We start from the raw sequence: 72,089 nt of genomic DNA on the forward strand, positions 1-72,089 counted from the left end.
CAAACCTTCACAACCCCCACAGGTTTAGCTATACCAACATAGGAAGTGTAACTTTACACCGACTATTGCTCTTCCAGTAGAACCACAAAACAAATACTACAAACAATCAGCAGAAGCTGCTACTGAAGTACGCAGAATTCTGGAACAAATTAAAGTGCTCCGAATAGATGAAGTAATAATGGTTTCCAACCTCATGTTGGCTTTAATTCACCATAGAATGCAAGACGTCCTAAAAACAGACCACAAAGAACAGTTTGGAGGAAAACACATTATTGTTTTCGGAGACCTCCTCCAGTTAACACCAGTATAAGGTCAACCTATTTTCAAAACATTAGGACACAAACAATGCCACAACACACTTGAAGCATTGGAAATGTAAATCTCTGGCAACATTTTCACTACATAGAACTAACTCAAAACATGCGTCAGTCTGCAGACCTCACCTATGATAACATTTTTAAAAGAATTAAAACTGGCCTGCTTACTTAAGATGCTAAATCCATCTTAAATAGTAAATTAATGAGCTATTTGGGCAAAAAACATCTGCTCCTGATATCATGGAACAATAACTCAACAAAATACAAAATGCATGTCCTTAATGCCAACCCTTACAAGCTGTAGTCAATTCATAGAGATAATGTTGAAAAAAGAAATGCAACCATGCTGCATATCAGCTCCACAGACAAACTAGAAGTGCACAGCATTAACACTCCCTATTTGTCAACAAGCAACAGCACAACTAAGGGGGTAATTCATAGAATTCAGCACACAAGTGGTGCACGTGGCTGGCGCACAGTGTGCGCGTGCATTCCCTGCGCCAGCCGCGTGCGCTAAAATACATTTCTGCGCACAGCGTATTCATGGATTCCAGCCACCAAAACCAGCCGTGGCGCACAGTGGCGCAGCGAGCCTGCAGCAGCGCCAGTTGCGCACCCAAGAACGCCCCTTGCGCACGGAAAAGCCATCAAAATCCCCAATCCAGCGCAAAGGGCTGCGCTAACCCTGTACCAGCACGGCAAGCGGGTACGTGTATCACTGGGGTACGCGGGAAGTTTCTCACGTGATTTCAGCTGGGTACGTGTATTACTGGGGTGCGCGGGAAGTTTCACACGCGATTGGCCCTGTGCGAGCGGGGTATGTGTATTACTGGGGTGCGCGGGAAGTTTCACACGCAAATTCAGCAGGGTACGTGTATTTCAGGGGTGCACGGGAAGTTTCACACGTGATTCCATCAGGGTACGTGTATATCAAGGGTGCACAGGAAGTTCCACACGCGGTTCCATCAGGGTACGTGTATTTCAGGGGTGCGCGGGAAGTTCCACACGCGATTGGCCCCGTGCGAGCGGGGTACGTGTATTACTGGGGTGCGTGGGAAGTTTCACACGCGATTTCAGCTGGGTACGTGTATTCCAGGGGTGCGTGGGAAGTTCCACACGTGAATGTCCTGGGTACGTGTATTTCGGGGTGTGCGGGAAGTTACACACGTGAATTCAGCAGGGTACATGTATTTCAGGGGTGCGCGGGAAGTTCCACACGCGATTCCATCAGGGTACGTGTATATCAGGGGTGCACAGGAAGTTCCACACGCGGTTCCATCAGGGAACGTGTATTTCAGGGGGGCGCGGGAAGTTCCACACGCGATTGGCCCCGTGCGAGCGGGGTACGTGTATTACTGGGGTGCGTGGGAAGTTTCACACGCGATTTCAGCTGGGTACATGTATTTCAGGGGTGCGTGGGAAGTTCCACATGCAAATGTCCTGGGTACGTGTATTTCGGGGTGTGCGGGAAGTTACACATGCAAATTCAGCAGGGTACTTGTATTTCAGGGGTGTGCGGAAAGTTCCACACGCGATTCCATCAGGGTACGTGTATATCAGGGGTGCGCGGGAAGTTCCGCACGCGATTTCATCAGGGTACGTGTATATCAGGGGTGCGCGGGAAGTTCCACACGCGAATGTCCTGTGTATGTGTATTTCGGGGTGCGCGGGAAGTTTCACATGTGATTTCAGCAGGGTACGTGTATTTCAGGGGTTCCGTGGAGTACTACACGTGAATTGGCCGTGTGGGTCCTCCCAGGTGTTCGCTCTACAACCTCCACGGCCCCTGCAGGCAGCCGACACCACGGGGGACTACCCTGCACCCCTGCTCATGTCCCGCAGGCAGCCCATCCACCATGGGCATGCCCCCCAGCCAAGCCACATGTCACCTTGCACTACTGATCAACAATGCATGTCTCCCAGCACCCCCACCCCCCAGCAGTGCAGGGCACCCTCCACCAGGCACCCACTCATGTCCCCCTGCACCCCCGCCCCCCAGCACTGTGGGGCACCTGCCAGCAGGCCCCCACTCATGTCCAACTCATGTCCCCCAGCATCCCCACCCCCCAGCACTGTGGGGCACCTGCCAGCAGGCCCCCACTCATGCCCAACTCATGACCCCCAGCACCCCCACCCCCCAGCACTGTGGGGCACCCTCCACCAGGCTCCCACTCATGTCCCCCTGCACCCCCACCCACCAGCATCCAGGGGCACCCTCCACCAGGCCCCCACTCCTGTCTCCCAGCACCCCCACCCCCCAGCATCCAGGGGCACCCTCCACCAGGCCCCCACTCATGTCTCCCAGCACCCCCACCCCCCAGCACTGTGGGGAACCCTCCACCAGGCTCCCACTCATGTCTCCCAGCACCCCCACAGCTCAGCATCCAGGGGCACCCTCCACCAGGCCCCCACGCATGTCTCCCAGCACCCCCAACCCCCAGCATCCAGGGGCACCCTCCACCAGGCCCCCACTCATGTCCACCTGCACCCCCACCCCCCAGCATCCAGGAGCACCCTCCACCGGGCCCCCACTCATGTTTCCCAGCACCTCCACCCCCCAGCACTGTGGGGCACCTGCCAGCAGGCCCCCACTCATGTCCAACTCATGTCCCCCAGCACCCCACCCCCCAGCACAGTTGGGCACCTGCCAGCAGGCCCCCACTCATGTCCAACTCATGTCCCCCAGCACCCCCACCCCCCAGCACTGTGGGGCACCTGCCAGCAGGCCCCCACTCATGTCCAACTCATGTCCCCCAGCACCCCCACCCCCAGCACTGTGGGGCACCTGCCAGCAGGCCCCCACTCATGTCCAACTCATTTCCCCCAGCACCCCCACCCCCAGCACTGTGGGGCACCCTCCACCAGGCTCCCACTCATGTTGCCCAGCACCCCCACCCCCCAGCATCCAGGGGCACCCTCCACCAGGCCCCCACTCATGTCCCCCTGCACCCCACCCCCCAGCATCCAGGGGCACCCTCCACCAGGCCCCCACTCCTGTCTCCCAGCACCCCCACCCCCCAGCACTGTGGGGCACCCTCCACCAGGCCCCCACTCCTGTCTCCCAGCACCCCCACCCCCCAGCAGTGCAGGGCACTCTCCACCAGGCCCCCACTCCTGTCTCCCAGAACCCCCACCCCCCAGCAGTCAGGGGCACCCTCCACCAGGCCCCCACTCATGTCTCCCAGCACCCCCACCTCACAGCACTGTGGTGCACCCTCCACCAGGCTTCCACTCATGTCTCCCAGCACCCCCACCCCCCAACATTCAGGGGCACCCTCCACCAGGCCCCCACTCATGTCCCCCTGCACCCCCACGTCCCAGCATCCAGGGGCACCCTCCACCAGGCCCCCACTCCTGTCTCCCAGCACCCCCACCCCCCAGCACTGTGGGGCACACTCCACCAGCCCCCCACTCCTGTCTCCCAGCACCCCACCCCCCAGCAGTGCAGGGCACCCTCCACCAGGCCCCCACTCCTGTCTCCCAGCACCCCCACCCCCCAGCAGTCAGGGGCACCCTCCACCAGGCCCCCACTCATGTCTCCCAGAACCCCCACCCCCAGCACTGTGGGGCACCTGCCAGCAGGCCCCCACTCATGTCCAACTCATTTCCCCCAGCACTGTGGGGCATCCTCCACCAGGCTCCCACTCTTGTCTCCCAGCACCCCCACACCCCAGCATCCAGGGGCACCCTCCACCAGGCCCCCACTCATGTCCCCCTGCACCCCCACCCCCCAGCATCCAGGGGCACCCTCCACCAGGCCCCCACTCCTGTCTCCCAGCACCCCACCACCCAGCAGTGCAGGGCACCCTCCACCAGGCCCCCACTCCTATCTCCCAGCACCCCCACCCCCCAGCTGTCAGGGGCACCCTCCACCAGGCCCCCACTCATGTCTCCCAGCGCCCCCACACCCCAGCACTGTGGTGCACCCTCCACCAGGCTCCCACTCATGTCTCCCAGCACCCCCACCCCCCAGCATCCAGGGGCACTCTCCACAATGCCCCCACTCATGTCTCCCAGCACCCCCACCCCCCAGCATCCAGGGGCACCCTCCACCAGGCCCCCACTCATGTCCCCCTGCACTCCCACCCCCCAGCATCCAGGGGCACCCTCCACCAGGCCCCCACTCATGTCTCCCAGCACCTCCACCCCCCAGCACTGTGGGGCACCTGCCAGCAGGCCCCCACTCATGTCCAACTCATTTCCCCCAGCACCCTCACCACCCAGCACTGTGGGGCACCCTCCACCAGGCTCCCACTCATTTCTCCCAGCACCCCTACCCCCCAGCATCCAGGGGCACCCTCCACCAGGCCCCCACTCATGTCCCCCTGCACCCCCCCCAGCATCCAGGGGCACCCTCCACCAGGCCCCCGCTCCTGTCTCCCAGCACCTCCACCCCCCAGCACTGTGGGCCACCCTCCACCAGGCTCCCACTCCTGTCTCCCAGCACCCCCACCCCCCAGCAGTGCAGGGCACCCCCCACAAGGCCCCCACTCATGTCTCCCAGCACCCCCACCCCCCAGCATCCAGGGGCACCCTCCACCAGGCCCCCACTCATGTCCCCCTGCACCCGCACCCCCCAGCATCCAGGAGCACCCTCCACCAGGCCCCCACTCCTGTCTCCCAGCACCCCCACCCCCCAGCACTGTGGGGCACCCTCCACCAGGCCCCCACTCCTGTCTCCCAGCATCCCCACCCCCCAGCAGTCAGGGGCACCCTCCACCAGGCCCCCACTCATGTCTCCCAGCACCCCCACCCCCCCAGCACTGTGGTGCACCCTCCACCAGGCTCCCACTCATGTCTCCCAGCACCCCCACCCCCCAGCATCCAGGGGCACCCTCCACCAGGCCCCCACTCATGTCCGCCTGCACCCCCACCCCCCAGCATCCAGGGGCACCCTCCATCAGGCCCCCACTCCTGTCTCCCAGCACCCCCACCCCCCAGCACTGTGGGGCACCCTCCACCAGGCCCCCACTCCTGTCTCCCAGCACCCCCACCCCCAGCGCTGTGGGGAACCTGCCAGCAGGCCCCCACTCATGTCCAACTCATGTCCCCCAGCACCTCCACCCCCCAGCACTGTGGGGCACCCTCCACCAGGCTTCCACTCATGTCTCCCAGCACCCCCACACCCCAACATCCAGGGGCACCCTCCACCAGGCCCCCACTCATGTCCCCCTGCACCCCCACCCCCCAGCATCCAGGGACACCCTCCACCAGGCCCCCACTCCTGTCTCCCAGCACCCCCACCCCCCAGCATCCAGGAGCACCCTCCACCAGGCACCCACTCCTGTCTCCCAGCACCCCCACCCCCCAGCACTGTGGGGCACCCTCCACCAGGCCCCCACTCCTGTCTCCCAGCATCCCCACCCCCAGCAGTCAGGGGCACCCTCCACCAGGCCCCCACTCATGTCTCCCAGCACCCCCACCCCCCAGCACTGTGGTGCACCATCCACCAGGCTCCCACTCATGTCTCCCAGCACCCCCACCCCCCAGCATCCAGGGGCACCCTCCACCAGGCCCCCACTCATGTCCGCCTGCACCCCCACCCCCCAGCATCCAGGGGCACCCTCCATCAGGCCCCCACTCCTGTCTCCCAGCACCCCCACCCCCCAGCACTGTGGGGCACCCTCCACCAGGCCCCCACTCCTGTCTCCCAGCACACCCACCCCCCAGCAGTGCAGGGCACCCTCCACCAGGCCCCCACTCCTGTCTCCCAGCACCCCCACCCCCAGCGCTGTGGGGCACCTGCCAGCAGGCCCCCACTCATGTCCAACTCATGTCCCCCAGCACCTCCACCCCCCAGCACTGTGGGGCACCCTCCACCAGGCTTCCACTCATGAGTCCCAGCACCCCCACCCCCCAACATCCAGGGGCACCCTCCACCAGGCCCCCACTCATGTCCCCCTGCACCCCCATCCCCCAGCATCCAGGGGCACCCTCCACCAGGGCCCCACTCCTGTCTCCCAGCACCCCCACCCCCCAGCATCCAGGGGCACCCTCCACCAGGCCCCCACTCATGTCTCCCAGCACCCCCACCCCCCAGCACTGTGGGGCACCTGCCGGCAGGCCCCCACTTATGTCCAACTCATGTCCCTCAGCACCCCCACCCCCCAGCACTGTGGGGCACCTGCCAGCAGGCCCCCACTCATGTCCAACTAATTTCCCCCAGCACCCCCACCCCCCCAGCACTGTTGGGCACCCTCCACCAGGCTCCCACTCATGTCTCCCAGCACCCCCACCCCCCAGGATCCAGGGGCACCCACCACCAGGCCCCCACTCATGTCCCCCTGCACCCCCACCCCCCAGCATCCAGGGGCACCCTCCACTAGGCCCCCACCCTTGTCTCCCAGCACCCCCACCCCCCAGCACTGTGGGGCACCCTATTCCAGGCCCCCACTCCTGTCTCCCAGCACCCCCACTCCCCAGCAGTGCAGGGCACCCTCCACCAGGCCCCCACTCCTGTCTCCCAGCACCCCCACCCCTCCACAGTCAGGGGCAACCTCCACCAGGCCCCCACTCATGTCTCCCAGCACCCCCACACCCCAGCACTGTGGTGCACCCTCCACCAGGCTCCCACTCATGTCTCTCTAGCACCCCACCCCCCAGCATCCAGGGGCACCCTCCACCAGGCCCCCACTCATATCTCCCAGCACCTCCACCCCCCAGCACTGTGGGGCACCTGCCAGCAGGCCCCCACTCATGTCCAACTCATGTCCCCCAGCACCCTCACCCCCCAGCACTGTGGGGCACCTGCCACCAGGCCCCCACTCCTGTCTCCCAGCACCCCCACCCCCCAGCAGTGCAGGGCACTCTCCACCAGGCCCCCACTCCTGTCTCCCAGAACCCCCACACCCCAGCAGTCAGGGGCACCCTCCACCAGGCCCCCACTCATGTCTTCCAGCACCCCCACCCCACAGCACTGTGGTGCACCCTCCACCAGGCTTCCACTCATGTCTCCCAGCACCCCCACCCCCCAACATCCAGGGGCACCCTCCACCAGGCCCCCACTCATGTCCCCCTGCACCCCCACGCCCCAGCATCCAGGGGCACCCTCCACCAGGCCCCCACTCCTGTCTCCCAGCACCCCCACCCCCCAGCACTGTGGGGCACACTCCACCAGCCCCCCACTCCTGTCTCCCAGCACCCCACCCCCCAGCAGTGCAGGGCACCCTCCACCAGGCCCCCACTCCTGTCTCCCAGCACCCCCACCCCCCAGCAGTCAGGGGCACCCTCCACCAGGCCCCCACTCATGTCTCCCAGAACCCCCACCCCCAGCACTGTGGGGCACCTGCCAGCAGGCCCCCACTCATGTCCAACTCATTTCCCCCAGCACTGTGGGGCATCCTCCACCAGGCTCCCACTCTTGTCTCCAGCACCCCCACACCCCAGCATCCAGCGGCACCCTCCACCAGGCCCCCACTCATGTCCCCCTGCACCCCTACCCCCCAGCATCCAGGGGCACCCTCCACCAGGCCCCCACTCCTGTCTCCCAGCACCCCACCACCCAGCAGTGCAGGGCACCCTCCACCAGGCCCCCACTCCTATCTCCCAGCACCCCCACCCCCCAGCTGTCAGGGGCACCCTCCACCAGGCCCCCACTCATGTCTCCCAGCGCCACCACACCCCAGCACTGTGGTGCACCCTCCACCAGGCTCCCACTCATGTCTCCCATCACCCCCATCCCCCAGCATCCAGGGGCACTCTCCACAATGCCCCCACTCATGTCTCCCAGCACCCCCACCCCCCAGCATCCAGGGGCAGCCTCCACCAGGCCCCACTCATGTCCCCCTGCACTCCCACCCTCCAGCATCCAGGGGCACCCTCCACCAGGCCCCCACTCATGTCTCCCAGCACCTCCACCCCTCAGCACTGTGGGGCACCTGCCAGCAGGCCCCCACTCATGTCCAACTCATTTCCCCCAGCACCCTCACCCCCAGCACTGTGGGGCACCCTCCACCAGGCTCCCACTCATGTCTCCCAGCACCCCTACCCCCCAGCATCCAGGGGCACCCTCCACCAGGCCCCCACTCATGTCCCCCTGCACCCCCCCCAGCATCCAGGGGCACCCTCCACCAGGCCCCCGCTCCTGTCTCCCAGCACCTCCACCCCCCAGCACTGTGGGCCACCCTCCACCAGGCCCACACTCCTGTCTCCCAGCACCCCCACCCCCCAGCAGTGCAGGGCACCCCCCACCAGGCCCCCACTCATGTCTCCCAGCACCCCCACCCCCCAGCATCCAGGGGCACCCTCCACCAGGCCCCCACTCATGTCCCCCTGCACCCCCACCCCCCAGCATCCAGGAGCACCCTCCACCGGGCCCCCACTCCTGTCTCCCAGCACCCACACCCCCCAGCACTGTGGGGCACCCTCCACCAGGCCCCCACTCCTGTCTCCCAGCATCCCCACCCCCCAGCAGTCAGGGGCACCCTCCACCAGGCCCCCACTCATGTCCCCCTGCACCCCCCAGCATCCAGGGGCACCCTCCACCAGGCCCCCGCTCCTGTCTCCCAGCACCTCCACCCCCCAGCACTGTGGGCCACCCTCCACCAGGCCCACACTCCTGTCTCCCAGCACCCCCACCCCCCAGCAGTGCAGGGCACCCCCCACCAGGCCCCCACTCATGTCTCCCAGCACCCCCACCCCCCAGCATCCAGGGGCACCCTCCACCAGGCCCCCACTCATGTCCCCCTGCACCCCCACCCCCCAGCATCCAGGAGCACCCTCCACCGGGCCCCCACTCCTGTCTCCCAGCACCCACACCCCCCAGCACTGTGGGGCACCCTCCACCAGGCCCCCACTCCTGTCTCCCAGCATCCCCACCCCCCAGCAGTCAGGGGCACCCTCCACCAGGCCCCCACTCATGTCTCCCAGCACCCCCACCCCCCAGCACTGTGGTGCACCCTCCACCAGGCTCCCACTCATGTCTCCCAGCACCCCCACCCCCCAGCATCCAGGGGCACCCTCCACCAGGCCCCCACTCATGTCCGCCTGCACCCCCACCCCCCAGCATCCAGGGGCACCCTCAATCAGGCCCCCACTCCTGTCTCCCAGCACCCCCACCCCCCAGCACTGTGGGGCACCCTCCACCAGGCCCCCACTCCTGTCTCCCAGCACCCCCACCCCCAGCGCTGTGGGGAACCTGCCAGCAGGCCCCCACTCATGTCCAACCCATGTCCCCCAGCACCTCCACCCCCCAGCACTGTGGGGCACCCTCCACCAGGCTTCCACTCATGTCTCCCAGCACCCCCACACCCCAACATCCAGGGGCACCCTCCACCAGGCCCCCACTCATGTCCCCCTGCACCCACACCCCCCAGCATCCAGGGGCACCCTCCACCAGGCCCCCACTCCTGTCTCCCAGCACCCCCATCCCCCAGCATCCAGGAGCACCCTCCACCAGGCACCCACTCCTGTCTCCCAGCACCCCCACCCCCCAGCACTGTGGGGCACCCTCCACCAGGCCCCCACTCCTGTCTCCCAGCATCCCCACCCCCCAGCAGTCAGGGGCACCCTCCACCAGGCCCCCACTCATGTCTCCCAGCACCCCCACCCCCCAGCACTGTGGTGCACCATCCACCAGGCTCCCACTCATTTCTCCCAGCACCCCCACCCCCCAGCATCCAGGGGCACCCTCCACCAGGCCCCCACTCATGTCCGCCTGCACCCCCACCCCCCAGCATCCAGGGGCACCCTCCATCAGGCCCCCACTCCTGTCTCCCAGCACCCCCACCCCCCAGCACTGTGGGGCACCCTCCACCAGGCCCCCACTCCTGTCTCCCAGCACCCCCACCCCCCAGCAGTGCAGGGCACCCTCCACCAGGCCCCCACTCCTGTCTCCCAGCACCCCCACCCCCAGCGCTGTGGGGCACCTGCCAGCAGGCCCCCACTCATGTCCAACTCATGTCCCCCAGCACCTCCACCCCCCAGCACTGTGGGGCACCCTCCACCAGGCTTCCACTCATGAGTCCCAGCACCCCCACCCCCCAACATCTAGGGGCACCCTCCACCAGGCCCCCACTCATGTCCCCCTGCACCCCCATCCCCCAGCATCCAGGGGCACCCTCCACCAGGCCCCCACTCCTGTCTCCCAGCACCCCCACCCCCGAGCATCCAGGGGCACCCTCCACCAGGCCCCCACTCATGTCTCCCAGCAGCCCCACCCCCCAGCACTGTGGGGCACCTGCCGGCAGGCCCCCACTTATGTCCAACTCATGTCCCTCAGCACCCCCACCCCCCAGCACTGTGGGGCACCTGCCAGCAGGCCCCCACTCATGTCCAACTAATTTCCCCCAGCACCCCCACCCCCCAGCACTGTTGGGCACCCTCCACCAGGCTCCCACTCATGTCTCCCAGCACCCCCACCCCCCAGCATCCAGGGGCACCCACCACCAGGCCCCCACTCATGTCCCCCTGCACCCCCACTCCCCAGCATCCAGGGGCACCCTCCACCAGGCACCACTCCTGTCTCCCAGCACCCCCACCCCCCAGCACTGTGGGGCACCCTAAACCAGGCCCCCACTCCTGTCTCCCAGCACCCCCACCCCCCAGCAGTGCAGGACACCCTCCACCAGGCCCCCACTCCTGTCTCCCAGCACCCCCACCCCTCCACAGTCAGGGGCAACCTCCACCAGGCCCCCACTCATGTCTCCCAGCACCCCCACACCCCAGCACTGTGGTGCACCCTCCACCAGGCTCCCACTCATGTCTCTCTAGCACCCCCACCCCCCAGCATCCAGGGGCACCCTCCACCAGGCCTTCACTCATCTCTCCCAGCACCCCCAACCCCCAGCATCCAGGGGCACCCTCCACCAGGCCCCACTCATGTCCACCTGCACCCCCACCCCCCAGCAACCAGGGGCACCCTCCACCAGGCCCCCACTCATATCTCCCAGCACCTCCACCCCCCCAGCACTGTGGGGTACCTGCCAGCAGGCCCCCACTCATGTCCAACTCATGTCCGCCAGCACCCCCTCCCCCCAGCACTGTGGGGCACCTGCCAGCAGGCCCCCACTCATGTCCAACTCATGTCCCCCAGCACCCCCACCCCCCAGCACTGTGGGGCACCTGCCAGCAGGCCCCCACTCATTTTCAACTCATGTTCCCCAGCACCGCCACCCCCAGCACTGTGGGGCACCTGCCAGCAGGCCCCCACTCAAGTCCAACTCATTTCCCCCAGCACCCCCACCCCCGAGCACTGTGGGGCACCCTCCACCAGGCTCGCACTCATGTCTCCTCGCACCCCCACCCCCCAGCATCCAGGGGCACCGTCCACCAGGCCTCCACTCATCTCTCCCAGCACCCCCAACCCCCAGCATCCAGGGGCACCCTCCACCAGGCCCCACTCATGTCCACCTGCACCCCCACCCCCCAGCAACCAGGGGCAACCTCCACCAGGCCCCCACTCATATCTCCCAGCACCTCCACCCCCCCAGCACTGTGGGGCACCTGCCAGCAGGCCCCCACTCATGTCCAACTCATGTCCGCCAGCACCCCCACCCCCCAGCACTGTGGGGCACCTGCCAGCAGGCCCCCACTCATGTCCAACTCATGTCCCCCAGCACCCCCACCCCCCAGCACTGTGGGGCACCTGCCAGCAGGCCCCCACTCATTTTCAACTCATGTCCCCAGCACCGCCACCCCCAGCACTGTGGGGCACCTGCCAGCAGGCCCCCACTCATGTCCAACTCATTTCCCCAGCACCCCCACCCCCGAGCACTGTGGGGCACCCTCCACCAGGCTCCCACGCATGTCTCCTAGCACCCCCACCCCCCAGCATCCAGGGGCACCGTCCACCAGCTCCCCACTCATGTCCCCCTGCACCCCCACCCCCCAGCATCCAGGGGCACCCTCCACCAGTCCCCCACTCCTGTCTCCTAGCACCCCCACCCCCCAGCACTATGGGGCACACTCCACCAGGCCCCCACTCTTGTCTCTCAGCACCCCCACCCCCCAGCAGTGCAGGGCACCCTCCACCAGGCCCCCACTCCTGTCTCCCAGCACCCCCACCCCCCAGCAGTCAGGGGCACCCTCCACCAGGCCTCCACTCATCTCTCCCAGCACCCCCAACCCCCAGCATCCAGGGGCACCCTCCACCAGGCCCCACTCATGTCCACCTGCACCCCCACCCCCCAGCAACCAGGGGCAACCTCCACCAGGCCCCCACTCATATCTCCCAGCACCTCCACCCCCCCAGCACTGTGGGGCACCTGCCAGCAGGCCCCCACTCATGTCCAACTCATGTCCGCCAGCACCCCCACCCCCCAGCACTGTGGGGCACCTGCCAGCAGGCCCCCACTCATGTCCAACTCATGTCCCCCAGCACCCCCACCCCCCAGCACTGTGGGGCACCTGCCAGCAGGCCCCCACTCATTTTCAACTCATGTCCCCAGCACCGCCACCCCCAGCACTGTGGGGCACCTGCCAGCAGGCCCCCACTCATGTCCAACTCATTTCCCCCAGCACCCCCACCCCCGAGCACTGTGGGGCACCCTCCACCAGGCTCCCACGCATGTCTCCTAGCACCCCCACCCCCCAGCATCCAGGGGCACCGTCCACCAGCTCCCCACTCATGTCCCCCTGCACCCCCACCCCCCAGCATCCAGGGGCACCCTCCACCAGTCCCCCACTCCTGTCTCCTAGCACCCCCACCCCCCAGCACTATGGGGCACACTCCACCAGGCCCCCACTCTTGTCTCTCAGCACCCCCACCCCCCAGCAGTGCAGGGCACCCTCCACCAGGCCCCCACTCCTGTCTCCCAGCACCCCCACCCCCCAGCAGTCAGGGGCACCCTCCACCAGGCCCCCACTCATGTCTCCCAGCACCCCCACCCCACAGCACTGTGGTGCACCCTCCACCAGGCTCCCACTCATGTCTCCCAGCACCCCCACCCCCCAGCATCCAGGGGCACCATCCACCAGGCCCCCGCTTATGTCCCCCTGCACCCCCACCCCCAGCATCCAGGGGCACCTTCCAGCAGGCCCCCACTCCTGTCTCCCAGCACCCCCAGCCCCCAGCACTGTGGGGCACCCTCCACCAGGCCCCCACTCCTGTCTCCCAGCACCCCCACCCCCCACCAATCAGGGGCATACTCCACCAGGCCCCAACTCATGTCTCCCAGCAACCCCACACCCCGCACTGTGGGGCACCTGCCAGCAGGCGCCCACTCATGTCCAACTCATGTCCCCCAGCACCCCCACCCCCCAGCACTGTGGGGCACCTGCCAGCAGGCCCCCACTCATGTCCAACTCATGTCCCCCAGCACCCCCACCCCCCAGCACTGTGGGGCACCTGCCAGCAGGCCCCCACTCATTTTCAACTCATGTCCCCCAGCACCGCCACCCCCAGCACTGTGGGGCACCTGCCAGCAGGCCCCCACTCATGTCCAACTCAGTTCCCTCAGCACCCCCACCCCCGAGCACTGTGGGGCACCCTCCACCAGGCTCGCACTCATGTCTCCTAGCACCCCCCACCCCCCAGCATCCAGGGGCACCGTCCACCAGGTCCCCACTCATGTCCCCCTGCACCCCCACCCCCCAGCATCCAGGGGCACCCTCCACCAGGCCCCCACTCCTGTCTCCCAGCATCCCCACCCCCCAGCACTATGGGGCACACTCCACCAGGCCCCCACTCCTGTCTCCCAGCACCCCCACCCCCCAGCAGTGCGGGGCACCCTCCACCAGGCCCCCACTCCTGTCTCCCAGCACCCCCACCCCCCAGCAGTCAGGGACACCCTCCACCAGGCCCCCACTCATGTCTTCCAGCACCCCCACCCCACAGCACTGTGGTGCACCCTCCACCAGGCTCCCACTCATGTCTCCCAGCACCCCCACCCCCCAGCATCCAGCGGCACCCTCCACCAGGCCCCCACTCATGTCCCCCTGCACCCCCACCCCCAGCATCCAGGGGCACCTTCCAGCAGGCCCCCACTCCTGTCTCCCAGCACCCCCAGCCCCCAGCACTGTGGGGCACCCTCCACCAGGCCCCCACTCCTGTCTCCCAGCACCCCCACCCCCCACCAGTCAGGGGCATCCTCCACCAGGCCCCAACTCATGTCTCCCAGCAACCCCACACCCCGCACTGTGGGGCACCTGTCAGCAGGCGCCCACTCATGTCCAACTCATGTCCCCCAGCACCTCCACCCCCCAGCACTGTGGTGCACCCTCCACCAGGCTCCCACTCATGTCTCTCTAGCACCCCCACCCCCCAGCATCCAGGGGCACCCTCCACCAGGCCTTCACTCATCTCTCCCAGCACCCCCAACCCCCAGCATCCAGGGGCACCCTCCACCAGGCCCCACTCATGTCCACCTGCACCCCCACCCCCCAGCAACCAGGGGCACCCTCCACCAGGCCCCCACTCATATCTCCCAGCACCTCCACCCCCCCAGCACTGTGGGGCACCTGCCAGCAGGCCCCCACTCATGTCCAACTCATGTCCGCCAGCACCCCCACCCCCCAGCACTGTGGGGCACCTGCCAGCAGGCCCCCACTCATGTCCAACTATGTCCCCCAGCACCACCACCCCCCAGCACTGTGGGGCACCTGCCAGCAGGCCCCCACTCATTTTCAACTCATGTCCCCCAGCACCGCCACCCCCAGCACTGTGGGGCACCTGCCAGCAGGCCCCCACTCAAGTCCAACTCATTTCCCCCAGCACCCCCACCCCGAGCACTGTGGGGCACCCTCCACCAGGCTCGCACTCATGTCTCCTCGCACCCCCACCCCCCAGCATCCAGGGGCACCGTCCACCAGGCCTCCACTCATCTCTCCCAGCACCCCCAACCCCCAGCATCCAGGGGCACCCTCCACCAGGCCCCACTCATGTCCACCTGCACCCCCACCCCCCAGCAACCAGGGGCAACCTCCACCAGGCCCCCACTCATATCTCCCAGCACCTCCACCCCCCAGCACTGTGGGGCACCTGCCAGCAGGCCCCCACTCATGTCCAACTCATGTCCGCCAGCACCCCCACCCCCCAGCACTGTGGGGCACCTGCCAGCAGGCCCCCACTCATGTCCAACTCATGTCCCCCAGCACCCCCACCCCCAGCACTGTGGGGCACCTGCCAGCAGGCCCCCACTCATTTTCAACTCATGTCCCCAGCACCGCCACCCCCAGCACTGTGGGGCACCTGCCAGCAGGCCCCCACTCATGTCCAACTCATTTCCCCCAGCACCCCCACCCCCGAGCACTGTGGGGCACCCTCCACCAGGCTCCCACGCATGTCTCCTAGCACCCCCACCCCCCAGCATCCAGGGGCACCGTCCACCAGGTCCCCACTCATGTCCCCCTGCACCCCCACCCCCCAGCATCCAGGGGCACCCTCCACCAGTCCCCCACTCCTGTCTCCCAGCACCCCCACCCCCCAGCACTATGGGGCACACTCCACCAGGCCCCCACTCCTGTCTCTCAGCACCCCCACCCCCCAGCAGTGCAGGGCACCCTCCACCAGGCCCCCACTCCTGTCTCCCAGCACCCCCACCCCCCAGCAGTCAGGGGCACCCTCCACCAGGCCCCCACTCATGTCTCCCAGCACCCCCACCCCACAGCACTGTGGTGCACCCTCCACCAGGCTCCCACTCATGTCTCCCAGCACCCCCACCCCCCAGCATCCAGGGGCACCATCCACCAGGCCCCCACTTATGTCCCCCTGCACCCCCACCCCCAGCATCCAGGGGCACCTTCCAGCAGGCCCCCACTCCTGTCTCCCAGCACCCCCAGCCCCCAGCACTGTGGGGCACCCTCCACCAGGCCCCCACTCCTGTCTCCCAGCACCCCCACCCCCCACCAATCAGGGGCATACTCCACCAGGCCCCAACTCATGTCTCCCAGCAACCCCACACCCCGCACTGTGGGGCACCTGCCAGCAGGCGCCCACTCATGTCCAACTCATGTCCCCCAGCACCCCCACCCCCCAGCACTGTGGGGCACCTGCCAGCAGGCCCCCACTCATGTCCAACTCATGTCCCCCAGCACCCCCACCCCCCAGCACTGTGGGGCACCTGCCAGCAGGCCCCCACTCATTTTCAACTCATGTCCCCCAGCACCGCCACCCCCAGCACTGTGGGGCACCTGCCAGCAGGCCCCCACTCATGTCCAACTCAGTTCCCTCAGCACCCCCACCCCCGAGCACTGTGGGGCACCCTCCACCAGGCTCGCACTCATGTGTCCTAGCACCCCCACCCCCCAGCATCCAGGGGCACCGTCCACCAGGTCCCCACTCATGTCCCCCTGCACCCCCACCCCCCAGCATCCAGGGGCACCCTCCACCAGGCCCCCACTCCTGTCTCCCAGCACCCCCACCCCCCAGCACTATGGGGCACACTCCACCAGGCCCCCACTCCTGTCTCCCAGCACCCCCACCCCCCAGCAGTGCAGGGCACCCTCCACCAGGCCCCCACTCCTGTCTCCCAGCACCCCCACCCCCCAGCAGTCAGGGGCACCCTCCACCAGGCCCCCACTCATGTCTTCCAGCACCCCCACCCCACAGCACTGTGGTGCACCCTCCACCAGGCTCCCACTCATGTCTCCCAGCACCCCACCCCCCAGCATCCAGCGGCACCCTCCACCAGGCCCCCACTCATGTCCCCCTGCACCCCCACCCCCAGCATCCAGGGGCACCTTCCAGCAGGCCCCCACTCCTGTCTCCCAGCACCCCCAGCCCCCAGCACTGTGGGGCACCCTCCACCAGGCTCGCACTCATGTCTCCTAGCACCCCCACCCCCCAGCATCCAGGGGCACCGTCCACCAGGTCCCCACTCATGTCCCCCTGCACCCCCACCCCCCAGCATCCAGGGGCACCCTCCACCAGGCCCCCACTCCTGTCTCCCAGCATCCCCACCCCCCAGCACTATGGGGCACACTCCACCAGGCCCCCACTCCTGTCTCCCAGCACCCCCACCCCCCAGCAGTGCGGGGCACCCTCCACCAGGCCCCCACTCCTGTCTCCCAGCACCCCCACCCCCCAGCAGTCAGGGACACCCTCCACCAGGCCCCCACTCATGTCTTCCAGCACCCCCACCCCACAGCACTGTGGTGCACCCTCCACCAGGCTCCCACTCATGTCTCCCAGCACCCCCACCCCCCAGCATCCAGCGGCACCCTCCACCAGGCCCCCACTCATGTCCCCCTGCACCCCCACCCCCAGCATCCAGGGGCACCTTCCAGCAGGCCCCCACTCCTGTCTCCCAGCACCCCCAGCCCCCAGCACTGTGGGGCACCCTCCACCAGGCCCCCACTCCTGTCTCCCAGCACCCCCACCCCCCACCAGTCAGGGGCATCCTCCACCAGGCCCCAACTCATGTCTCCCAGCAACCCCACACCCCGCACTGTGGGGCACCTGTCAGCAGGCGCCCACTCATGTCCAACTCATGTCCCCCAGCACCTCCACCCCCCAGCACTGTGGTGCACCCTCCACCAGGCTCCCACTCATGTCTCTCTAGCACCCCCACCCCCCAGCATCCAGGGGCACCCTCCACCAGGCCTTCACTCATCTCTCCCAGCACCCCCAACCCCCAGCATCCAGGGGCACCCTCCACCAGGCCCCACTCATGTCCACCTGAACCCCCACCCCCCAGCAACCAGGGGCACCCTCCACCAGGCCCCCACTCATATCTCCCAGCACCTCCACCCCCCCAGCACTGTGGGGCACCTGCCAGCAGGCCCCCACTCATGTCCAACTCATGTCCGCCAGCACCCCCACCCCCCAGCACTGTGGGGCACCTGCCAGCAGGCCCCCACTCATGTCCAACTATGTCCCCCAGCACCACCACCCCCCAGCACTGTGGGGCACCTGCCAGCAGGCCCCCACTCATTTTCAACTCATGTCCCCCAGCACCGCCACCCCCAGCACTGTGGGGCACCTGCCAGCAGGCCCCCACTCAAGTCCAACTCATTTCCCCCAGCACCCCCACCCCGAGCACTGTGGGGCACCCTCCACCAGGCTCGCACTCATGTCTCCTCGCACCCCCACCCCCCAGCATCCAGGGGCACCGTCCACCAGGCCTCCACTCATCTCTCCCAGCACCCCCAACCCCCAGCATCCAGGGGCACCCTCCACCAGGCCCCACTCATGTCCACCTGCACCCCCACCCCCCAGCAACCAGGGGCAACCTCCACCAGGCCCCCACTCATATCTCCCAGCACCTCCACCCCCCAGCACTGTGGGGCACCTGCCAGCAGGCCCCCACTCATGTCCAACTCATGTCCGCCAGCACCCCCACCCCCCAGCACTGTGGGGCACCTGCCAGCAGGCCCCCACTCATGTCCAACTCATGTCCCCCAGCACCCCCACCCCCCAGCACTGTGGGGCACCTGCCAGCAGGCCCCCACTCATTTTCAACTCATGTCCCCAGCACCGCCACCCCCAGCACTGTGGGGCACCTGCCAGCAGGCCCCCACTCATGTCCAACTCATTTCCCCCAGCACCCCCACCCCCGAGCACTGTGGGGCACCCTCCACCAGGCTCCCACGCATGTCTCCTAGCACCCCCACCCCCCAGCATCCAGGGGCACCGTCCACCAGGTCCCCACTCATGTCCCCCTGCACCCCCACCCCCCAGCATCCAGGGGCACCCTCCACCAGTCCCCCACTCCTGTCTCCCAGCACCCCCACCCCCCAGCACTATGGGGCACACTCCACCAGGCCCCCACTCCTGTCTCTCAGCACCCCCACCCCCCAGCAGTGCAGGGCACCCTCCACCAGGCCCCCACTCCTGTCTCCCAGCACCCCCACCCCCCAGCAGTCAGGGGCACCCTCCACCAGGCCCCCACTCATGTCTCCCAGCACCCCCACCCCACAGCACTGTGGTGCACCCTCCACCAGGCTCCCACTCATGTCTCCCAGCACCCCCACCCCCCAGCATCCAGGGGCACCATCCACCAGGCCCCCACTTATGTCCCCCTGCACCCCCACCCCCAGCATCCAGGGGCACCTTCCAGCAGGCCCCCACTCCTGTCTCCCAGCACCCCCAGCCCCCAGCACTGTGGGGCACCCTCCACCAGGCCCCCACTCCTGTCTCCCAGCACCCCCACCCCCCACCAATCAGGGGCATACTCCACCAGGCCCCAACTCATGTCTCCCAGCAACCCCACACCCCGCACTGTGGGGCACCTGCCAGCAGGCGCCCACTCATGTCCAACTCATGTCCCCCAGCACCCCCACCCCCCAGCACTGTGGGGCACCTGCCAGCAGGCCCCCACTCATGTCCAACTCATGTCCCCCAGCACCCCCACCCCCCAGCACTGTGGGGCACCTGCCAGCAGGCCCCCACTCATTTTCAACTCATGTCCCCCAGCACCGCCACCCCCAGCACTGTGGGGCACCTGCCAGCAGGCCCCCACTCATGTCCAACTCAGTTCCCTCAGCACCCCCACCCCCGAGCACTGTGGGGCACCCTCCACCAGGCTCGCACTCATGTGTCCTAGCACCCCCACCCCCCAGCATCCAGGGGCACCGTCCACCAGGTCCCCACTCATGTCCCCCTGCACCCCCACCCCCCAGCATCCAGGGGCACCCTCCACCAGGCCCCCACTCCTGTCTCCCAGCACCCCCACCCCCCAGCACTATGGGGCACACTCCACCAGGCCCCCACTCCTGTCTCCCAGCACCCCCACCCCCCAGCAGTGCAGGGCACCCTCCACCAGGCCCCCACTCCTGTCTCCCAGCACCCCCACCCCCCAGCAGTCAGGGGCACCCTCCACCAGGCCCCCACTCATGTCTTCCAGCACCCCCACCCCACAGCACTGTGGTGCACCCTCCACCAGGCTCCCACTCATGTCTCCCAGCACCCCACCCCCCAGCATCCAGCGGCACCCTCCACCAGGCCCCCACTCATGTCCCCCTGCACCCCCACCCCCAGCATCCAGGGGCACCTTCCAGCAGGCCCCCACTCCTGTCTCCCAGCACCCCCAGCCCCCAGCACTGTGGGGCACCCTCCACCAGGCTCGCACTCATGTCTCCTAGCACCCCCACCCCCCAGCATCCAGGGGCACCGTCCACCAGGTCCCCACTCATGTTCCCCTGCACCCCCACCCCCCAGCATCCAGGGGCACCCTCCACCAGGCCCCCACTCCTGTCTCCCAGCACCCCCACCCCCCAGCACTATGGGGCACACTCCACCAGGCCCCCACTCCTGTCTCCCAGCACCCCCACCACCCAGCAGTGCAGGGCACCCTCCACCAGGCCCCCACTCCTGTCTCCCAGCACCCCCACCCCCCAGCAGTCAGGGGCACCCTCCACCAGGCCCCCACTCATGTCTTCCAGCACCCCCACCTCACAGCACTGTGGTGCACCCTCCACCAGGCTCCCACTCATGTCTCCCAGCACCCCCACCCCCCAGCATCCAGCGGCACCCTCCACCAGGCCCCCACTCATGTCCCCCTGCACCCCCACCCCCAGCATCCAGGGGCACCTTCCAGGAGGCCCCCACTCCTGTCTCCCAGCACCCCCAGCCCCCAGCACTGTGGGGCACCCTCCACCAGGCCCCCACTCCTGTCTCCCAGCACCCCCACCCCCCAGCAGTCAGGGGCATCCTCCACCAGGCCCCAACTCATGTCTCCCAGCAACCCCACACCCCGCACTGTGGGGCACCTGTCAGCAGACGCCCACTCATGTCCAACTCATGTCCAACTCATGTCCCCCAGCACCTCCACCCCCCAGCACTGTGGGGCACCCTCCACCAGGCCCCCACTCATGTCTCCCAGCACCCCCACCCCGCAGCATCAAGGGGCACCCTCCACCAGGCCCCCACTCATGTCCCCCTGCACCCCCACCCCCCAGCATCCAGGGGCACCCTCCACCAGGCCCCCACTCCTGTCTCCCAGCACCCCCACCCCCCAGCACTGTGGGGCACCCTCCACCAGGCCCCCACTCCTGTGTCCCAGCACCCCCACCCCCCAGCAGTGCAGGGCACCCTCCACCGGGCCCCCACTCCTGTCTCCCAGCACCCCCACCCCCCAGCAGTCAGGGGCACCCTCCACCAGGCTCCCACTCATGTCTCCCAGCACCCCCACCCCCCAGCATCCAGCGGCACCCTCCACCAGGCCCCCACTCATGTCCCCCTGCACCCCCACCCCCAGCATCCAGGGGCACCTTCCAGCAGGCCCCCACTCCTGTCTCCCAGCACCACCAGCCCCCAGCACTGTGGGGCACCCTCCACCAGGCTCGCACTCATGTCTCCTAGCACCCCCACCCCCCAGCATCCAGGGGCACCGTCCACCAGGTCCCCACTCATGTCCCCCTGCACCCCCACCCCCCAGCATCCAGGGGCACCCTCCACCAGGCCCCCACTCCTGTCTCCCAGCACCCCCACCCCCCAGCACTATGGGGCACACTCCACCAGGCCCCCACTCCTGTCTCCCAGCACCCCCACCCCCCAGCAGTGCAGGGCACCCTCCACCAGGCCCCCACTCCTGTCTCCCAGCACCCCCACCCCCCAGCAGTCAGGGGCACCCTCCACCAGGCCCCCACTCATGTCTTCCAGCACCCCCACCTCACAGCACTGTGGTGCACCCTCCACCAGGCTCCCACTCATGTCTCCCAGCACCCCCATCCCCCAGCATCCAGCGGCACCCTCCACCAGGCCGCCACTCATGTCCCCCTGCACCCCCACCCCCAGCATCCAGGGGCACCTTCCAGGAGGCCCCCACTCCTGTCTCCCAGCACCCCCAGCCCCCAGCACTGTGGGGCACCCTCCACCAGGCCCCCACTCCTGTCTCCCAGCACCCCCACCCCCCAGCAGTCAGGGGCATCCTCCACCAGGCCCCAACTCATGTCTCCCAGCAACCCCACACCCCGCACTGTGGGGCACCTGTCAGCAGGCGCCCACTCATGTCCAACTCATGTCCCCCAGCACCTCCACCCCCCAGCACTGTGGGGCACCCTCCACCAGGCCCCCACTCATGTCTCCCAGCACCCCCACCCCGCAGCATCAAGGGGCACCCTCCACCAGGCCCCCACTCATGTCCCCCTGCACCCCCACCCCCCAGCATCCAGGGGCACCCTCCACCAGGCCCCCACTCCTGTCTCCCAGCACCCCCACCCCCCAGCACTGTGGGGCACCCTCCACCAGGCCCCCACTCCTGTGTCCCAGCACCCCCACCCCCCAGCAGTGCAGGGCACCCTCCACCGGGCCCCCACTCCTGTCTCCCAGCACCCCCACCCCCCAGCAGTCAGGGGCACCCTCCACCAGGCCCCCACTCATGTCTCCCAGCACCCCCACACCCCAGCACTGTGGTGCACCCTCCACCAGGCTCCCACTCATGTCTCCCTGCACCCCCCAGCATCCAGGGGCACCCTCCACCAGGCCCACACTCATGTCTCCCAGCACCCCCACCCCCCAGCATCAAGGGGCACCCTCCACCAGGCCCCCATCCATGTCCCCCTGCACTCCCACCCCCAGCATCCAGGGACACCCTCCACCAGGCCCCCACTCATGTCTCCCGGCACGTCCACCCCCCAGCACTGTGGGGCACCTGCCAGTAGGCCCCCATTCATGTCCAACTCATGTCCCCCAGCACCCACACTCCCCAGCACTGTGTGGCACCTGCCAGCAGGCCCCCACTCACGTCCAACTCATGTCCCCCAGCACCCCCACCCCCCAGCACTGTGGGGCACTTGCCAGCAGGCCCCCACTCATGTCCAACTCATGTCCTCCAGCGCCCCCAACCCCAGCACTGTGGGGCACCTGCCAGCAGGCCCCCACTCATGTCCAACTTATTTCCCCCAGCACCCCCACCCCCCAGCACTGTGAGGCACCCTCCACCAGGCTCCCACTCATGTCTCCCAGCACCCCCACCCCCAGCATCCAGGGGCACCCTCCACCAGGCCCCCACTCATGTCTCCCAGCACCCCCACCCCGCAGCATCCAGGGGCACCCTCCACCAGGCCCCCACTCATGTCCCCCTGCACCCCCACCCCCCAGCATCCAGGGGCACCCTCCACCAGGCCCCCACTCATGTCTCCCAGCACCTCCACCCCCCAGCACTGTGGGGCACCTGCCAGCAGGCCCCCACTCATGTCCAACTAATGTCCCCCAGCACCCCCACCCCCCATCACTGTGGGGCACCCTCCACCAGGTCCCCACTCCTGTCTCCCAACACCCCCACCCCCCAGCAGTGCAGGGCACCCTCCACCAGGCCCCCTCTCCTGTCTCCCAGCACCCCCACCCCCCATCAGTCAGGGGCATCCTCCACCAGGCCCCCACACATGTCTCCCAGCACCCCCAAACCCCAGCACTGTGGGACACCTGCCAGCAGGGCCCCACTCATGTCCAACTCATGCCCCCCAGCACCCCCACCCCCTAGCATTGTGGGGCACCTGCCAGCAGGCCCCCACTCATGTCCAACTCATTTCCCCCAGCACCCCCACCCCCCAGCACTGTGGGGCACCCTCCACCAGGCTCCCACTCATGTCTCCCAGCACCCCCACCCCCCAGCATCCAGGGGCACCCTCCACCAGGCCCCCACTCATGTCCCCTGCACCCCCACCCCCAGCATCCAGGGGCACCCTCCACCAGGCCCCCACTCCTGTCTCCCAGCACCCCCACCCCCCAGCACTGTGGGGCACCCTCCACCAGGCCCCCACTCCTGTCTCCCAGTCCCCCACCCCCCAGCAGAGCAGGGCACCCTCCACCAGGCCCCCACTCCTGTCTCCCAGCACCCCCACCCCCCAACAGTCAGGGGCACCTTCCACCAGGCCCCCACTCATGTCTCCCAGCACCCCCACACCCCAGCACTGTGGTGCACCCTCCACCAGGCTCCCACTAATTTCTCCCAGCACCCCCACCCCCCAGCATCCAGGGGCACCCTCCACCAGGCCCCCACTCATGTCCCCCTGCACCGCCACCCGTCAGCATCCAGGGGCAACCTCCACCAGGCCCCCACTCATGTCTCCCGGCACTTCCACCCCCCAGCACTGTGGGGCACCTGCCAGGCCCCACTCATGTCCAACTCATGTCCCCAAGCACCCCCACCCTCAGCACTGTGGGGCACCTGCCAGCAGGCCCTCACTCATGTCCAACTCATGACCCCCAGCACCCCCACCCCCCAGCACTGTGGGGCACCTGCCAGCAGGCCCCACTCATGTCCAACTCATGTCCCCCAGCACCCCCACCCCCAGCACTGTGGGGCACCTGCCAGCAGGCCCCCACTCATGTCCAACTCATTTCCCCCAGCACCCCCACCCCCCCCAGCACCAGGGCCACCCTCCACCAGGCCCCCACTCATGTCTCCCAACACCCCCACCCCCAAGCATCCAGGGGCACCCTCCACCAGGCCCCCACTCATGTCCCCCTGCACCCCCACCCCCCAGCATCCAGGGGCACCCTCCACCAGGCCCCCACTCATGTCTCCCAGCACCTCCACCCCCCAGCACTGTGGGGCACCTGCCAGCAGGCCCCAACTCATGTTCAACTCATGTCCCCCAGCACCCCCACCCCCCAGCACTGTCGGGCACCCTCCACCAGGCCCCCACTCCTGTCTCCCAGCACCCCCACCCCCCAGCAGTCAGGGGCACCCTCCACCAGGCCCCCACTCATGTCTCCCTGCACCCCCCAGCATCCAGGGGCACCCTCCACCAGGCCCACACTCATGTCTCCCAGCACCCCCACCCCCCAGCATCAAGGGGCACCCTCCACCAGGCCCCCATCCATGTCCCCCTGCACTCCCACCCCCAGCATCCAGGGACACCCTCCACCAGGCCCCCACTCATGTCTCCCGGCACGTCCACCCCCCAGCACTGTGGGGCACCTGCCAGTAGGCCCCCACTCATGTCCAACTCATGTCCCCCAGCACCCACACTCCCCAGCACTGTGGGGCACCTGCCAGCAGGCCCCCACTCATGTCCAACTCATGTCCCCCAGCACCCCCACCCCCCAGCACTGTGGGGCACTTGCCAGCAGGCCCCCACTCATGTCCAACTCATGTCCTCCAGCGCCCCCAACCCCAGCACTGTGGGGCACCTGCCAGCAGGCCCCCACTCATGTCCAACTTATTTCCCCCAGCACCCCCACCCCCCAGCACTGTGAGGCACCCTCCACCAGGCTCCCACTCATGTCTCCCAGCACCCCCACCCCCAGCATCCAGGGGCACCCTCCACCAGGCCCCCACTCATGTCTCCCAGCACCCCCACCCCGCAGCATCCAGGGGCACCCTCCACCAGGCCCCCACTCATGTCCCCCTGCACCCCCACCCCCCAGCATCCAGGGGCACCCTCCACCAGGCCCCCACTCATGTCTCCCAGCACCTCCACCCCCCAGCACTGTGGGGCACCTGCCAGCAGGCCCCCACTCATGTCCAACTAATGTCCCCCAGCACCCCCACCCCCCATCACTGTGGGGCACCCTCCACCAGGCCCCCACTCCTGTCTCCCAACACCCCCACCCCCCAGCAGTGCAGGGCACCCTCCACCAGGCCCCCTCTCCTGTCTCCCAGCACCCCCACCCCCCATCAGTCAGGGGCATCCTCCACCAGGCCCCCACACATGTCTCCCAGCACCCCCACCCCCCAGCACTGTGGGACACCTGCCAGCAGGGCCCCACTCATGTCCAACTCATGCCCCCCAGCACCCCCACCCCCTAGCATTGTGGGGCACCTGCCAGCAGGCCCCCACTCATGTCCAACTCATTTCCCCCAGAACCCCCACCCCCCAGCACTGTGGGGCACCCTCCACCAGGCTCCCACTCATGTCTCCCAGCACCCCCACCCCCCAGCATCCAGGGGCACCCTCCACCAGGCCCCCACTCATGTCCCCTGCACCCCCACCCCCCAGCATCCAGGGGCACCCTCCACCAGGCCCCCACTCCTGTCTCCCAGCACCCCCACCCCCCAGCACTGTGGGGCACCCTCCACCAGGCCCCCACTCCTGTCTCCCAGTCCCCCACCCCCCAGCAGAGCAGGGCACCCTCCACCAGGCCCCCACTCCTGTCTCCCAGCACCCCCACCCCCCAACAGTCAGGGGCACCTTCCACCAGGCCCCCACTCATGTCTCCCAGCACCCCCACACCCCAGCACTGTGGTGCACCCTCCACCAGGCTCCCACTCATTTCTCCCAGCACCCCCACCCCCCAGCATCCAGGGGCACCCTCCACCAGGCCCCCACTCATGTCCCCCTGCACCGCCACCCGCCAGCATCCAGGGGCAACCTCCACCAGGCCCCCACTCATGTCTCCCGGCACTTCCACCCCCCAGCACTGTGGGGCACCTGCCAGGCCCCCACTCATGTCCAACTCATGTCCCCAAGCACCCCCACCCTCAGCACTGTGGGGCACCTGCCAGCAGGCCCCCACTCATGTCCAACTCATGACCCCCAGCACCCCCACCCCCCAGCACTGTGGGGCACCTGCCAGCAGGCCCCACTCATGTCCAACACATGTCCCCCAGCACCCCCACCCCCAGCACTGTGGGGCACCTGCCAGCAGGCCCCCACTCATGTCCAACTCATTTCCCCCAGCACCCCCACCCCCCCAGCACCAGGGCCACCCTCCACCAGGCCCCCACTCATGTCTCCCAACACCCCCACCCCCAAGCATCCAGGGGCACCCTCCACCAGGCCCCCACTCATGTCCCCCTGCACCCCCACCCCCCAGCATCCAGGGGCACCCTCCACCAGGCCCCCACTCATGTCTCCCAGCACCTCCACCCCCCAGCACTGTGGGGCACCTGCCAGCAGGCCCCAACTCATGTCCAACTCATGTCCCCCTGCACCCCCACCCCCCAGCACTGTGGGGCACCCTCCACCAGGCCCCCACTCCTGTCTCCCAGCACCCCCACCCCCCAATAGTGCGGCACACCCTCCACCAGGCCCCCACTCCTGTCCTCCAGCACCCCCACCCCCCCATCAGTCAGGGGCATCCTCCACCAGGCCCCCACTCATGTCTCCCAGCACCCCCACCCCCCAGCACAGTGGGGCACCTGCCAGCAGGCCCCCACTCATGTCCAACTCATGTCCCCCAGCACCCCCACCCCCCAGCACTGTGGGGCACCTGCCAGCAGGCCCCCACTCATGTCCAACTCATTTCCCCCAGCACCCCCACCCCCCAGTACTGTGGGGCACCCTCCACCAGGCTCCCACTCATGTCTCCCAGCACCTCCACCCCCCAGCACTGTGGGGCACCCTCCACCAGGCCCCCACTCCTGTCTCCAGCACCCCCACCCCCCAACAGTGCAGCACACCCTCCACCAGGCCCCCACTCCTGTCCCCCAGCACCCCCACCCCCCATCAGTCAGGGGCATCCTCCACCAGGCCCCCACTCATGTCTCCCAGCACCCCCACCCCCCAGCACTGTTGGGCACCTGCCAGCATGACCCCCACTCATGTCCAACTCATGTCCCCCAGCACCCCCACCCCCCAGCACTGTGGGGCACCTGCCAGCAGGCCCCCACTCATGTCCAACTCATTTCCCCCAGCACCCCCAGCCCCCAGCACTGTGGGGCACCCTCCACCAGGCTACCACTCATGTCTCCCAGCACCCCCACCCCCCCGCAGTGCAGGGCACCCTCCACCAGACCCCCACTCCTGTCTCCCAGCACCCCTACCCCCCAGCAGTCAGGGGCACCCTCCACCAGGCCCCCACTCATGTCTCCCAGCACCCCCACACCCCAGCACTGTGGTGCACCCTCCACCAGGCTCCCACTCATGTCTCCCAGCACCCCCACCCCCCAGCATCCAGGAGCACCCTCCACCAGGCCCACACTCATGTCTCCCAGCACCCCCACCCCCCAGCATCCAGGGGCACCCTCCACCAGGCCCCCACTCATGCCCCCCTACACCCCCACCCCCCAGCATCCAGGGGCACCCTCCACCAGGCCCCCACTTATGTCTCCCAGCACCTCCACCCCCCAGCACTGTGGGGCACCTGCCAGCAGGCCCCCACTCATGTCCAATTCATGTCCCCCAGCACCCCCACCCCCCAGCACTGTGGGGCACCTGCCAGCAGGCCCCCACTCATGTCCAACTCATTTCCCCCAGCACCCCCACCCCCAGCACTGTGGGGCACCCTCCACCAGGCTCCCACTCATGTCTCCCAGCACCCCCACCCCCAGCATCCAGGGGCACCCTCCACCAGGCCCCCACTCATGTCCCCCTGCACCCCCACCCCCCAGCATCCAGGGGCACCCTCCACCAGGCCCCCGCTCCTGTCTCCCAGCACCCCCACCCCCCAGCACTGTGGGAACCCTCCACCAGGCCCCCACTCCTGACTCCCAGCACCCCCCCCAGCAGTGCAGGGCACCCTCCACCAGGCCCCCACTCATGTCCCCCAGCACCCCCACCCCCGAGCACTGTGGTGCACCCTCCACCATGCTCCCACTCATGTCTCCCAGTACCCCCACCTCCCAGCATCCAGGGGCCCCCTCCACCAGGCCCCCACTCATGTCCCCCTGCACCCCCACCCCCCAGCATCCAGGGGCACCTTCCACCAGGCCCCCACTCCTGTCTCCCAGCACCCCAACCCCCCAGTACTGTGGGGCACCCTCCACCAGGCCCCCACTCCTGTCTACCAGCACCCCCCAGCAGTGCAGGGCAACCTCCACCAGGCCCCCACTCCTGTCTCCCAGCATCCCCACCCCCCAGCAGTCAGGGGCACCCTCCACCAGGCCCCCACTCATGTCTCCCAGCACCCCCACCCCCCAGCATCCAGGGGCCCCCTCCACCAGGCCCCCACTCATGTCCCCCTGCACCCTGACCCCCCAGCATCCAGGGGCACCCTCCACCAGGCCCCCACTCCTGTCTCCCAGCACCCCCACCCCCTAGCACTGTGGGGCACCCTCCACCAGGCCCCCAATCCTGTCTCCCAGCACCCCCACCCCCAGCAGTCAGGGGCACCCTCCACCAGGCCCTCACTCATGTCTCCCAGCACCCCCACCCCCAGCATTGTGGTGCACCCTACACCAGGCGCCCACTCATGTCTCACTGCACCCCTACACCCCAGCATCCAGGGGCACCCTCCACCAGGCCCCCACTCATGTCCCCCTGAACCCCCACCCCCCAGCATACAGGGGCACCCTCCACCAGGCCCCCACTCATGTCTCCCAGCACCTCCACCCCCCAGCACTGTGGGGCACCTGCCAGCAGGCCCCCACTCATGTCCCCCAGCCAACATGTCATCACAATCTAGATCCCCGGCCCTTATGGTTGGCCTCCAAATACCAAACACCCACCCGAGTATTGCATCCACCCACTTAGAAATGGCAATAACATGATAGAACCCCAATTGCAAGTTTGGAAATGAGCACATGTCCCTCACATACACCCAATGGGTGTCAGTGAATGTCAAAACCCATATCATGATATGCATGAAACAATGAGATGATACTACACATTGAAGTTTGAAGAAAAATATGTATTAAAAGCAACATAAATTGAATCAAAAATAAACAAACAAAAATGGGAATTTAAAAAATAAAAAACAGCATGTCCGTGAAATAATGCAAAACCACAAATCATAATCCAAAGGAAAGGTGTCCAAAGTCACAGTCCACAAAAGTAAATCCAATGGAAAATTAAAATCGAAAACCATTGCTCCATGGGTAAATCATAAAAAAAATATTAAAATCCAACAGTCACCTATATACAGATAAACAATCCAGGGTCCATGATCCCAACAGAAGAAATGAAACCTATCTAATAACACTACCTAATAAAAAAAAAACTATATACAAAAATGTGGCCCATTGTCCAAAAGGTCAAAAAAAAAATGCAAAACCAAAGAAAACCTAACACTAACTACAGAACTATTTACAAGGGCAGCGGGCTAGTCCGACGGCTCACTTCAGGATGTTCCGGGCCAGAGCATCATCGAACTCCTGCTCAATGTCCCGGAGGCGGTCCTCCTCCATGGCCCCGAGGGTCCGCAGGGCCGTCGACATGTCCACCTCCAACTCCCTGCGGATTGCCTCGAGGCACTCGGCCCGCGTCAGGGCCCTCCGCATGGAGTTCTCCGCCCTGACCATTGTGAGCCGTGCATCTTCCGCCCGCTGCCGCTCCGCATCTACGGCGTGGCCCAACCTCTGCCACACGGAAGACACTTCCTGTCCTGGGTCCTCCTGCCCTCCAGCCGAACCCTGCCCCTCCAATGTCGAAGGCCCCGAGCCTTCATGGCTCCCACCACGTTGCTGCTGCTGCTGTGCCTCTGCCGGTGCAATGCCTCCTGCTGCCTGCACATCCTCCGCTGGCTGGGGTGCAGTCGTTGATGTGGCCACCCCTGCTGGACGTCCGACTCCCGACTGTGGCAGGGATGTCTCCTCCACCAGCCAGGCCGCACCGTCAGAGGCAGCTCCACAGGGCACCCAGGTGACTAATGGGTGGGAAGATGGCACGGAGGACGACTGGCGCATAGGGGGTTCAGTTGAGGAGGGGGTCTGAGCAAGCCCCATCAAATGGAGGAATCCGGCCTGGGTGACCTGTCCCAGTAGGCTGACGCGGTCAACGAGCCATTCGAGATGACGTGCAGTCTCCTCATGAAAAGACTGCAGGTCACCTCGCATGGCCCGTTGACGCAACGCCACACCAGTGAGGACAGGCTCAACCCGGACCCTGATAGCCACGTCCACAGGCAGAGGAAGGCCAGTTGTTGTGAGCTCATATCCTGCCTGAAAACGGGTCTGGACCTAGTCATCCCTGCTGGTGCAAGTTGATGCAGTGACAGGATCAGGGACAGGATTGCACACAGGCACCTAAGCGGCGGCCTGTGCTGCCTCCTGTCCCTGGTCCTGCACTGCACCACTAGCACCAGTGGAATCCCCACCTCCAGACCCCGTCTCTGTTGCTTGCACGGCCTCCTTCTCAACCAAACCCCCCACCAACCTGGATGACTCTGTGCCATCTTCCCTCGTTGGGCCCTGTGGGGTCCCAGCTGCCCCTTCTGCTGCCGAGGAGTCCAACTCCAACCTCCGCCTCTTGGACCTCCCCCCGGCAGCTGTGGCCTGGGACGCGGCACTTGACTCCTCACTCCCCGACGAGATCACAACCTGGGAGGCGAGCCGGGCCTTGCGTCTCCGGCTGGCGGTGTGATCCCCGCCGCTGTGCTCCACAGCACCTTCTCCGCCCTCTTCATCAGTTGACGCTGCAGACAGGGAGAAATAAAACACAGGCATCAGGGCACTGTACAATGGACACATACACACATGACAGTTGTACATGAGTGGCATTGGCAAACCTCAGAAATGACATCACAATCGCCAACACACATGTCATTTCAACACATGAGCCATACCACAGCCATATTGCAACTGCCAGCACCGTCCATACACATACAACAGCATGAGCAGGCAAAGGTGAGCCAGACATCACATGCAACACAGGGAGTGCACTACAAATGCACACACACCACCACACTTGCATGCATGTGTACACCTCTGCCAACTGTCGCAGTGTTCAGATGGGCATCCATGTCACATCTGCCAATCAGGCTTCCACATCCCACAGCCAAATCCATCCATGTTGCATCACTGTTGCACCCTTGTCAAATACACACACATGCACATGTACACAGTGCTGATACATGCAGCTGAAAACAACATACATGCGTGACATCACAAACATGCCTACTTACATACACATTCATCCAAACATGTGTGCCCACACAACTGCATTTGGCATGCAAGCCTACACACACAAGCACCATCCATGTCTCACACATGACAGCCCTCGCATGTGTTAGCCTCACGGCCCTGTACACCCCCACCCATACTCGGCCCCATACAAACAGACGTGCAACCTGCACACTACTAGCACATCACCACACGCACAGCTTACAATCATGATGCATGTACACTTACCGCTCGACTCCAGACGGGTCTGCCTCTCAAGGACCTGGACATGGAGAGCTGGGGATATGCGTTCCAGGACCCCCATCTGATCTTCCGACAAGTGGCCCCGGCGCCCCTCAGCATCCGCTGCCTTCACGAGGCACCGGGCCTTGTTGAGGGTCCTGGACCTGAAGTCCTCCCAGCGCTTCTTGACATGTTGGAAGTCGCGGACTGCCACCCCCTCCGCATTGATGGCAGTCACGATGTCCGTCCAGATCCGAGTCCGTCCTTCCTTGTCACCGCGGGAACTTCCGAAGAGGGCATCATACTGCCCCAGGACTTGCTCCACCAGGACACCAACTTCGGTGGCAGTGAAGCTGGTGCCCCTCTGCCTCTCTGGCCGGGGGTTGTCAGTGGTGCCAGATGTTGCAGTGCCCGACATGACAACCCCAGAGGCAGGAGTGGGTGGGCAACTGGGTCCTGGGGCTGGGCTGTCGAGCGATGGAATCCCAGTCCGGAGTCTTCGGTTCCAGCAGGGGTGGTCACAGCAACAGCACTCCTGGCTGATGTGCAGGCAGCAAATGGCAAGGCACGTGGGCAGCAGGCAGTCAGGCAGCAGCAGATGGCAGGTGGGGGCGTGCTTGGGGCTCTGGGGGGCAGTAATTCAGCCTTCTGGGCAGGAGCGTGGTCTTCCGTGTGCTTACGCGTGGCCAGCTTGATACGGAGTGATTTGGCACGTGAAAATTCTGCACGTCAGCGTGTAATTCGAGGAAAGGCCCTTAGCGCGTAAGCGCGTCTGCACGCATACGCAATTTCATTGGACAGAAGGCCCTTCAAGCGCAAGCGTCTCTGTGACGTGACGCGCGCAGGCGTGCATGGGCGTTTCAGCACGCGTGAAAAACTGCACATCCGCGTGTAATCCGAGGAAAGGGCCCATGCGCCTAAGTGACGTGACGCGCGTGGGCGTTTCCCTCAGCACGGGTTAAAGGTGAGCGGGGCCAGCAGTTCGCTGTATGTGCCTTTCATGGAGACCGACGTGTGTTGCTGCTTCCTGTTGTTTTGCGCGCCATCACAACTTCACAGCTATCAAGGACGTATCTCTTCTTTTGGCGGGGGTATTGGCTACGCGTGTTTTTCTGCATCGCGCTAGTCAGACGGTGAGTCGCACACGCTATTTTTCCCACTGCGGGTGCCCCTGTGTATCGCACCCATTTTGGATGTCATAGTAGCCTGTGTGTCCCACGCGTACACGTTATTCGTGTTACTGGGTGCCACCGCGTACTGCGGGAGGTTGATTCCACGCACATAGGCTGCAGGGTTGCGTGCACGGTTTTACTGTAGTTTTGGGGTACCTGAGCGTTGCGTGACCCGTCACTACATCACCGGGGTCACATAGAGCCTTGCAGGTGCAGGGGGGCTGTTAACATTTTGCTTCCCACCCCCTTCACCCCAATTGCCCAGGTAAATTGTGGTGTATACCTCCCATTGGCACTAACTACTCCATCTGTGCCGGCACTACTACATCTGTGCCATGGTTGGGAGGACACCAACGGTGAGGGGCGCCTCAGCTGGGCGTACTCCTCATGGCGGGCGTGGTCGGGGACGTGGCTGTGATGACCAGGGAGTAGGGAGACTCCAGGGTGTCCAGGGTGGCCACAGAGGGGGAAGAGGCAGGGGTGCGCCTCTTGAGCACAATGTGTCGGTGCAGTCATGCCACCACCCCCTCTGGTTCCAGGGGATGCAGCATCTGCATCTGGCACTGGCGCCCGTGTGACCCGGCAGTCCGTTCCATGGACTGCCATGGGCCCAAGCGTAGTGGTAGCTGCAGGTGCAGCTGTGGACACCGCCACCCAGGCTCAGGGTCTGCCAGCGCAGGCTGCGTTGGACTTGAGGTGCCCTTGGTAGATTTCCAACAGGCCAGGAGGGAAACCATAGGGGCAGGCAGGGCTGCTCAGACCAAGACACGTGTCCCTGGGGCATTTATGTCATCTGCTGCCCCGAACAGCCGGGTGTTGGCAAGTGCAGGGGCAGATGCACCCAACAACACCCCGGTTGTGAGTCTGCCAACCAGGACCGTTGCGGTCAATGACCCTGCCACAGCTGATGTTGCTGCGCAGGGTCCATAAGAGGGCACCCAGAAGCCACTGACACAAGTCAGGCCTTTGGTCGTCCCTCCACCTGCCACTCCCTTGGCTCCATCCAGCGAACCCACTGGCCATACTGGTCGGGGCGGCATTATCCAGCCAGGGTCTGCGCCACAGTCCAAGAGGAGGAAGGTTGCACCTGCAGCACAGGCTGGGACCCCACACACAGCCACGACCTCCTGCACATCGAGGAAGAAGCCTTTCTGCAAGCAGGAACTGGACTTCCTCGTGGGCTACGTGCGGGTCCCCAGCCGTGACATGATAGTGGGTGCCAATAGTCAGACTACGGCTGCCCAACGTGACACCCACTGGAAGCATGTTGCGGAACATGTCAGTTAATTCGGCCATGAGGTGGGCACGGCGCAAGAGTGCAAAAAGCTTTGGAATGACATCAAACGCAGCACTAAGGCTAAGCGTGCCTCTAATTACAACTTGACTCTGGTGACTGGTGGTGGGCCTGCACCAGAGAAGGAAGAGCTCACTCCGCATGAGGCACTTGTTGCGGAGTTCATACCACCTGAATTGGTCGAAGGAGTGGGAGAGATGCTGGACTTTGATGCCCAGTCCAGTGAGTGTTGATGCGTGTTTGTTGAGGACGTGTGTGTTTCACTTGTGGGATGTGTGGTGCATGATTGCCACTACATGTGACGTGTACAGGGTTCTGATGTGTAAGTAATGCAATGCTTCCGTGATGCATGTCTGCTCTGCTGGATGGTGGACATGTGGAGCAGACGGGGACTGTCCGCATCACCACTATTGCACCCTATTGACATGCTGGTTACAAGTATGCCCCTCCGGTCCATGTTCCAGCTCACTGGCCCTTCTGCATGTGGCGTGGGGTGACCTTCCTCTCAGCCCAGGCACAATGTCATTGCATGACTGACGTGCATGTCTTCTCTACCTGCATGCGGGGACTACATGTAGGCATGCTCCCTTGCCCCTCCTCCGCCACTCTGCACCCCAGTTCCACCTTTGCACTGGTCTGATTCAATCTTGCCAATGTGTACTTTCCTGTTCATGTGTCCTGTGTAGATGCTAACTTCCAGCGTACAATCTGCCACACAAATGCTGTGTGGTACAGCCTTAGTACTTGATGCAGGGTATCTCACTTGTACTGTGCATAGGTCAGATGTCCCGCAGGGACATGAGTGCCCATTCATGCTCCATGTGCATTGCATGCATGCCCCTATGTGTGCTTGACTGGATGATCACTGTAATACAAGTCCTGGGTGACATACATTGCATGGCATCTCATCAGCCTTCCCATGTCAACTGTGGGTCAGTACTGCGTTGCACACATGTTTGGGGTCTGACAATCTGTGTGGCTTACAGGCCTCAGCCTGTTCAATGGCCAATGACTCTGTCAAACTGTTGTAGTGTCTTCTTCACACGTGGGCGGCCTCCAGAGTTTTCATCATGTGTCCTGCTTACTGTCCCATCATCATTTGCAGTGTTGTCACTTGAATTACATTAAGCTGTTGATGCCAGTCAACACTGCCTGTCAATACACAGGTGTATGGTCAGCCTTTTGATACCATGCTAGGCATCCCAGCTTTTGTACTGGGGTGGAGGGGTGCTTGGCTTCTAGATATGGTACACATTGAATGCACAATGCACGTGATGCCTGAATTTGACCTTGCACTGCCTTCACATTTCCTGACGCACACCATGGAGTCCTTCTACATGTAGGTAGTGAGTGGCGTACACATTTTCTGCACTGCATCACAGAAGCAATTCAAAGTTGACCCGGCATGCATGCCATTTATATGTTGTGTGTCACATGTCTGCCTGATGCGTTTGTTGTCGGTGTGTGTGTGTGTGTTGTGTGCTTCTGAGATGTGTAGTGACCTTTTTTCTCTCTATTTTGTAGGTGATGACGCAATGGAGGCGGAGGATGGTGTTGTCATGCCAGACACAGGGTTGTTACCACTACATCAACCTGGCACAAGTGGGGGTCGTGGGGTGGTAGGCCACGAAAACCCCTAAGTGCTACAGTCCATCTAGTCTCTGGCTGCCTATGAGTCCAGCCTTGATGACGACTCTGACGTCCATGATGAGTTGGATGAGCATCATGTCCATGTGTCAGGGGTGAGTGATTCTGTTGTGGAGACTCCTCTGTCCGCGACACCTGCACTGAGGGATCAGACAATCTTGGTTCCTCCGCCCGTGGTGGATCGGGACGCAGTGTCACCCTCCACACCAGTCACTGATGTGCCTGGGACATCACGTTGACGGGGGCATGTAGTCGTGCAGCCGCGGGCGGTGCCAACACAGCGAGGACCCTCGGTTCTTGGGTCCCGCAGGGGTCAAGCCCGGCAACCCGGTCGCCACGCGCAACTGCAGTATACTGAGTGGGAGCAAGACATGACTGCCAATTCAGAACGGCAGGGGGCAGCAATGAAGAACATCGCTGAGAGCATGGAGCGTGTGGCCCGATCTGTGCTCCCCCCTGCTAGGCAGGTGCTTCTCCAGCAGCAGGCGGCACGGTCCACGGCACGCTCGCTCAGGCTGGGCATTGCGGCCTCAGACAGGGCACGCCAGGCTGAAATATCGTCTCTGCGTCAAGCGATTGCTGCTCACGCAGAGGCTCACATGGATGCCCTGAGGGAGGAGTATCCTTCCTTCAAATCCACTCTGGGTGTCCTTATGATGTCCCAGAGGTAGCGGGCAGAGGAGAGGCTTGCACAGCTTGAGCGTACCATCTCGGCTGAGCTACAGGCTTGCCGGGAGGTGGAGCAGTTGTCCAGCCAGGCCTTGCAGGAGGAACTCCGTGTTACACGTGCTACCTTGCAAGAGGAAGCATGTGTATCACATGAGGTTCTGCATGCAGACCTACGTCACATCGCCACACAGAACCAGGCTCACCCGTCCGGCAGACTTGCTGCCGACGAGGGGGAAGCTGCGGCTAGGCGTGGCCAGGCTACTGTGCCACGTCCTCCTTTCCAGGATGAGCCAGACTCGGACGACCATCTATCTCCCACATAGGTCGGGCTGTGCAGGCGTTGAGCCCATGGAGGTTTTTTTTTTGGCTCAGCCTCATCGCATGTGGGTGTTGAGCAGCACCCTGTATCTCCCCCCTCCTGGGTCCCTCCCCTCCCCCCCCGGGTCGTATGTGGCCATTTTTGATTTTTCTTTTAGTTTAGTTAGTTAAGTTTCTGTTTGATAGTTAGTTTAATTAGGTAATGTAGGTTTTTCATAGTTAGTGTAATTAGTTAATATAGTATGAAATTGATTGTCTATTGTGCTTTCACGTGTCGGTGCGGTGCTTTGTGGCTTTTGAAGGCATCCACTGTCTGTTCCAGCTGGGCCCTTCAGGCTTGTCTTGTGTATGTGTTTGCTGCTTGGGGTCCTTGACTCACATATGCCAGTCCTGCCTCCCTTATCCAAGGGCTCGCAAGGATGGTTCGGTGTGACAACCTATTAAACAAGGGCTTTGGACTGTCATATCTGTGGCATGTCTGGTGCTGTGACTTGTGTTGACACCCCTAGTGGGGATGATTGCGGTGTTATTGTCCACTGTTCAGCTTTTGCTAGATGGGGTGTTTCATGATTAATGTGTACATTCATTGCTATGCATTGTGTAGTATGTTTCTTATCTGTACTGTACACGTGCTTGTTGCAATTCATGCCGTAGATAGTGTGTTCCACACTTTGGATGTGAAAGACGGACTGATGGTGTGATTTCTGATGTAAGTCTCTGACATGGTCCAGTAATTAGATGCCTGAAGAGACACACACAGATGACTTTAAAGCATTAATCATGTGTTTCATGCCATTTCTCCAGGGGGATGAGCCTCCAGAGCACCTTTGCCAGCAGACATGGCCCATTGGACATCTGAATTCTGGACATGTTTGTTGGTGCCCACATGCACATGTGTGCACAAGCAGAGGCACAGGGATTGCAGACCTACATCCTAGAACTGCTGACGTGTTCCAAGGAATTCCAGGCAAGGTGACCAGCACAGGGGGGCCACAACACAGCAAAGCTTGCACAAGGCGAGTTGCACATGCAGGCTTAGTTACAGCACTGAGGATGAGCTTGGACGAATATTGGTGTTGAAGCACACCTTGCAGCTCAGATGTGTTGGTGGACTGATGGCTGTTGATTGTAAGGTTGTCTGGGACACCTGCAGGGGCAGTGGCACATACCCTCTGGTACACCAAGGTCCATTGAGGCACTTGTATCAACCATGTAGTCTTCCGAGACATGGAAAGGGGCAGCTCACAGGGACATACAGCAAGGGACATACTCGGGTGCAGTGCATTTCATTTCCATGTACATTTTGATACATGCACTGCCTACTTTGTTTCGGTCATGGTGGAACACGACTTGTTCTGAAGTCATGCCTTGCTATATGGGTCTGTCTGCTTACCCAGGGAACATTGCATGTTGTGTGAATTGTGACACATTGGTGTTCCATTTGCCACGTACCCACCGGCGACTGACCTACTGCATTCACTGTTTATGACCCATCACAGGGGTAATGTTATATATGGGTACGAAGCATCTACACCAGATTGTCTGTTTGTAGAGTACTTTGTTGCGATGGGGCATGTTTGGTGGTGTGTTTTTGTGTTCTGGGCATGGACAGATTATTAACTGTGGCTCTCTTTGCAGCATTGCAGTGCTCCTGTAAATGGACCTGAGAGTGCACAGGCAGGAGGCCAGCATTCAAAACCAGAGCTAAGTGTCTTGTTGTTTTTCTTTCAAACTGCTCTGCATAGGCTTGCTGGGGGGTGCACTAATGCATGGATGAATGTGTAATTCAATTTGGTATGTTTTTTTCCCCTAATCACCCAGAGTCCTATCCAATTTTAAAACCTGTACCCTCTACCCGTTGTTCCTGCTTCCCGTACCTATCCAAGCAACGTTCCCTAACCCTCTTTCCCCGCTGGGGTTGTGCATGTGTTCATGCAGTTAGTACATTTTCGTGCATTCCCTACTTTCATGTGTCATTTCTCCTCCCCTCTCCTGCCACTCATTCCAGTTATCCAGTGTGCCAACACCTGTCCCGACTGCATATCCCTGACCCTCCTTCCCCACCAGGGTCCAGGGTCTCAGAGGCCTGTATGAGTTTGACCTTGCAGGCACCCGGGACACGGTGGGGGTGGTTTTTTCGTGCCACTCCTGCGCCTGTACACGGGACCTGTGACAGTACACATCCGTTCATGGTGCATCATTCTATGTTATGTACCACACATGGTTAACATCCTGTTGTGACATTGTTTTACTGTGCTACCTTGGTTGTTACATCATTGTGGTAGTACTTGGCCTTTGTGAGGTACTGCTACGTCAAGTCATCTACTGGAGGGTGTTCTGGTTCGTTTTTCTGGCTTGGATTATGTGATTTTGCAAATGAGGGTGGACTCTGAGGGTGCAGGCACCTTTTTACACACAAGGTGGGAGATGGTGACGAAGGGGAAGGGTGATCCTGTGGCCATGTGAAATTGAGGGTTGATGGCTCCATGACCCAGGTGCAGTTGTTCAGTGGGTCATGGTCATTTGTGAGGGAGGTGGGGGTTTGCTGTTGAAAGTTGCCTTGCCCTGCAGTGTGATGGGAACCCTGACATTGTAATTGTGGTATCCTACGTACATGTTGTGTTCTGCTGATCAATGCCTGTTCATGTGGTGTGTTTACCTTTCAGGTGTGAGGGGATAGTTGTGGTTTGACATGCTGGGGTGTACACATGATGAATGTTCAGATGTGATGTGTAGAGGACACTGATGGTCACTTGATTGCACATGCATATGTTGAGTGCATGTCCTTACTGACCCACACACTTGCACTATGATGCACTACATGTACAACCACCCTTGCATATCCACTTGTACACTCTGTTTGCCTTCTGGTGCCCACTGTGTCCCTGCAGCACATGTTCTGTGACCAATTATGGATCCTGTACATGTCTAATTTGCTTTATGATGTGGTTTGTCGCTTAGATGTGATGCTCAGGGTGTGCATCACACACAATGGCTGTTCACTGTGCTGTGCGCTGAGCAGTGTGTTGCAGGAGTTGGACACAGCACACAGAAGCTGCAGTGTTGATTTTGCAATGCACAATGTGCATGTAGACAGGCATTCATTGTTATGTTACATCTACAACTTTTGTAATGCATTTGGGAATTACTTATTTTGGGTGGGAGGTTGTTGGTCAGTCATTTCATCTGATTCCATGTCAGGCATCATTGTCTGATGCCACTGTATATTTTTGACATGGCAATGTGTACCTTATTGGTACTGTGTTGGTGTATGGGTATTGCTTGCCATGTCATGTTGTGGTTTGGGAGGGTTTGAGTGACATAACAGTGATGGTCATGGCCTGTTTTTGCAGGTGTGTGTGATTCAAACCTTTCATGTCAGGGTCATCCGCTTCTCAAAGCAACTAGCTGGGGGTAGATCTCTCTCTGCGGCAGGGGCCTCCCTCTGGAACAGCCTTCCTGCCTCACTGGAACTTGTGGAGAACCATCTCCGGTTCCGGAAGCACCTCAAGACCTTCCTCCTTGCTTCTGCTTTCTCTCTCCCTCTCCCTTGCAACATTCTTCACTGGAACTGCACTGGATCTGCAACTGGGCCACTCTCACTGACCTCGGTCCCTGGCCCAGCCACTCTCCACTTGCAGTGCCTCCTTGGCAACCCCTGCACTGCGGGACTGTCTCTCTATCCCTACAGCCCCCCCTTCCCAGCACTTGTCTGCACTTACCTTTGCAGTTGCCACCAGCTGGCTTATTTATTTGTTTTTTAGTCTACTTACCCTGTACTGCACTCCCCCCTCCCCTTCCCCTTGCACTTTTTCCTTCCTCCTACTCCTGCACTTGCACAATCTAAATGACACCTGGCCTAGTAGTATCGCTGTCTGTCTTCCCTTGTTCCCCCATCCCTGCCTCATCGCACCTTGAAATACTTGTGAATAGGCACGTTACAAATGCCATATCATGTCATGTCATATGTGTGCCTTTTGGTCACACAGGATAGCTTGTGTTTAAGTAGCTAGGGATGCAGACAATGTGGCACTTCCATGGCAACTATCTCAGGGTGGTAGGGTTGTGACAGTTGACTGTCTCTTTGTCATCATCGATTGTCACCTGGTATGTGCCAGGCATGTGTGCACTCCGCAGGGGTGGGAGTTTAGGTGAAAAATGTGGCCACAAGCTGGGTCCGGGCTTCCTCGCCACATGCCCTGTCCCCTCCCATGGGCAGTGCCTGTGGTTGGGGATGTGGGGGCACCACCATGTCCACCAGTACGCCCTGCCGTGTTGCAACATTGTGCAGGACACATGCTGCCACAATGATCCTGCACACTACTGGGGGTGCATAGAGTAGCTGCCCGCCAGAGCGGTCAAGGGAGCGGAAATGTGACTTGAGCACTCCGAATGTGCGCTCCACTATGGCCCTGGTTGCAATATGGACGGCGTTGTATCTTACCTGGGGTGGTGTGGTGGGGTTCCGGATTGGCGTCATCATGTGGTTGCTTAGAGGGCAGGCACTGTCCCCTGGTGAGGTGTAAATGGTTGTGATTATTGGGGTTTGTGTATTTGTTTGTGTGTGTGTGACATGCATGCATGGGCAAGGGCATTTGTACTCACCTAGGAGGCATGTGTCGCCATGCTGCCCAGCTTCCAGGGCCCGGCTAAGGCGGACATTCTGTATATGAAACTGTCATGGGTGGAGCCAGGGTAGTTTGCATAGACAGAGGTGATGATTCCCTTTGCATCACATACCACCTGTACATTGATAGAATGCCAGTGCTTGCAGTTTCGGTAGATGTGCTCAGTGGCCCTAGGTGGACGTAGGGCCACATGGGTGCAATCTATGGCACCGAGCACTTTGGGGAAGTGTGCCACCCTGAAAAAAATCCAGGACAGCGGCCTGCCTTTCTGCGGGTGTTCTGGGCATGTATATGTGCCTGCGGACTAAGGGGCGCGCTGTCATGATTGCCAGTACCTGGTGTAGGCAGCGTGACTGCGTGGCCTGTGAGACCCCCCCACTATGGCAGTAGTCCGCTGGAATGACCCAGTGGCCAAGAAATGCAGGACATTGAGCACCTTCTCCAAGGGGCTCAATGCTTGGGAGCAAAGGGTGGGGGATGTAAGGTCATCTTCCCACTCCCTGACCAGGTCTAGGATGATATGGGGTGGAAACCTATACCTGCCGTAGACCTGGTCATCAGGCATCCCAAAAAGGCTTGTCCGTGGTGCGAAAATACATGCCCTGGCTATTCTCCTCCTCCTGCGGTGTCCCATGATCAGTGCTGCGACAAATGGGGCATTCATCGTAGCTGTATATACGTGTTTGTTGTTTGCGCGCACTTTTATACTGTGCGCGGGGATGCTTCTGCCTGCCTTTGTGTGGCGGACGCGTTGACGCCTATGTGCGTCTTTTGCCGGGCGTGGGTTTCCCGTATTTGAATCCATGAATACGGGTTGTTCGCGTGCGTGTGGCCGTTCCGTGTAGTTCCCTGCAGTACTTCCCCAGTTACGCCTTCTTTTTCACGCGTTATTCGCCATTCGGCGTGTTATGCCCACTGTTCCGCCCACTTTGGTTGTGTGCGCCGCGCTATGTGCGCTTTTGCTGTGCGCGTAGCGCACGCCGTGTGTGCCCGCGTGTGCCATGGCAGGATTTGGTGCACAGACAGCGGGAAACACGTGCAGCGTCTTCCTTGAAATGCACGCGTGCGCGTGTGCTGGGTTTCTCACGCTTGCGCCACCTTGCGCCTGCTTGCGCTGGGATTTTCAGCGCACGTTTGCTCCATGAATCGACCCCTTAGTGTGAAGTCTTGTTCTGTGACAATGTTGGCGATAGCTAGTGCTTGCTGATACTTCGGGTCATTAAGACATAGATTGAAATCACCCAATACTATTATCTGTCAGAAGTAGTAACAGGCCTTCCTCGAAGGTACCTATGGGCCCCGGAGATCTGTATATTAGTTGGATGGTTAAAGTACTAGAGGCGTTGATAGGTATTTTAGCTGTGAGTGATTCACAGGATGTGAGTTTGGTCATAGTAGTTAATCTGATGTCTAGGTAAGTTTCAGCTATGATGGCGATACCGCTGCCTCTGGCATCTGCTCTATCAACTCTTACTATTGTGTAATTGTCTGGAACCGCAAGTAAGAGTGATGGTCCTGCTGCTGCTTGCAGCCAAGATTCTGTGATAGCCAGGAAGTCTAAGTTATGCACAGTGATTAGGTCAGCCATGGCCGTTGTATGTGCTACCAACGATCTGGCGTTAATTAGAGCACCCTTCAACGTCTGTGTAGTGACTTTAGCTAGATAAGTGTTCTGTTTTGGTGATTTGTTATGATTTGTCATGTTATTTGTTGAAGCTTTAATAGGCATGGTATAATTTGAAGGAATGTTTGGAAACATAGAGGCATGATGTGCGCTAGGTAGTCGAGTGCCAAGTTTGAGATTTATGTCTCTGGTCTGGGCAAATGAATGGCCTAATTTTAGTTAGGTTTCCCTTGGCAAGATATGAGTTTGGAGATGTTTGTAGTCTAGTGCCGAGTCTGAGATTTCTATCCCTCAACTGGCAAGGGTGACTTGTGGACATGAGTTTAAAATTATAATCATTTAGACGCAGATTAGGTGGAAGTGGTATTTGAAGGTTCTCACCATTCACAGTACATGAGTGAGGATAGTTAAAGTCTAGGCTTAACTTAGGTAGAAAATATGTTGGCCTGATAGTTCAGCCCAAAGATTTATAATTAAGTGCTGGTGGGAACGCTGTAGCCTTTATTTCCTTAGTATAGTGGAAAATGGATGGGCACCCGTGATGCGCATGCCAAGTAACATAAGTATTGGTGATGTATTGGTTAAGTGCAATGGACACGCCTACCAATGCTAGTACAAAGGCGTACATAACATTTAGGGATATCAAAGTCTCTATAGGAAGAGAAACTCTATAAGCTAAGATAAGATCAAGCATTATAGGTAGGGTACATGACCTAAGTTAGTACAGGTTGTGATAACTTTGACCAATTGTTACAACATTTCATCTAAAAAGAGGTTACGCAAAATAAACTGGCTATACATGAGTTGTAGAGTTTAGACAGAAGAGAATCAGCATAGGTCAAACACTAATAAGGCTATATGACATTAATCTAGCAGTACAAGCGGTCTGTAAATCAATCATACAAGCATAAAGCAGTCGGGCTATGAAATCATATGTTTTTAGGCATATAACGTTGGCATAATTAAGATAGCATCATTTAAACAGTGTACAGGTAGCGCTAGAATGAGGCCTTGATGTAGTGGAGCTTCTTTGGAAACGTGTGTCGGCGATTAGAGACATGTGTAAATTAGGAAACAAAGAGTACTACCCTCAGGGCAGACTAACATTAGTATGGTGGCATTATGGTATTGAAAGCCTGCGTATTGATAGAGATATAAATATGGCTGGCATTGACGCGTTATGTTGTCAATAGTACAGTTCACAAAAGGAGTGCAATGATGTGCACGTGTTAGTGGCAGTTAATAGCGTGGGCTATGCAGGCACGGTCACATTAGCAGGGGTTAAGTAAGGCAAGGCAATGACAATGCAGTACTAATTAGAAAACTGACGTTCATTAGGAAATATGATTATGAAGTTCAAAGACTACGGTTGGCTGGTTTCTTAAGTCTTTTGGTTCTTAGTAGCAGACGGCATGTCACGTACCATGTGGTAATGATGGGGGACACGTTCCACAAGGTATTCACTTAACATATGTATATATGAGCGATGGCTACCATTAGTGGGTTAAGGTACCAATTTCAGGACAGTTATGGCGTCTTACCTCCTAGCGATGAAAAAGGGAACAGAGTGTGGTTCCCTTGAAGATAGCAATTTGGAATGTAGGGAGACAATGACAAGTGGCACATGCTGATGACCACCAAAGTTCCTGACTTGATTGCGGAATGGACACTTTTCTAGCGGGGTAGCCCACACGAGAGCTGATCAGTCCACTGGATACCTCTGTGGGCTGGATCCTCGATAAGGTATCAATACTAGTTGGTCCCACAAGTCCAAGGGCTAAATCAACACCCAGGGTCTTCAGAGATTACGCAGAGAAGTAGGGCTTTACCGGGCCAGACACTGGAAGCTATGCTGGGCCACTTTGGGAGTTGTCTATGGATCTTCAGTGGTCTGCTCTTCTGCACAGAATATTTGGCTCCAATGTAGATCTCACGAATAGCTGCAATGTTTCTCCTTTTATCCAAAATCTGAGCTGAAGGCAAGTCTAAGCCCACCAATGGTAAGGATCTGCAGCATATTCACAACCAGTAGCTGTCCAATCAGGAACAACTACTTGTTTCACATCCACCCCAGAAGCTGGCTTTTGGGCACCATGGATGTGGACTGGAATTAGACCATCCGATACCCCTTCCTGGGCCAAGCAAAGGCTCAGTAGCAAGTGCATGACCGTAGAAGGAGTTTCCTGACCTGAGAGGGCAGGAAGAAGGCCAAACTACAATATGGCTAAAGAACAAGCAAACATTTTCTGGCAAAGCCATTTTAGGGAACTAGCCACGTTTAGTAGCCATACACGGTAAATGCAAATGTGCACACCAAAATAATGCACAAATTGTAAAAATCTAACAACTGGCAACAGCTTGTCATTAGGCATATATAAAAGTTACCCAAAATTATCTGTCTAAAATGCTAGGCCAGTAAAAATGTAACCCCATTGCACTGCACTGTAAGCTGCTATGTGCAATTGTAAAATTAAATGATTCAAAGGGAAAAAAGGTTTCCCAGCGCTGATTGTCTGAAGGACTCATCAGTTACCCCATAACGTGTGAGCATAAGGCAAGAGAAGCTTCACTTCCCTTCAAAAAATCACAAGAGGATAAAAACAGAGACAATTAAATGGGGATCCATAGGATCCATAGGCAAAAATGGAAAAAGAAAATAAGTCTTAACACCACTCATTCACCAATCCTCTGCCCCTTTGACTGCACCAGTCCTTCAATGCCCTCACTTCCCTACCGCTTTTACCATTCTTCATGCAACATGACTTTGTTCCCTTGCTCCTTGTCCCCACTCTTCTTTTCAACTTCTCTTGTACACTTAAGCCACAATTCAATCTAACTTCTATCTCACTCTTCCCCACCCCATATGCCTCCTCTCCACCTGCACCCACACCCCTCCAACCTCATCTATCCCCTCATCTACAAATAATGTATGCTCCTCTCCCCCACCTCCTATAACTCTTTCACCTGGCCTCTAGAATGCACAATCATCTGTAACAAGCCTTTTTACATTGCTGTGCATGTTGACTTTTGTCACACTCAAGTTTCGCTTCTTCCTCTCACAGAAACTTGGATCTCCACTCATGACTGACAGTGTCTTGCTATATCAACTCTGCTTATTCCTCCCCCTCTCCTTTACCGTTTGCGAAGGGCCGTGGAGTTGAGCTTACTTTCATTAAGGCCCTTGCCACTGTCCCACAGAACCCTCAGACATCACCTACTCTTATTTCGAATATGCCTCTATTCATATCCTCACTCATACTGTGCTGGCTTTCTGTCTAACCTTTGGCCCTCTCAACTGTTTTTTCATTACCTGAAACTAATCAAATCACTACCCACTGACATCCCCCTTGTCATGCTGGGGCATGTTAAAGAATTGTGCATGTCACAATTAGTATCCATTGACTAGTTTGGATTCCTTTATTATGAAATAAATTAAGAGAGTTATCCTCCAAAATAATGTCAGAAATAGCACAATATTTAAAGGAATGAGGGCAATCAATACCAATGATGTCACAAAATTGGAGATCTGAAACAACATGAAAGATCTGAATAGCACGGATCGTTATATGTCCTAGTTATTAAAGTAAGACCAAGGATACAGGATTACCCATAGTGATTAATTCTCTTTTTAATGACATTACCATAAAGAAAGGGTCACGGTGAAGATCTCAGAATCATAAAAAAGGGATCAAAACATGTAGGGTAAGGTTCTCTAACTGTGTAGTGTCAGTGCAAGAGCCGTAAGAGAAGGAACACTTGGTGTTCTGCTGAGTGATCTGCAAACAAGAATATGTAAAAAGACGTGTATCTATGTGAGCTATATATTTTTCACATGCTTTACAAAAATTATCTTTTTTTTATATTTACATTAAGTGTTTGTTATGGATCGAATGTGTAAATTGTTTTTATAACCAAGGAGTGTTTTTCTATGTGCAAGATTTAAAAATTGTATAATTTGCTGTAATAAAATCATTGGGAACTTGTTGTAAATGCTAAGAATCTATAATTTGGACAGAACATTGATAACCCTTGTGAGGGTGGCAGTGGTGATTTTTTGCTGTTTTGAGTTGAGGATTGTGGAGTAAAGCAGCACAGCAACCACACCAACACACATGGCTGCTTCGGTGCATCAGCTACCAGCTACCCAATAAACTGTGTCTGCGTTTTCATCAGGGTGATATGATGTGTTATGATATGGCATTTATAACATGCTTATACACAAGTGTTTCAAGGCACGACGAGGCAAGCTAGGGGGAACAGAGGGAGGACAGAGACAAGGATCCTACTAGGCCCATCATTCAGATCGCGCAAGTGCAGGGGAGGGTGGAAGGGTACAAGTGCAGGGGCAAGTGGGAGGACACTGTGCCATACATGGGATAAATAGAATAAATAAAAACAATAAGTAAAAGTGAGGCCAGATAGTGGCAAGTGTAAGGGTCAGTGCAGATATCGAGTGTCAAGTGCTGGTAGGGGACTTTAGAGATACCGACAACAGTCCCCAAGTGCGGGGTTGCCAGGGAGGCAGCGCAAGTATGCAACCAGAGGAGGAGGGGACCTCAGCCCGAGATCAGAGGCTGGCCAGGTAACGATTGCAGTTTCAGTTTCAGCCAGGGGTTCAGCAGGGGAGAGGAAGAGAGAAAGCAGAAGCAAAGAGGACCGTTTTGAGGTGCTTCCTGAACTGGGGATGGTTCTCCTCAAGTTTCAGGGAGGAAGGGAGGCTGTTCCAGAGGGAGGCCCCAGCCGAAGAAAGAGATCTACCACCAACTCGCTACTTGAAGAGCGACTGACCCTGAGGGAGTTGGAGGCAGATGAGTAAAGAGCTCAAGAAGGAAGATATTTAGGAAGAGAGAATTGAAGGTATTGAGGCCCCAGGCCCCAGAAGGCCTTTTGGACAATGCTGATGGTTTAGACCTTAATCCTCGCAGCCACTGGGAGCCAGTGCAGAGATTTCAGTCCTGGAGAGATACGATCCCTGGGCTTGAGGCTAAGGACAAGTCTTGCAGACCTGTTCTGGATGAGTTGCAGAGGGTGGAGAGTAGAAGGTGGCAGATTTAGAAAGAGGCTGTTGCAATAGTCCAGAATAGAGAGAACCAGAGCTCTGGAGACAGTGAGCATCTGAGGGAAGGAGAGAAAAGGAAGAATAGCTCTGAGGAGGTGCAGCTCGTAGTGTAACTTCTTAGAGACATTAGATATGTGTGGAGAGAAGGAGAGTGTGGAGTTGAAGATGACCCCGAGGTGTTTAGCCTTGCAAGTAGTAGCAGGAGGAGGGCCAAGAGAGGTCGGCCAGAGAGTGACAGGAAAGGAGGGAGTGGGTGTGCCGATTAGGAGAATCTCAATCTTACTGGCATTAAGGCAGATATCATTGGCGGCACATCACACCTGGATAGCAGACAGACAGTCAGAGATGAGGGAAGGAGAAGAGGTGGCTGAAGGTAGCCTGAAAATGAGCTGAGTGTCATATGCATAGCACTGGACGTTGGGGCAGAGAGCTGTAATGTAGTGGGCAGGAAGTGCCAGGTATTGGTTGAACAGCCAGGGAGAGAGGTTAGACCCCTGGGGAACACGACAGGTAGAGATGAGATGGAGGAGGGAAAGAAGCCAAGTTGGTTCGACCGGAAAGGAAAGAAGTCAGCCATGCCAGGGCCTTATCACAGAGACTGTTGCGCAGAATGGCAAGGATGGCAATGTCAAAGGCAGAAGAGAGATCAAGTAAGATGAGGACAATGGGGGTGTTTGAATCAAGGTTGGAGAGCCGGTCTTTGCGGATGTTCAGAAAAGCAGTTTCTGTGCTTCTGGCAGCTCTAAAGCCAGACTGATGGTCGTGAAGATTAAGCTGGGGGATGGCCAGCTTTTCCAGGAGTTTGCCCAGGAAAGGAGTGATGGAGATTGGGCGATAGTTAGCCAGACAGGATGGGTTCGGAAAGTGTTTTTAAGAAGTGGGTGCACAAGGGAGTGCTTCAGAGGGGATGGGAATACTCCAGTGGCGAAGGTGTGGTTGCAGAAGTCGGCCAGAGCAGGAGCCAGGGAATCAATGTGGTCCTTAATAGTTTTGGAGGAAAAGGGATGAACCTGTTTTGACAAGACTTTCACAGCTTGAACCTGTCTAGAAAATTTGTCTGGGGAGAACAGGGGAAAGGCAGAGAAGGAGGGAGGAGAGGTGGCCGAAGAAGGGCCAGAGGAAGAGCAGCCAGTAGAGGGAGGAGGGGGAGAGGAAGAGAGAGAGGACAGGATGTCCTGGATTTTAGAGATGAAATGAGTAGCTAGAGTCATGCTGAGGGCCTGGAAGGGGACATGAGAGGTAGAGACTGCAGCAGCTTGGATATGAGCTCTCTTGTTGGTGCGGACAGAGAGCCGGTATTGCCTTTGGAGCAGATGGTAGGGCAGTTTGTCAGATAATGTACGAGACGCACACCTTTTCCTCTCAGCCACCCTGCACTTGCATTTGAGCGTGAAAAGGTCTGAGTCATACCAGGAGTTGCACTTTCCTTTGGGCTTCAAGCGGATCATCATTGCAGAGGCAGGCACATCGAGAGTATCAGATATAGTAGAGTGTAGCATGGAAAGGGCCATGTCAGGGTGTGAGTCAGCCAAAGGAGGGGGGGAGAAAGTGGCGGTGAAAGCCTCAACTGACACACGCTTCATGGGTCGGATAACTGAGAATTTGGGTGACAGTGATGGAGTTGGCATGGCCTGAGGTGTAGAGAGGGTAAGCTGGGAGGAACAGAGAAAGTGATCACTCCAGGAGAGAGGAGTGGTGAGAGGGGTAGAAAGGGGAAGGTCTGAAGAGATCAGAACATCCAGAGTCTGCCCTGCAAAATGAGTCGGGCCACGAGTGCACATGCATCATCACCTACACCAGTTCCTGCCCTGAAAAGCTCTTTGTGTGTCTAGTAGTTTTGTAAGCAATGCTAAATCTGTTTGCCAAAAATATTCATTAAAACCAAGCAGGTTTATTTTATTAAAAAAAAAAAAACATTGTACTAAAGAGACTATAGGTTCAGTAAAGAAATATTCTCTGGACAGATTTATAAAATGATGAAGATATCTTTAATTTTCAACTCTTAATCATATGTGTATGTAGAATATTCATTTTTAAATGATAATATCTAATCACATATGTATTCACACCTGCAACCATTGGAGCACCTTTGTTGTGGCTTGGCAAAGATGACCCTCTCACAAGATGGCAGTAGGAAGCTTTTAGCAACGTTTTAATGCACTGTCTTCAAGTATCAAGTAATTTATTAAAGCTTAATCATCCCCTGTAAAGTCAATATGCAAAATATATATATAATCAGTAGAAGTTCTGCTGTGCGACTCCTCACCTCTCATGTCCGCTTCATCTCCTCGCTCTCCACGGTGCAACCCATGAGCGTGTGTGTGAAGTCTCACAAGATCACAACCCTATCTCATCTTGCAAGGTTACTGTTGCACATGCTTCTTTTTTAAACGTTTTTTAAAAATCTCTATTTAATGGCATTTCCATGTAAAGATAGTAACACCAAATAGTAGGAAACAAAACCAAGCACAATGTGGAATCCCCCAAGCCACAACCCTGGGACCTTTCCGTCCCAATCCATCCTTACATGACGTTGCCCCTCCCGGCCTCCCAAGTTATCCCCTTAGTCACCATTCATCTCACCATTCATGCATTCCCCTATCCCATGCTCCCTTCCCATGTCCCTCAAATTCTCAAATATTTCCTGGGCGTCCCTCTACTCCGGTACATCATTTTCTCCATGCTTCTGCAGATTACCATTCCTGCGGGCCAGTTCCAGACTGTGGGCATATCGTGGGACCCCCACTTGGTTGCCAGGTCCCCCTTTACGACCATGGCCGCAATCACAATTAGCTTGCTGTCCCATCATGCCCCCTCATATTCTCCACTAATGTTCAGCAGGAGCATTATGGGGACCTTTGGTATCATTGTACCAAGGACTCTGTTTTAGTTTGCGAAGGACTCTATCCCACAGATTTGAGAGAGGAACAAATTCCTACAGCAAATGGTAGTAGGTCCCCGGAGCTCTTCCACATTTCAGACACTTATCCTTCCCCGCTCTTCTCATTTTACAAAGCCGGTCCGTTGAGTAGTATACTTTGTGTAAGATTTTACATTGGATCAGCCTTATTCAATTGGATCAGCCTTATCCACATCGACACACATACGTCCCTGGTTGCCATCATTACCTCCACCCATTCTTCGCTCACTAGGGTATCCACAAGATCCCTTCCCCAACTCCCCATCAGCTGGGTCAATGGGGCTACCAAAACATTGTTGATTACCTGATAAAGCATTGTGATTCTGCAGTGCCTCCTTGAACAGGTTGACCTCCAGCGGACTAAGTTCCGGAAGGTTCAAGTCATCTCAGAACTGTGCCACTATTGCGTGTGCTAGGCATATGTATGTATAGATTTCTCCTTGACCCAGGCCATATTTATTGCACAAGCCTTGGAAAAACATTAAGGCGCCTCACTCTATCACATCCTCAACTGTCTTGATCCCAGCTCTGGCCCAGCATATTTGGACGCACAACATCTCTACTTCTCCCAGACCTGGGTTACCCCATAGAGGTTGGAACCTAGAGATCCTCCCATTCCATCCCATTGCCCTTGTGATTTATTCCATTATATGCACTATTCCTTGCCCTGCTGGGGGAAGGTGTTGCCCTCCAGGACTCCTGTATAGTATTTTAAGCGATTCCTCAGCCTGCATGGTGTCACATTCTAGTTTTGTATGTGGGAGATCTCCCCAAACAGCCACTCATTAGCCATGATTGCTTGGTCTACCCAATAGTATTTCTTAATATCCGTAACCCCAGACCCCCTTCCCATACTGATTTCGTCAATGTATGTAGAGCAATGCAAGGGCTCTTACTGCACCACAACATATTCCTGTTCAGACCCTTAATCGTGTCAAACTGTTTGTTCGGGAGCCAGACCATGGTATTTTGCAGTATGTACAATAGTCTAGGAAGTGCCAGCATCTTTAATAGGTTGACTCTCCCCAAGATCGTCACTGGCAGGGTGGCCCAGTGGTTGGCACTCTCTTGGAGCCGACGGATTACTGGTTTCAGGTTGCACTCCATACATTTTCCCATGTCACTCTGTACCTGTCTCCCCAGATAACTGAAACTCTCTGGCTCCACTCTGTAGGACAGACGCCTGGTATGGCCTCCATTCCCCCACCACTGGCATAATCACAGGTTTCTCCCAAGTGATTTTTAGGCCACAGTACCATGGGACTCTTGTAATATTTCAATTGTTCTAGGACAGAATCCCTCCAGGTCTCCCAGGTACACCATAGGTCATCTGCGTACAAGGAGATTCTATCTTCCCCCCTCCCTTGGCCACTGAAATTCCTGGATTGACTGGTCTTTCTTAGGATCTGTGCCAGAGGCTCGATTGCCATGAGGTACAGCAGGGACAATAAAGGGCACCCCTGTCACATGCCTCTATGCAGCAGGAACCAGTGGGATTTATGTCTGTTAACCCACACCCAGGCTATGGGTCGGACATAGAGAAATCTTACCCAGCTGGCATATTGGGTCCCAAATCTCATATTGGACATCACTGCCCAAAGGAAAGCCCACCCGACTGAGTCAAAGTCATTTTCTGAATCTAATGCCATGACCACATGGGGGCAGACTAACGAACCAGAGAGCTTCAGGGCATTTGCATCCTCCACAGGTTCATCTGGGAGGTCCTTCCTGGGACAAAAGTACATTGATCCGGGTGTATCAATTTACTAATCAGCAGTCTATTGGATAGAAGAGTTTGACATTCAGTAGCAAGATTGCAGAACAGGAAGACTGAGGTGTGCCAGGTAAATGTAAGCGCTTGAGCAATTGTTATTGGAAAAAGTTTTTGATCCGGTTTAAACTCAGGACAGGCTGCTGCACTCTGAGGGAAAAAGCGGGCACCTCAAACCTCATATGTCCCACAAATTCAATCCCAAATGTATTATTGTTCAAATAATCAGTAAATTGTTGAAAAGTTTCTGTAGACCCGCTCCAAATCAACAAAATATCATCAATATATCTCTTCCATACTACAAAATAGTCTTGAAAAATATGAGTACTGTGTATATAATGATGTTCAAAAAAACCCATGAAGAGACTGGCCAATGAGGGGGCATATTTAGCCCCCATGGCCACTCCTCTAGTTTGTGCATAATACTGACCATTAAATAGAAACTGGTTATGTTGACGTGTGAAAGCCAAAAATTCCTTGATCATAGATATATGATCAGCATAAGATGCCGAATGATTTCTAAAGGAAAAATCAATGGTATCAAGCGCTAAGTTATGCTGAATATCAGTGTATAGTGATTTAACATCATAAGTTACTAACGAAAAATGTTCTAACCACTGAATGGAAGTTAAAGTCTGAAGAGTATGTGTAGTATCTCGTAGATAAGCAGGCAGTGTGGCAACCAAGCTTTTGATTGCAGTATCTATGTACTGTGAAAGTCCTTCTGTGGCCCAACCTAAACCACTTAGAATCGGTCTCACGTGTGGTAGCTGAGTATATTCTTTATGAATTTTGGGTAAAAAGTTCATAGTGGGCATACTGGAGCCGTCCGATACAAAAAGCGTTGTTCATCATCAGTGATGACTCCACGTAAGTGCCATTTGTGAATAAGGTGGGATAAATTGGAGACCGTTTGAAGAGTTGGGTTCCCTGGCAATAATTGATAACAACCTCGGGTAGCAAGATGATCATTTGCCATCTGAATATAATCGTCACTGTTTAGTAAAACTATATTTCCGCCTTTGTCGGCTTCCTTGATAACTATACTTGAATCCAACATCAAAGTAAATAAAGCTTGTTGTTCTGCGTCGGAAAGATTGTTGAAATGTCGCAACCTATTCTTGGGGTGATCCATAAGATAGTGTAAATCTTGTATGACAGCCTGGTGAAAAGTGTCTATTACACTCTCATTATGAGATGGCGGTACAAATTTGGATGCTTTCTTATGTTCTACGAGTTTAAGAGGTAATTGTTGTATACCCAGTTCCTGTTGTAATTGACCTTCCTGACAGTCGGGTGCCTCTGACAAGGAAAACAATAATGCTGTATCTTCTATATCCAATATCGTAATCTGACTAGGAGAACTGGGAATATTCCTGGGTATAAATTGCTTTACCTGTGTGTGAAAGAATTTTTTAAGCTTCAACTTCCATATAAACTTGAACAAATCTATTTGGAAATCAATAAGGTCAGGTTGACGACTTGGTGCAAATGACAAACCTTTATTCAAAAGTGACACCTAAGCCGAGTTAAGAACTCTGGAAGATAGATTATGTACTAGGTTTTCAGAATTGATTTGGCTTGAAGATTCCTGAGACTGGCCCTGGTTTGATGTTTGTTTGGAGTGTGCCCTGTTTCTAGCCCTGGATCCTCTTCCTCTTCTTCCTCTGATGATGTGTTGGGTGTTGCAATAGCTCGCCCTAAAGGGACAGTAAATCTAATGTGTTTGTTTGCGGGAGCATTATAGTTCGAGAAGTTACCTTTCTTATACCTTTTAATTTCTGCCATGAAACCCCTCCTACGATATGTTGAAGAGGTAGTCGGATTCTCTCCCACTGTACCTTCTGTAATGTTCATGGGTTCTTCCTCAGAATCAACCTCTGAGGAAGCTGGTCTTCCTGTCGGTGTTTTAACTGATGGACCTATGTTGTCTTGATCATACTTGGCCTGAAACGTATATACTCGATCATTCTTATAATCTCTCTCGTCCCTGAAAAATTTGCGAAATTTGCGAAATTTAATCTCGTCCTGGTAGTCTTTCAATATATTATGCATGGCAGTGTAATTCTTGTCTTTAACTGCCTTTGGATTACTCATTGCTTCTATTTCTTTGTGTAAAGTCTCAATTTGAGTTGAGACTCTTTCGTGTTCACGTTCTGCATGTGTTATCAAAAGTTGTAACATTTTTTCTGAACTAACCGTGTGATTTACTTCCCATTCTCGAGCAAGATCTTGATCAGCATCATTGGTAAAATCAGGAAATATAAGAATTCTCAGTCCTCTCGGTATCATATTGTGCTCTAAATAATTAGCAAGTGAAACTTTTTCCCAATACTTGTCAGTTTCTCTCTTAGCTAATCTCTCTAATTTGAAAAATGTATTGGCTCAAGTCTCTGCCTGTGGGTTGCTGCCCGTGAAAGCATTACCTGGGGTACCCTTCGGGGAGAACAACGCCACCCTATCTCTTTCTTGGTTAACTAAGTATTCATTAATTAATGGCTTTTCACCACTTGGATTCATCAATTATATGTTTCTCCAGATTTTCCGAGTTGGAGAAATGAAGTAAGGCAATGCCACGATGCAACGTCAATTCGTTGGTTATCAGCCTCAGACACCCAAATAGTGGAATCCTAAACAAACGCTAACTTGTTAAATTCCATTTGGCAATTTTGCACGATATTGGTGTGGTGTTGGAACCATTTTGAGCTCACCAGTTTGAATTGGTTCTACATTGATATTTCAGAGGTAACTTTGACACAGTTATAAGTTTTGACCCACTGGGTTCGGTGAAAGGTGCTGAACTGGTGACTTTTGGCCCCTGGCAGTGGCACGCACGAATTGAATTATAGAATAGATAGCCATTGCAAATAGTGCATGGAGGTTTCTGTGCACATCATATTCACGGTATGTGGGATAGTGCTGATATAGGTGACACACGATTCTGGCAGCACATTTATTGTACAGTTTGTGTATCTTTTGAGTTTGTAATGTTGTAATAAGTTATTTTTATTATATATTTTTTTCATTATTTTATTATTTTTTCCATGTGCTGCCGATGACATGTTGATTTACCAATTCTTCTGGTAATGTATACCCCCATATTTCAACATTTTTGTTTGTTGTGTTTTCTGTATGTCATGTACCCTGGTTTATAAATGGGGACTCTTATATGCACTGAAAAATTGTACATAATAACTGTTGAACAGAGTTTTGCCTTGAAGAAGACCGAGAGAGGTAGAAACACGTGTTGGCACATCACTCTGTCATGTGATATCACATACTGCATGTGAAGAATATTAAATTTCGCAATTTTTCATTCACGTGTTATTTGTAGCATATATTGCACATTGATTGTGCATGAGGGCTTTTTACCATTAAGTTGTTCTAACTATTTGTTATGGCAGCGCATCCAAAATGTTGGAATACCCAGTGTTCTACCAGTAGCAAGATTGGGCGGTATGACGGGCACTCACTTGGTTGGGGCTTCCCTTTTTTATGGATGACCTCTATTTCAGCCATCCTCAGCTCCATGGGGAGTTCCCCTTTCTCTCAGCCTTCCTGCAACATTCTAAACATGTGATCGCCTGCCTTGTCCCATTCACACCTCCAGACTTCAACCGGAAGCCTGTTGGGTCACGGCAACTTCCCAGGCTGTAACCCCTGGACATCCTCCATGAGCTCCTCCTTGTTAATGTCAGTTTCCAGACCCAGACACTCCTATTCCCCCAATCTTGGCATTGTGATTTTGGCCAGATACCTATCTAGTTCTGTGTGAGGGGGTCTTGCTACCTCCACATAGAGAGACTGGCAGTATTCTTCGAAAGTGTGCGCTATATCTTCCACCTTCCATGTACACCCCTGTTAGGGAGAATTGTCTGTTTAGGCTGAATTTCCTAACCTAGTGAGTCCCCCAGCAGCTTTGCTGGATTTCTGGAGTTTGTTTTTTCCATCCTGCCAAGAGTGAGACTCTTTTTCTCCCACTCTTGGACATGAATGTGTGTAATTCCTTTGAATGTCCATGTGTTCTATGGGCTATGAGGTCTTTTACTCCATAGGGTCTCATATGTTTTAGTATGTGTGTTACAATGCACCCTCTGTGCCGTAGCACTGGGGCGTGCTAGCGGACCTCCATCATAGACTCTATACCCGGGGACTGACTACTGTCTCCCCGGGCATGTAAAGTCACCATTGGCTTTACTAGACCTAAATTTACTCACAGAACTAGTACACACCATCCTATTGTGGACGTACTAGTAGGGGTAATTTGATTACTCCTAGGTCTGTTATTCGAGGGGGCACTGTCCCGTCCCCCCTCGTCGAGTTTTGGCTGGTGGCAGTGGAAACTACTTGTTATATTCGACCCCGAATATAACCCTATGGGATTCTTCCCATTGTTGGAGGTTGATTCTTTTCCTCGTTAATCTCTGACATACCACCTATTTACTTATCTTAAATAAGTCTATCGGATGGTATTTTCTGCCAGAACTCGGTTTTTAAAATGGCGTCTATGTTCGTCTCTGTGACTCCTAAACCAAAGGTTGAGCCCTTTGTTCCACTTTTGGCGGGCTCTGTACAGAGGCCCTCCAAAGTGGTGCCATTCTGTCTGGGTTATCACAGGGGGTGTGGGAGGGGGTTTAGGCACCCTGGACCGAGTTGCCTTGCCAACTCCGGTCGCACTCTAGTGTGATTGGCCCAAGTGGTGAGCCACCCCGCTCACCACTTAGCGTGTTTTGATTGACAGCTAGGCTGAATGAATGTGGGTTTTCTGCATAAAAGCAGGGATTTTGGGACTGGATCTTCAGAAGTCGCCACAGGACCTAAGAATCCAACGAGGGTAAAGCTGAGCCAACCTGCAACGACGACACCTCCGGTGGAGCCCTGCGGAACCGACTCACCAGTTCCAGACGACAGGGGAGATCTCCCTGCCGGAGAGTCTCTTCCCCTGACTGGTGGGAACAACCAGTCCCCTTTGCTTTTTCTTCGCTCCAGGACGCAGTGGTCGAATTGCCTGTGCAGAGCACCTCGGCAACCGGATAGCCACTACCCCTGTACCGTGACCAAAAGGTGGTGCCTTGTGACGGAGCACTCCGCGGCTGGTCTCTTCCCTGGTGGTGCACTGGACTTGACTTTTCTTCGACAATGAGATCATCTCTACTCTTGGCAAAGACCCGACATGCATCCACCACCAGGAACAACTGCCCCCGCCGGAGCTGTATCTCCACAAACAAGGTACTGTGTCCGCCTGGCTTCCCTTTCTGACGGATAGAGTGAGGCGTCTTAATCCTCGCCTTTCCATTGGGTCGCCTCCAAGCTTTCTTTAGCGTGTTGTTCTGAACTGGTCCAATCCTTCCATAACATTTTGTGATAAAGACTTGAAGCGCATTTCCACTGAGACACTTTTGGGACATATCGCCTTGCCTCTCTCCAAGTGGGCCTGGCCTCTGAACTTTGTGATCTGCAGTAGACCCTGCCTTACTTGCCTTGCATTTGTCCGTAAAGTATTGGTACCAAGTTGATTTCATAACCTGTATTATTTTTCTCTTGAGACCTAACGAATACTAGAGTGCCATCTAGGTTAAAGCATACACCTCTGTCTGCAAATAAGTGATGTCGGTGAACCTAGACTTGTCGAACTAGGGGGATTGATCTTTTTCTTCGTATAGTAATTGTGATTGAAGTTGTTGGCCGTATTAGTGCCAGAGTGTTTTCTATAGATGTGTTGTTAGAAATAAATACCTTTATATCTTTACACCGAAACCTTGTTTCGTGTTTGCTTGTTCTACTGTGTAGATTGCCCTATATTGTATACTCCACATGCCTAACTCTTCTTGAGGGAAGTGTGACTGCTCAGCCACAGCTACCAAGTGAATCTGTGTGGTACAGACTGCTAACAAGTGGGTTTACTGCCAAACACCTGTAGTCCTAAATTTTTTGCAGTGGTCCCAGAGGGAACTGCACAGGTTTCCGCCCAACAACCCCCTCCAACCGACATAGCCCTAACCCATCTAGTCCCTTCCTCTGTCTTCACCAGCCATGCAAGCATACACCTTCATATATCCTAGCCTGTGTCGCCCGGTGCGCTAGTCGCGCTTCATCCATCGCTATTTCTTTGTGTTCCCTTTCTACCTGGATTAGCATCCGAGTAATGATTTCTGTCAGGGTTTAGGAGCGGTATTTTCCTGCCTCCTCTACCTCCTCCTCCTTTTCCCATAGATTCACCCTCCTCTACTTTTCATGCTCCCCTATCACACATCGTGCAATCCTCCTAATCACAGCTTTATTCGCATCCCATAAAGAGCTGCTACTGTCCACCAACCACGTTTTAAAATTAAAGTATTCCTCTGAGCCTTCCCTAATGGCCTCTCTGAGCTTGCTGTTGCCTAGATGATACATGTTAAGCCTCCACTACCCCTTCACAGTTGTGGTGCACCTCTCTTGATCGATAAGGAATGGTGTGTGGTCGCTCAACCCCCTAGGCATATATCAAGTCTCTACCACACTATCCAATGCGGTACAAGGCAGCAGCATGTAGTCTGGCCTCGATTGGGAGTTGTGAGCCCAGGAGTAGTAGGAGAAGTACTGTTGAATAGGATGTAGCTCCCTCCAAGAATCCCCCAACCCAGTCGCCCCAAGGAATGACGTGAGCTTAGTCTGTCCTTGCCCCTTCTGGGGTGCTGCCCCTTCATACTATCTATCCAGTCCCTTGCCTGAGATGTAATTAACATCGCTACCTACAACAGTGATTTCAGCCCCATGTGTTGCTCGCATTTTTTGCACCTCCCCAAGCTGGTCAGTTTGTAGAGGTGGGAGGGCATAAATGATTATGATTAGTACAGCCCCCCAAAGGTGTCCTACGATCCCTGCATAGTGACCCCCCCAACATGTATAACCTGTAACGGTAAGGATATGTGTATCATTATCGCTATGCCCCTCGACCCTCTATGGTAGCCCATGTGTTCTACTATGTTGTACTGCCCTTTTCCCAGGCACCGACACACTGTCCCCTTCAGGTGTGTTTCTTGTAGGAGTACTATCTCTGCCTTATGATCGCTAAAATATTGCATCACTAGGCCTCTCTTGATTTTAACTAGCATGCCATTGCATTCCATGTCAGGCATCTGAGGTTTTTTTGTACATTCAGTGCCTCAGCTCAACTAAAATGCATATTCAGTGGGCTGACGGTCATCCCTGATTGTGCTATAAACGTATAGCTAATGCAAAAAACATTCCCCATCCCGCCTCCCTCAAACCTATGGAAGCACCCCATCCCACCCTATATGCCCCCAAACTGGAAGCATCTGTCAACCCTTGAACTAGTAACTGATCCTTATTCCCCAGCTTGGGATTGCCGTGGGGGTTTGTACATGTTACTCGCTCCGCCTCTACTCCAAAGCTTCAGCTGTTCCCAGTGTCCTCCTTCCTCCGAGCTGGAGGAGACTGAGAAACTTAGAAAGAAAAACTGCAGCGCTTTCGAAACACAACCCCAGTGAGTTTCTGCCTGCAGCTGCTTTCCCATTTGGGGCTCTCGGGCTCCTCACGGGGATCCCGAGAGCCCCCAATAGGAAAGCTGCTGTAAGCAGAAACACAGCGGCATGCAAACACAACCGCGTTGTGTTTCTGCCTGCAGCTGCTTTCCCATTTGGGGCTCTCGCGCTCCCCACGGGAAGCCCGAGAGCCCCAAATGGGAAATCTGCTGTAAGCAGAAACACTGTGGCATGGAAACGCAACCGCGTTGTATTTCTTCCTGCCTTGGCTTTCACTTTGGGTCTCCGGTGCTCCCCTGGGCGAGCACCGGAGACCCAAAGTGATAGCCACGGCAGGCAGAAACACAACACGATTGTGTTTCAATAATGCTGCTGTTTTTCTTTCTAAGTTTCTCAGGCTCCTCTGGCTCGGAGGAGCCTGAGAAACTTAGAAAGAAAAACCGCAGCATTTTCAAACACAATAACGTTAAAACAAAAACATAAAAACAACGTTTTTAATGCTGCAGTTATAATTCTAAGTTTTCCGGGCTCCTCCAGCCCGGAAAACTTAGGAAAAAAAAACGCAGCTAGTGCTTTTTTTAAAAAAAAATAGCACTTACCGAGATGCAGCTGCAGCTTTTCTGCCTGTAGTCTCCGGTCTCCGTCCTGCGAGTCCCGGCACCAATGAAGGAAAAGCCACCCAGTGGTAGCTTTTGTTTACTACAGCTGGCTGGCTTTTCCTTCATTAGTGCCGCAAAAGCAAAAGCAAGCACAGGCGGGCATCCATTTCACAAAATGCTAAAAATTTTACATAGGGACTTAAAAAAAAAAAGTGCCAGTATATGCTTTTTATTATTGCCCATCTTTTTGGGCAATAACATTTTTTGCCCATTCCATTCCTTTAACAGTGACTGGAGCACTAGTAAAAGAAAAAAAATCAATTGGTTGGTACAAAAGTAGACTATCAGACGACCGTCCCCAGGGGCAGGTCATCTGAGAAAACCCCCTCCCCGATTTTCCAGCGAATTGGCGGGGCAGGGATGCACTGGGAACTAAAAACAATGTTCCGGGCTAGCCTTTGCATGCAAGGAGAGACCCAGCAGGGCACGTGCGTTTGTGCCAAAGTGGGGGCTCGGCTCTCAGCGCATGCACAGCTTGTGCAGACATGGACAGCAGCATGAGTAGCAGCCCAGGAGGCAGCGATGTTCGTGTCACAGTGTGTTTTCTAATCACACAAACGTTGCTGCTGCCTCCTGGCCTGCCTGTGCCGCCGACCCACCCTCACTAATTTCCATTTCAATTCCCAATTTGAATCCCAGGCAAACAATGTTCAGGGCTAGCCTTTGCTTGTAGCCCCGTGATCATCATCCGGGGCTACAAGCAACGGATCCGGGGCTATAGGCCCTCTACGCCCCCCTAGCGACACCCCTGCTGGATGCTTCCCCTTTTTGCCCGGATTTCTCCCGTGGGGGTTCCGGTGCTGATCATCCCACTGCTCCTCCGGTGGTGTACACGTCCATTTTGGTTTGGCTGCTTGGCTTTATCTTTGTCTTTCGTCATTTCCGGTGCTGATCTCAAACCCATGGGTTACTGCCACAGTACTGTTTTCCTCCCTCTGATGGTGCTTCTGTCTGATACCCTCAGTACTGACTGTCTTCCCTTCACCTTCATGACCCTGGAAAGTGTGGGGTGCCTTCTAGTGATTTGGGACCCGCAGGGGGGTATCTGTCCACCCTGATTTGGTTGTATTCCTGGCTCCCTTCTTCACATCTAGTGCACTCTGTCTACAGTCTCCTTCTTTTGCCAACCCCCACCATTCGTGGCACCTACAGTTCTTGTTTGATTTTCACCAGCTGATATTGGTCTGATAGGTGCAGGCACCTGGGTGGTGTGAATCAAGTCTCCACCCGGATCCCGTTTCTCACTCACCCCCCTTTCAGGGTGTCCTAAGGGTCAGGGTCCTCTCAGTCTGTTAATTGCCCATATGAATGGTCCATAATACTTACTTCAGAGCCCTCGGGCCCGATGATCTGGATCGGGCACGCCGAGGCTGGTCAATGTGGTGCTGTTGTGCACCCACACTTCTGTGTCCTTTGCGGCTTCCCTGGTCGCCGGCTACCCAACTGGGCGTTCCTCACTGCGGGGAGGGAAGGCAGAGGGCTCCCTTGCTATTCCTGCCCTTATGTTCTGCCATGGCCCTCATCAGCAGTGGTACCCGGGGGCATTCACTCCCAATGGCACTCCGGAGGTGAGGCACAGTGCTCCATGTCTCCCGCCACCCTCCTGCCTCTTGTCCCAGTCCGACCGTCCTCTCACTGCTCCTCCTCCGGCGGCCAGATCAATAGTTGCCAGTGGTGCACTGCCCTCTGAAGGGCCCTCAGACTCACCCACCGTGGGCGGGCCTTCCCCCAGGTTTCATCCCGGATGTTGTCTGTTGCCTTCCTTGATATGAATCCACCAGGCTGGGGCTCCTGCGATGCCTTGGTGCCCATAGGGGGGGTGCTCCTAGCCTGCCTTTTCCAACTGGTGAGAGCCACTGCGGCACACTCTCTCGGTGCCCTCACCCTTTCTTGGTGGGGACAGGCACTGGGAGGCAGGTGGGCTGTGAATGTCTCTCCTACTATCCTCTCTCGCTGCACTCCAGATCTGTGCCTCGATGCTGTTATTTCTGTTTTGTTCTGACCGTTCTTCTTTTAGCTCGGGTCGCCTTTCTATCGTCACACTCCCTCCACGCTATAGGCCCACCTTTGCCTTCCTGCCCCTCCTCCTTCACTGGTCCACAGCCACCATTTTCCATCTAATCTCGTTCAGCCCCATCCTTAGCAACCTCCGGGATATCTCGGTGAACCAATGTGGCAGCCGCCCCAGTCTTCGCCGAGGGGAGCCGTAACATTTCCCACAGCTCCTGTGTTGTTTTCGAGGGTCAGGACCCCTTTTCTCTGTACCTCTGTGGCCTTGGAGCAAGGTTTTGGAGCAGCGCAATGTGGAGTGCTACTGCTCCATGTTCCATGCAACATGTAACAGCAACCCCATGCCTTTTTATTTTTTTTATTTTTGTATTGGTATAGCTGAATTAATCAACTTTAAAATTTGATTTCATTTACAAGTAACAAGAAGTAAATAAAAAGAAAGCAACATCCTATTCATAAAGGGTAGTATACCATTAACAATAATTACAAAAATGACAATTACAAATTACAAGGTCACTCATCAGTTTACACCAAAATGTAAAACTACACAAAACAATAAAGACAACTAGTAAAATTATTTTCACCAATGAGTGATCATTCAAACGCAAACAATTAAAATCATTCAATCAATGGTGATAGTTACCTACATAAGGCATTTCGCTGAGAGCATTATAGAACACCAAAGAACAGCATAAATGAGCATAAATCGGATAGTAAGTGATCAAGCACCAGGAACCACTTTCGGTCATTGTCAGTTCTTCAAATTCAAAGCATGTAAAAACCCAATCACTTCAATCCAAAAAGATGACACATGTCAACAAAAGATAATTTGCCAAAATAATTCAAGTGAAATATTAGTAAAGTGATTAACCGCTGCCTTTAGATATTTGATTCGCAACATGTTTATGTCTTTGCATTCAACGATCAGGTGGTATAACGTTTCCTGTTTGCATCAATTTTGCAGAACCAGCAAGTAATCTCATCATCAGCTATTAACTTTTGCTTAGCTAGGACCTCCTTTGTAGGCCACAGATTGAGCCTCATTCGCATAAAGTCCGATCTCTGGTGCAGAGAAGGCAACAGGCAACTTCTGTAGGTATTGCTCTAGATTGCTGAATGTTTTAAGGCAAAAGGTTGTTTTACAAAGTCCTGATACTCCTGGCACTTGGCTTGCGTATGGATCCAGTCTAGTCGGAAGAGTTTTGTTTTAACTCTTATGGGTTCTTTGAGCAAAACTTCTAAGGATACTGTTATTTCATCCAAAGTTTGTTCCACATTCGTTCTCCATCTTCACACCAACAAGTCATTAGCTTCGTGCATGTGGATCGACAAAATGCCAATTAATGATAATGAGTCAACATGTAGATAACATTTCCTATATATGGCAATTAAACTCCATAAGTATCTTGCATGTAATAAGATAATGCCAAGTGCGTGCCTAATCCAGGAGGTCGGAACACACCCTGGAAGCTTCACAACTTGGCCTCAAGTCCATTCCACCAGCTTTAAGGAATGACTTCCTTGGTTTCTGCACCATACAATAGAAAAGGTGTTACTTTCTGTAAGTAAAATTTTAGCGTGGGAGTTAGCAGAAATTTCCCATATTTGCTATGAGAGCAGCTTGTGACATGGCAGTAGTTAATTTTCCCTCCAGACTTTTAACTCCATACCTTATTTTCTTGAGAAAGGAGATGTCCTCACTCCATGACAAAATAATTGTTCTTCACTGGTTTTCTTCTCAATCAGTGTGGATGACCACCATCACCATCACTCACTTCATTAGGTCTACGTTGTTCATCATCACTGCTTCCTGTCTGTGCCATGTCACTTGGCTCCACCTGTTCTTCCCTGAGACCTCTCAACTCACTGTTTCTGCCCATGGGCTGGCTGAGTGTCCCTTGTTCACACCTTTACCTTTTCTCTCCATCTGTGGCACTCTTTCTTTACTTGCTTGAGTGCAAGGTGGTGAATCCCTTTAGTATCACCTTTTCCCATCTTGTTTGCACACATGATGTGTGCCCTCCTCATAACTTTGTTTGCTTGGCTGTAGAGGGACCCTGTCAAGTGGTCCTTGTTAGGAAGTCTGATCTTCACAAGACCCTCCTCTTCTACTTTAGTTCTTTGAACCACCCTGTGGTTATCATGCAACTTCTTCATGTGATCCTTACTTTTTTTGATCCTCCACTGAACCTCTTCCATATTGATTGTATTATCCTCCCTGACTGGACAGCCATGGTGGCACTAACATAGATACATCTCTCCTGCCTCTTAACATGTGAAAGGGTGACGCCATGGTTGTTCCATTTGGAGTGAGTCTGTGAGCAGCCACTGCCTCTTTAACTGTCTTGTGTGGATCCATGCCTGATGTCATGGCTAGCTGAATGGCTCCTTTTACAAATCAGTTTGTTTTTTCCACTCGCCCATTGACTTCAGGGTGATATAAAGCTGCCTTGATCTGACGTATGTTGTTGTAATGTATACTTTTTATCATCTCAGTTGATGTCAAATGGACTCTGTTGTCGGTCACAATCCCTTTAGGTAGCCCTTCTCTTTGGAACAGTGACTTGATGATCTTAATCATTGTGTGGTAATATTAGGCACAAATTCAGTCTTTACGTACTTCGACAAATAGTTTATGATTAGTATTTCATACTTATACTCAGGACTCATGGCTTCCAAAGGGCTTATGAAGTTCAACCCCAACATCTGTCATACACCTTCCGGGATCTCAGTTGGAAAGAGAGGTAAGTGCCTCACTTTCAAACTTGTGTCACTGTTTATACACTTGTAGCATCTTTCCATCATGTTCCTTATATCCTGGTCCACGCAGGGCCACCAGTATGATTTTCTTATGCAGCATCTCATCATGTTGCTTCCTAAGTGCCCGGGATCACCATGCATAATTTGATTTTCCTTAGTGCCATGGAGGTATCATTTGGTCATCATTGAATAGTAAATTACTCTCTTCTGGAATCGCCCTTTCATCCCGCCATCAATTGTTGAACCCTCTCATCGACTTCGGCACTGATTCATCTTTGGCTAATTATTCTAACCAATGACACTCACTCATCTCCAGAAGCTCCTTGCTCTTTATTCACTAAATAATGTCACTATGCCCTTTTCTTGTAAAAATATGGCATCTTGTTCATGCAATTGGACTGAGCATTCTTCTAGCCAAGAATATTCATTATTTTGTATGTATATTCCTGTAGTTTGTCTGCTATGTGTGCTAGCTGTGGAGTGGCTGTCTTTGTGCCCCCATGTTCAGCATGCACATCAAGGGCTTCATTACAAGTGAGTTGGCAAGGGGTTAACGGCGCCGGTAAAGGTGCCGGCGCTGTTAACTGTGCCGGTGCCGTTAACTGTGCCGCGCCTTTAACCCTGTACCGCCTCATTACGAGCTCCCCTCGCGGGGCCCGCTCTGGATATCTGGTCGGACCAGACGTCCTTTGCGGGTTCCGCGAGGGGACCAGCATGCTAACAACGGGCCCATTATTAACGGGCCCGTTGTTAGCATGCTCCCCATTCCCATTGAAGCTCATGGGTGCTCAATGTGGATGGTCTGGGTTCTGATTCCCTGAATTGGGAAATACCGGGCCCTCAAAATTTAGATTGGGCCGGTATTTCCCCATTCAGGAACCACGGACCAGGACCCGAGTTTGGAGGCTACCTCCAAACTCGTAATGAGGCCCCAAGTGTTTATAATCTGAAACCAGGTGAAACGTTGTTCCCCACACATAAATCCTAAAGTACTCCACTGCCCAGGTGCACACAATCATTTCTATAGTTGAATATTTTTACTACGCCTCGGACAGCGCGTTAGACGTAAACATTACAACATGCTCAATGTCACCTCTCTTCTATGTAAGACTGACTCATAGCTCATAGAAGCTTGAATCTGTGGTGATATAGGTCTTCCACATTGGGGTTGAATAGTTGCAAGCATATGGCTTCCACTGTCATTTTTTTTTGTTTTTACTTCTTCCTTCTTCAAATGCCACCTTCTGCTCCATTTTCTAAGAGTACTTAACCCCTTTCTTCAGTAGTTCCCTCATGGGCAATGTCATTTTGGAGAACTGTGGTATGAATTTCACATAATACTATGCAAGGCTGAACAAAAACCTCAGTTTCTCTTTGGTGGTCGGTGTTGGTACCTTGACAATACCTTGTGGTACATTTTTCTTGGGGCTAACGCATTCTCATGACATCTTGCACACCCAGTATACCACCTTATTCACATTGATCATTCACTTCGGATATCGCTATTTCACTCTGCCATTCCGAAATGTATTCAGCATATTCCTGAGTACCACATCATGGGTCTCTTCATCTTCAGCATGAATGAGAATATCGTCCTGGAAGTAAGGTACATTTCCTGTATTTCACAGTAAAAATTCCATCATCCTTTTGAAAGTAAGATACATTTCCCATGCTGCAAAGTACAGATTCCATCATCCTCTGAAACACTGAACTGGATAAGCCAAATCACGTTCTGGTATAGCGGTAAGTGCCAATTGGTGTGATAACCACTGTTAGTGACCTAGACTCTTTATATAGACTTATTTGATTATATGCATCACTCAGGTACTTTGCCTCTTTCATCATTGGAATCAACTCATTAATACTCAGTGATGGGTAGCTGTCCATTATGATCTCTAAAACGAGGCTGCAAAATGCTATACAAATCTGAATATCATTAAATTGTGGATTATTAATCAGAACACCAAAAACAATTCTGACGACTGTACCCTCTCAATCATGCTGGAGCTGGCTTTGCAATGCTGCTCTCACAGTAACTACTACCCGTCTAATTTTGTGTTTGACTGTCATAACTTCTCAACTTCTTCTCGCAAGTGAATTTTATGTGCATAGTTTTTTATTCTTCCCAGCCCTTCTGAGAACAGTCTCAGGAACTCTTCTCTGGATAGTGATGTTCCACCAGTTCTTATAGATATAACGTGACCCTTCTTGGATCAAGCTTGATATACAATGTTGCCTGCTCATCCAAACCAGTCCCTCTTCTGAGAAGTGTACTCTTGGTAGTGTCTTCCTGCCTTTGAACTCTATGCTTCCCTTTGTGTACACCAACAGGTGCACAATGGCACCATTAAATGCCTTAGCGTGTTTATCTTGTGAGCTTCCACTTTGTGCTTCCCCACCATCTCTTTGGAGGTGCGGAAGAGCAGTATTGTCAGATGTGATCCCGATTCCACCATCGCTCCAGTTTCATTTCCATCTGTGTTGATCAGGCAGTTGGGTTTCTCACTTCTGATCTGTGTTGATCAGGCACTTGGGTTTCTCACTTCTGATCTGTGTTGATCAGGCAGTTGGGTTTCTCACTTCTGATCTGTGTTGATCAGGCAGTTGGGTTTCTCACTTCTGATCTGGGTTGATCAGGCAGTTGGGTTTCTCACTTCTGATCTGTGTTGATCAGGCAGTTGGGTTTCCCACTTCTGATCTATGTTGATCAGGCAGTTGGGTTTCCCACTTCTGATCTGTGTTGATCAGGCACTTGGGTTTCTCACTTCTGATCTGTGTTGATCAGGCACTTGGGTTTCTCACTTCTGATCTGTGTTGATCAGGCACTTGGGTTTCCCACTTCTGATCTGTGTTGATCAGGCACTTGGGTTTCTCACTTCTGGCTTTCTTACTCTTCAGCATGATAACCGTGGGACAATCGTCTTTCGGTGACTATTCTTCTGCCGTTTCTTCCTTTACTTCCATGGATGTCACTTTCTTTCTTCCAATTTTCTTGCATTTGGCGCATTCATTGCCTCTGGTTGTGCATGCCTTATCATTCCTGCAATGTCGGGTGATAGCATATTTGTGGCATCTCAAAGGTTCCCCCTCTGCTTCTCTCTCTCTAATCTGGCATTGTTCCCTGGCCTTTCTCTGTTCCTTCGATATTGAAGGGCATTCACCTCCACACTCTGAAAGCTTCCCATACATTTTTACATACAAGTGTAGTCTTCTCTGCTGCTCTGGCAATCTGAATGGCTTTGTCTAATTGTAGTATTTGTTCTAAAATGTACTTGCCTTACACCTTTCTGTTATTGGTGTGCACCACCAGCATGTCTCATATTATATTTTCTGTGTTTTTTCCAAATGCACATAATTCCACCATTTTGCACGGTCTTGTGATGTGGTTGTCTACAGGCTCAGTATTCTCCTGCTTACTGGTGTAAGATCATATTGTGTGCAGTACAGTGGTTTCTGTCTTTTAGAATCTCCTAACAATCCTCTGATTGCTTACACATATACGTCATCATATCCCTCCTTCTTGACTGGTTCAGGCTTCAATCCAGCTAGATATCCTCTGCCATCCACCCCATCGCACTCCAAAGCAAGGAGTTCTTCCTCCCTCGGCCGTAATTTGCCCCTCCCAAGGTGTCCACATATATAGTAAATAGTTGTTCCCACTGGGCCATGAAATCATTGGCCTACCTGCTGTCTGTAGAAATGCTGGGGTTTGTTTACTCCATGCATACTTCTTCTCAGGGTTTCTGTTTACCCACAAGCCAGACAGTTGAATGTACTGTCTTCAGTTATCAAGTCAATTATCAAGTCCTTTAATAAAACGTCACCTTCCTCTCTAAGTCTAAATGAAAAATATATACATAATCAGGAGAAGTGCTGCAGTGCGATGGCTCTCCTCTCATGTATGCTTCATGTCTTCACTCTCCACAGCGCGGCCAGAGCCAATCTTGTGAGATTAGTGTTTCACAACCTTTTTTGTTTAAGCTTGTGTGAGGAATTGCCATCTGGCCAGGGTGCAAAGCCCTTGATTTCTAGATTTGTTTTAACACATAGAATGATGAGGATAATTCCATCTGGGGTAATCTGCCAACCAGACACCCATTTTCCATCAACTCCATGCCAAAAGCATAGTGCACTTGTGCTCTACCAAATAAGTAGCCTGATTCGCAGTACCTGCTCTATTTGTGGAGCAGAGCCAGTTCGAAGGTCAGAAGATGCCCATTTAACAGAAGCAGAGACAGGCAGGTAACTGGGGGGCAGAGGCAGCATTTAAGATAAGCCCCCTGTACTCAAAACAATGATGCCCATGCTGGTGGCAGGTTAGACTCTAAATAAAAGCTATGCCTATGTTTAGGCATAATATATGATGCTGCTTATGATCATGACTGTTATGCTCCAATTGATATCACACATGTGTAGGCAGCTGTGAGTCAGCTCCTCTGTGGAAGGTGATGTGTATTCTGGTCAACTGGGTGTAGCCTGTCAAATGACAGGATGAGAACCCAGAGGATCTCTTATCTCTTTGTGAGGGCAGGTAACATCCTCCACCTCAGACTGTCACACAGCAGGCAGCTATCCTGGTCAGAGGAGTAGCCTCAACCTCTCCTGTGGATCAGGGCCTACCACTCTGCATTGGAATCTCCTGAGCAGTGAGAGCAGACCCTGATCAGAACATCCTATCTTCGAGTCCCCCTGAGTGGACCTAGCAGCAACCAGAGGAATAGACCAGTCAAATCCCACTGTTCACTGCACCAAACTGGTCATTCCATGTTCCCCACAACTGGAACAAGAGGGACGTTAACAGTGTTGGTTGCTGCACTCCTCCACCGCATTGAACATTGTTTGCACCATAGATCAGCTCAACACTGCACTGTGTCACAGCCAAAGCTTGTCAACTTGTAGGCTTGAAGCAACAGTTCAATGCCGAGATCGGAACTGATTCACTGGAGAGTCACATGCTGACTGTAACTGGGACGGATTGGCCCAGCTGGCCATTGCACTGACACCTCTTTCATCGCACATCGCCTGTCGGCCGCTGACTCGATCCACTGAAGCATCACTTATCAACCCCTTCCTGGCAGCTAAAGCCCGACTTGGCCTGGCCAACTGTGATGTGTCCCTGGGACTGCCCTGACATATAACTTTGAGAGCCACCCTTCTATTGCGCAGAGCACCCACATTCACCCCTACTCGAGGCCCACTTGCTGCTGGGCCCTCCACAATCCTACATGCCGGAGTAGTCTGAAGAGCTATCCCCTCTTCCGCTTGCCTTCCCCAGCTCTGATTCTGATTTGTTTTGGCTGTTCTTCTGTCTTTTATATTCTCTTTGCGCTCTGAGGCCCATGGGCATGTGGCGCTTAATAATAACATAATAATAATAATAATAATAATAATAATAATAATAATATTGCCTGAACTGAGTTTGATCAGCTCAGACTTTAATTCAAGTATCAGCCAACCAAGAACTGAATCCAGGTACTGATGACTCTAAACTGCCCCCTCCGTCCACTTGGACCCTAGAGACTAATTAGGTCACAACCGCTCCCGTTTTCTACCAAGATATCCTTTTTGTTGTTAGCACTTTACCTACCACCCCTGGAACGATGCTCAGAGTGCTATTTTCTCCAGTCTGTCACATATTCTCTATTCTTCCATTGAGGTGGTTTGTTGTTCAATGTTTCTATTCGTTCTTTGCACAGATGGTGTGTTTAATGAAAGTTTTTTTAAAATTTTTCTAGAATTTTGATTGCACTTTCTCTTTATTTTGGACTGCGATACTGTGTTGTTTGGGTCAGTATTGGTTCACCTTCCCACCCCTCTTGAGAGTATAGCCTTCACTCAGCCCAATCTTACCACAGAAGGCGAAGAAGGTATATCCCTTGATTGTCCCTGTTTCACCTGTTTGCGCTGTGTTTTGTTTGTAGTAGTGTGAGGGCTGAGTGGGCCATTGTATCCCTTTTCATCATTGTGCTCCTGCTGAGCAGAATCCAATTT

Source organism: Ambystoma mexicanum, chromosome 5p, assembly GCF_040938575.1.
Source record: "Ambystoma mexicanum isolate Mex_15411 chromosome 5p, UKY_AmexF1_1, whole genome shotgun sequence".
Taxonomy (NCBI): Eukaryota; Metazoa; Chordata; class Amphibia; order Caudata; family Ambystomatidae; genus Ambystoma; species Ambystoma mexicanum.